The following is a 71164-nucleotide window of genomic DNA, read 5'->3' as shown; positions in this document are numbered from 1 at the left end:
CTATCTGAACAATCACCTCGCATTTAATGCTGCATGGGAGAAGGCGTATTGAAACTGCCATATGTCTTAAAGTCTGACGGCGTAACCCCCTCTCTGCAGCTACTATGCTATGATTAATGAGCCTAGTGACGACTACTTTATGAGGAATCACATCAGTCAAAAAGGATAAAGGACTACGTCCATAAAACCCCTAAAAAGCCTAGGGATTAGACCATGCATTTCCTATGATGTATCCATTGGGAATGTGTGGCTTTACTGAGAATTACAGAAAGACATGTACCTCAATTCTAGGGATCACCCCACAAAAACACTATAAATACCCCCAAACTCATTAAGGCAGGGTCGAGAATTCTGTGTTCCATAAGAACTAGAGAGGAAAAACCACCAAGAACATTCTCTGTAATAAATACTATCATAAATACACAGACTCGTGGACTAAGGCTCATTAATGCCCCAACCACGTAAAAATCTCTCTCATTAATTCCTTATAGCTTTCTTAATTATTATTATTATATTGGTTGCCGAAAACCTCGGTCAACAAACCCGATATAAAAGTTATAACAAAACTGATTATATTTTCTGTATCTGTTCATGTTAAAAATTATCTTCAAATTAGTAATATTAAAAAAAAATTATCAAAAATTGAGTTCAAAGTCATATTTATACTATCTGGAAAAATATAAAATTTATTTTATCATTTAACAAGACAAGAGATTCAATCGATAATTTTTGTAAAATACAAGATCTAAAATAATATCAACTCAACACATTTTAATACAAAAGTCCTTAGAAAAATATTTTAATTGACTAGATTAAAAAATGTATAACAACTTAATAATAAGAGTTTTATTAGGAAAAGTTGTTATTATTTCTCGTATTTTTCTTATTAAAGTAAAAATAATAATAATAATAATAATAAATTGAGAATTTATACTTTAAAATAAAAACAGTGTAGTTGTACTCAGAATTAATTAGGATGTTTTATTTAGGCACCATTAATACTACTCAACTTTATCAGCAAAAATAACAACTTTATTCATTGCTTTGCTTCTTCTTTTTTCTCTTCAAGTCCTTGAACTTATATTAATTTCAAGAATACCCCTAAAAAATTTCATTTAAAACATCTCCAATACTAAAACTTGAATTAATATATATGCATCACAAAATAATTCTCTAATTAGCAATTTTGGAAAATAAATAATTTTTTCGTTCTAATTCTTCTTAACAATTTTATAATTATATATATATTTTGGATAAATTTTCATAATTATATATTTGGTCTACACCTACATTTTTTTGTATCATTTAGCCCCTAAAAAATATTTTAACCTCTTTTCATATTTGTGTGGTAGTTTTGGAATAAAGTTAATATCTTCATTTTGTTCAATACAAAGTTTTCATGCTATTTTTGATATTTTGTTAAATGTCACTTTAGTACTTTGACCTTATGTAGGAGCTATTTTTGTTTATTTTGGGAGTTTGAACAAATTATAATTCAATTTTTTTTAATATGATATGGAATATATATTATAGTTATAGTAAATATTTTACCTTAAATTTAAAATAATTTATAGTGTCCAAACATGGTTGGAACATTTAATTTTACTAGTGTCTATTGTACATGTGTAATTAATTATTTTGTATTCTATTTTTGACTTTGTAAATAACTTATAATTTTTTTTAAAAAAAAATTAGGATGTGATGTCTACTATAACTACTATACTATAGAGTGTCATATAAAAATAACTAGATTATCAAAAAAATATTAAAACAGATAAAAAAAAAAAAGTGGTACCCTACTATAAGTCTATAATTACTCCCCATATTTATATACATATAATATATACTAAACTATAGAAAATTTTATAGTTTATCCTCAAACAATAACTCAATATATACTTTTCAAACTGCCACAAATATCTATATATATATATTAGTTGGTATTAGTAATATGTAATGCATACTTGCTTAAAGTTGTATTAAAATTGCTATTATTTAATTATTAATTTAAAAATAATAATAAAATTAAATCTAATATCATTCAATTATATTTTTACTTATATAAAATTTAACGAGTTTTAAATTTATTTATAAAAAATATATATTTAACTAATTTATTAAACAATAAAATAAGTAAATAAGTTTAGATATTTTAAATAATATTACTAATAAATTTGTTATAAAATGTGATTAATTAATTAAATTAACGTCTAATTCAAATTTAAACTAAGATTTATATAGAAAAAATAATGATATAATTTTTTGGATACATTTAATTTAAATTAAAATATTTAAAAATATTTTTCTAAAAAAAAAAATAATTAATTGATTAATTTAACAGTGTTAGTTTTAACTGTTAAGTTTAACGAAAAAAAAACACCTTAAACCAATAATATCTATTAAATAGCTACATTTAATATAAAAGAGATATATATACATACTTTTCAAATACCAAAAAAAATTAAGAAAATAATGATTTTTAATTAAAATGTGAGCTACCATATCTACAATAAAAATAATATTTGGCAATTAGTTAATTTAATAAGGACCAAACTAATTAAATTAAAAATTATGTTATAGTTAAAAGTTTATAATTTGATCCTTATGGGGTGTTTAAGCTCTCTCCTCTTTCAACTTCCAACCATTAAAAGTGGATCACTCTAGTCTTTCTATATTCCCATTATTAATATTGTATTTATCTATTCCTTCAAAAAAAAAAAAAATTGTATTTATCTACTTTATTTTTATTCAATTTTGTTTTTTAATATCACTAACCAACATTTACTAAAAGATATCAAAATAATTAATTTTTAGTGATTTTTTTGGGAGCCTTTTTGTTGGAGCAATAAAGTGATAGCAAAATATACTAATCAATCAATGATATTACCACAAATTCAGATCATAATTTAGGCAAGAGCAGGTGACAATTAAATTCAATTGAAAGTTTAATTAATTTATTTAAAAAAATGTTTATTTTTTATAAGGAAAATATAGCCATAGAATATTAATGGTTACAATTTGTATTGTATACCAAAACTAATTTGTATCTTGTTTTTTTTTCTTCTACATATTAATTAATTATAGCATAAAAAGTGAGTAATTATTATTTTTTTATTAATTATATCTAAGATATTGTTAAAGGAAGAAACTAAACCATTAATATAAATATATAGAGTAAATGATCACTAAAATAGTTATTATTATTTTTAAGTTATATGCACCAAAATATTATACATAGTTATAGTAAGTTTCTACCCTTATAATTTTTTAAAAGTAAAACATTACTCAAAAACAAGTATTTTTTTTAAGTTAGTGATTTTTAAATTTTATTTATCATATATAGAAAAAAAAACTAATATATAACCATTATGATAAAAAAAATTCAAGGAAATTAAAAACCTATAATAATTTAAATTTGGTAGTTTTATTTCTAATTAATAATTCAAGTAACCTGAAAAAAAAAATAGTGATATTTCAATACAAAATTACTAACCAAATATGTTAAAGTTACTCATGAAATTCACAATTTCACACACACAACCAATCAGGGTCGGCTCAAGAATTGGGCAGTAGGGGTCCACGCCGAAAGTCCCCAACTTAAGCCCAAAAAATCCTTTAATAAATGCCTCAAATTTGTTATTTAAAAATACTATATTTTGTATTTTTACAATTACTTATTAAAAATATAATTATTTCTTTTAAAAAAATACATAATTACTTTTTAAAATACCAAATTTAATATTATATATATATTTTCAAAAAAATCTAATTATATTTTAAAATTTTACCACTATATAAGCCAAAAAAAAATATAAATTTTTCATATAAAAAAGTTTAATTATATTTTTTGGCCCAAGACTCTCCATTGGCTTTATAACCAATGTGGGATTCCTGATACCACTTACTAATCTCATGATATAAATTAATTTAGGTTCCAAGATTAAAAAAAAATAGGTTAATATCATTTTGAATTTTGTGTTTTACAAAAGTTATCAATCAGATCATCTGTTTTGTTAAATGACAAACTGAACCATATATTTTCCAAAATAGTAAAAAAGTATCTAAGTTCAATTTTTGATTATTTTTTTTAATATAACCGATAATTTTTAGAACGAATAGTTACAAAAAATGTAACTAGTTTTATAAGAAAAAAAAGTCCGTTAAAATATAAAAAAACTCAAAATTCAGTAAAAACGTAATTCTTAGTTATTTTTGTGTATTTCTGAAATAATTCCTTATTTAAACCATATTCATCATCTTGAATGTCTTAAATTATTATAATTTTCACTACCAAATTAAAAATTGAGATTATAACTATCCCAATATAAAAAAAAAATGCATCATTGTAATACTTAAATTTAACTCTCATTGCAAAGAAATACTTATGTTTAGTTTTTGACGATAATAATACTTAAATTATATTTCTAGAACTTCCGTAAGTACCTAGACGTTAAGTATCAAGTCAATGGTCACGTGACATTGACAATCTCTAATTAGTCCATGTCATTAAATTTTTATATTTTATTTTTGTTTTGCAAATTAATTCAAATATACCAATAAGAAAATAACACATAGATAATGATTTGATACTTAACGACCACGACCAGGTATCTACGGAAATTTTAAAAAAATATAACGTAGCTATTATTACCGTTAAAAATTAAACTTAAGTATTTATCTATAACAAAAGTTAAATTTAAGTATTTATGCTGTAAATTACTTTAAATTAAATTATGTGAAACAACAATATAACACCTTAGGTACTGCTACTGCTAAATACCATTGATACCTACTAACAATACTCTGTACAGAGTACTTTAACTCATAATCCCAAAATTTAATCCTTAATTAATACTCATTTTTTTTTGAGCAATAATTAATGCTCATTTAATATTTATTAAAAATATAAAAATTTTAGTATTATTTAATATATAATTAAATAAACTTATAAAATAAGAAAAATGACATAAAAATAAGTATAAGGATAATTATGATGTAAATTTTGTATTACCCTATATTCTACAACAAATTAGACATAATTTCTGCTATACTCCAAATTTAACACATTATTAAAATATATTTAGTTTTCAAGTAATATAGAACACAAGCCACTTAATATTATTCAAAAAAATATATCGTTAATAGCAATGGTCATTTTATAGGGATAGTTATATTTTATATATACACAAATAAGTATAATAAATATTTTTTAAAGTATTAAATATATTTAAAACATATAATAGTTTTTTTATGAGATAAAATATAGTATATGTAGTTAATAGTTATAACCATAAATCGTGTTTCGAAAAAAAAAAAACTCATAACTAAAAATCTGTTAAATATCAATTTTTTGAATTTCAAATCAAAGATATTCTTTCAAACAACCTAAAGTTTTTTAAAACAAAAACTAATTAATCAAATAATCGAAATATAGGTTTATAATATACAATAAAGGGTAATATTGGATGTATTAGGATAAACAGAGACCAAGTCTTACGTGTATTATAATAATATAACAATAAAAAACCCATTTTTAAATTCGAAACAGAATAAAAAATTGATTTTTCTAATGTTTAAACCCAAAAAGAATTGATTTTTATAATAAAGTTTTGATTTTTAAGTTGTTTAAACACAAAAGAATTGATTTTTATAATAAAGTTTTGATTTTTATATACATATATACCTATATATATAGAAGAGAGAGAAAATTCACAACATTAAATGTGGCGACCCATTTGGGCTATTTCCCGTTTCCATGCACGATTATGTAAAGGGAAGCCAAAGTTTTGGTATTTCTTGTTTGGTGAGTGACCTTCTCTCTCTAGCTCTCTCTCCTTCTCTTTCTCTCTGTATATCTCTGACTCTCTCACTCATCACTGTGGTGGTGTGGTGTGGTGTGGTATGGTGTGTGCTCTCTTTGGTGTGTCTTTCTCACTTTCTCTTTTTATATATGTATATGTATATATATATATTTCATATTTTTTTTTTATAAAAAAGAAATTCATCTTCTTCATCACGCCGCCTCACTCCTTCCTCACTCTACCTACAACTCTTTTTTTTTCTCTTTGTTTCTTTTTCTTTATTTTGATCAGAGTCCCAATTCTGATTTTTTACCCAAACACCCTTTTGTTTGTTTCTCCCAATTCTCTTTTCTGAATTTTGTTGTTTGGTTTGGTTTGGTTTCAGCTTTGATCGCCGGTTGATGATTTGGGTTTGATTTTTCTGACTGGTATGTTTCGATTCTCATTCTCTTATTTGGGTTTCCTGCATTGTTTTCTATTTGAAAATTTGTATATATGAATGTGTGTATATATATATGTATGTATATATATGTATATGTATGTATGAATGATCCTTTATTTGAATTGGGCTTTCGATGATCCTTTTGATAAAGGGTTTGTTTCATGTATTTATTTATTGAAAATAATATGTTTTCTTTGTTTGTGATGATGATAATGATGATGATGATGATGATGATCATGGTGAATTTTTTATGTGTTTTTGATTTGGGTACTGATTAATGATTTCATAATGCTGTTTGGATGATTTTCTTGTTCTACATTGTTGATCAATACATTGATTTTTGTATATTTTGATTGTTTATGTTATTTGGGGTTTAATAAGAATGGGTTTTTTTTTTTCTCACTACATTGTTTTTGTTCTATTCATTAGAATGTGATTATGATTGTTTGGTTTGGTTTGGTTTGTTGTGATTTTTTGATTTTGATTTTTGGAAGAGTTTGAAGAGAAACCCTTTTTTGACTGAATGATTTTGTTGTTGTTGTTGTTATTGCAGATCTGTAGTTGTGTTTTTGAAGTGAAATTTACTCTGTTTTTTTTCTTCAGTTTTTTCGGTTTTCGAAAATGGAGGAAACAAGAACTGATGAGTCTGAAATTGATCAACTCCTTTGTGAGATACCAAAAGCCACTTCTGGGATTCCAAATTCAGAGAGGTCTAATAATAGAAGGATGATGTATTTGAATGGGAATCTCTCTTCTTCGATTCGATTGGAAACTAAAGAGGTTAACAAGATGATGTTGGAGAAGTATGATCAATCAGCTGTGGGGTTGAATCTCCCTGATGATCAATCCTTAACATCTGCTTTTTCGGGTTTGAATTTCAACGAAACCCCGGCTGTTGTTTCAGCTGCTGCTGGTGCTGCTGGTGCTTCTCCTTATATACCGAAAATGATGCAATACACTCTTCCTTCTTTGGAAGGAATGTTCCATAACCACAACAATCAGAAGAAGCAAAATTCGGATGTGGAATCGAGGATGATGTTTGTTCCTTCTTATCGAACAACAACAACAACAACACCAACACCAACAACTAACAATGTGCCTTATGGTGTTTATGATTATGAGTCTGATATGAGAAAAATTTGCTATGACAGTACAAACCTTTCGAATTTAGCTAATTTGGAATTCAGGAGACGATACCAACTCGAAACTTTTGGTAATGCTAATGCTAATGCTGTTCCTGCTGCTGCTCCTGCTGCTGTTCCATTAGATCATTCGGCTGCTGGTTTTCCATACTTGCCCGGGATGCAGCCATATAATCCTTTAATAACCGAGCAACAATCGCCATTCTATATGGAACCAGTTTCGCGGATACCTTACCATCATCAACAACAGATTAAACAGGAACAAGAGAGGTATGTGAGTTTACAACATCAGCTGCAAAATGGGAACATTCTGAATAGGTTTACTAGAAACTCGAGGCAATCGCTTTATGATTCTACAATCCCTCACCAATATGAGCAATGGAAACCACTTTCTGATCCATATTTGAACAATTATGATGTGAACAATTACTCAAACCATTTGAATCCTTCCAACTATTCTCACATTGGATTCAACTTGCCTAAAGTTTGGGATAGAGTGGATAGAGCTACTTTCCCCGAAAGGGTAGCTAGATCAAATGGATTTCGGTTTGGCTCACTTGGAGGAGTAGGAGTAGGAGGAGGGAATGATTTAATTTCTCATGTTGCTCAAAATGGAAGGCCTCAACAGAACAACAATGGTCACTTGTCTCATAATAACAATCATGGTTGTTGTACCTTAAACAATGTGCTTATGTATTCTTCTGATATGGATTACAAAAGTAATCTTAATGCCAAGCTTTCGCCTCAGAAATGTACTTCACTTGATGAAGCAACTGGTAGAATTTATCTCATGGCTAAAGACCAACATGGTTGCCGCTTTTTGCAAAGGAAATTCTCTGAAAGGAAGAAACACGAAATTGACATGATTTTCGAGGAGATCATTGATCATGTTGTTGAGCTTATGACTGACCCTTTTGGGAACTACCTTGTTCAGAAGCTGCTTGAGGTTTGTGATGAGGATCAAAGGTTGCAGACCCTTCATCGCATTACTTGCAAACCGGGGGAACTCATCAGAATTTCGTGTGATATGCACGGGTTTGTGACTAATACTTACTCTCTTTGTCTTACATTTTAACACAATCATATTGAACATGTTGAATATCATGTTTTTTCAGGACTAGAGCTGTTCAAAAGGTTATCGAAACTGTCAAGACCCCCGAGCAATTCTCCATGGTTGTATCTGCACTGAAGCATGATACAATCACACTAATGAAAGACATGAATGGAAACCATGTTGCTCAAAGGTGCTTGCAGTATTTTAGGCCTGAAAATAATGAAGTAAGTTGTTGTTTTTTTCGATTCTAGAACTAAAATCCTTTCGATTTTTATAAAAGATAAGGTGCTGATAACGGTTTTCTTTTTCTCTTTTGTAGTTTTTGTTTGAAACTGCACTATTGAACTGTGCTGATCTTGCTAAAGATCGCCATGGCTGTTGTGTTCTTCAAAAATGTCTTACTTTTTCTGATGGCGATCGAAGACACCGTCTCATCTGTGAGATTGCTGCCAATGCTCTAATCCTTTCCCAGGATCCATATGGGTAAAAATTACCTAATATATCAAACTCTATTTTTGTATGATTTTGTGAATTTGTAAATTAAAGTTTCGATTTTTATTTACTACAGAAACTATGTTGTGCAATATGTATACGATCTTCGCCTTCCATGGGCAACATCACTTTTGTTAGATCAGTTGGAAGGTAGCTTTGGTGATCTTTCAATGCAGAAGCACAGCAGCAATGTGGTTGAGAAAAGCTTGAAGCTTTGCAACGAAGAGGGTCGTTCTCGTATTATCCACGAGCTTATTAACAATCCCAAACTCGATCAAATCATGCAGGATCCTTATGGAAACTATGCTGTTCAAGCTGCTATAGATGTTGCTATGGTATTGCCTTTTTAACTTCATGATTTTTCGAGTTATACTTTCGATGATAAAAAAACATTTTATGTGTAAATTTTCAATCTTGCTGTTAAGCAGGGAAGCCTCTATTCTAAGCTAGCCGACGCGATAAAGCTACACACTGCTGCACTCAAAACCAGTCCATATGGGAAGAAAGTCCTCTCAGCACTGAATTCACCGAAATGTAAATCTCTTTTCTACGATCAGCAAATTGAGTAGCTCATCATATAGCTAAACAAACTCGATAAAGACTCAATCTTTAATGGTGTTTCTTGTTTGTTTTCAGGTTGAGTTTGCTGTGCTGAAAAGGGAATGCTGTAAAATCTGTACTAAGTGTTTTTTTTGAAGCGTAGTGGTATCGGTGTTGGAGGAGGAGGAAGAGGAAGAGGAAGTAGCGCGTAAAAGATTCAAACTTTTCGGGTTTTCTTTTTTTGTTAAGTTCCCTTTATACTCTGAATAAAAGGGAAGTTTTTGTTTTTAGAACTTTGTTATGTTTTTGTTTTTTTGTATCAAGTTTTTGTCTTTTTTTTTTGTTATGAACTATTTTATTAGGTGAAGACAAGAACAAGAGCAGAAGACACAAATGGGTTACCACATTGAATTTGTAGATAGGTGTCTCTACTTGTTCTTGTTCTTTTTTGTTTTAGTATTTAAGGTTTAATAATGGAGAAAGTAGTGATTGGGGGGTGAGAGGAGAAATTACAGATGATTTTTTTGATTGGATGGAAGGAAATTGAGGTACATAGGTGATGATTATTATGATTAGAAGGGGGGTTGTTTATTTTAGTTGTTGTTTTTTTTGTTTTTAGTTGTTGTTGTTTTTAATTTAATACAAAGACTTGGATTTAGTTTAAATGTATATGCTATGTTATTTTTATCTATTTTTATTGTCCTTCTAATCTTTAATGATTTAATGTATATGCTATGTATATATATAATCGTTATTATCACCGTATTTTACCTATAGTCTCCATCACATTAAGTAAATTATTGTATTTCACTTGTAGTCGTTCTCAATAATTTATATATATATTTTGGAATAGATTAGTTACAATATTTACCATATAACTATATTTCATATTTTTTTTAAAAAAATTCAAATAAAAGATTAATTAGTTTTTTTTTTATTAATTTAATACTATATAACAAATATCTCAATTTAAGTTTAATAATGAAATCTCAATTTAAGTTTAATAATGAAATTAATTAAAAAAAATAATAAAAATTGAGAGAATTAAGGAGAGAAAAGAAAAAGAGTTTTAAAATTTAGTATTAAATTTTATATATTTTTAATTTAATAATTATTATAAGAACTTGAGGACATTCATTTATATAGTTTTTATAGGTAGAGTGAAATGACAAATTATTTTTTAATTGATTTTATTTATAGTATATAATAAATTGTTTGTGAGATATTTTTGTTTGACCAATTTGGGATTTTCTTTCTTCACTATCTATTATACATATTATTATAACGTTTAACAAATGAAATTAATGTGGCTAAATGGACGTTTGCTCATCAGGTGTTTGGGATCATCCCAGTGTCCTCTTTACCTGACAATATATTTTGTAACGACTGAGAGATCTAAATTTGAATTTATGATAAAAACGCTTTTTCTCAAAAAAAAAAAAAACAAATGAAATTAATCTATGTTTTTAATACAAAATATACCATTTTATAACAATTTGTTCAAAAAAAATGAGAATAATAATATTTAATTTTCAGTTTAAATTGGATTAAAGTTTGAATATTATGATGGGATATAAGAGTACTTAAAATGAGAAACTTCCACATAAATTAAGAAAAATAAAAGTATTTTTTAAACTAAAAAACAAAAATCATTAATAGAGAATAGAGTAGTAATGAAATCAAAGTCAAAAGTATTTGAAAGTGACTACTTAGTAAGCAAGGCATTATGCTTGAGCAACAAACAAGCACTAATTATAAATAGTGGAAATGGAAAAATATAATAGACTCTACTCACACACCATTCTTAGATATTTTGTTCTTGACAAAGACTTACCTATAATATACACCAAATTGAAAATAACCCTACCACAAATTATATACTAAGAAAAATCAAAATAATTTAATTTATTGTGCCGAAAACAAATTTTAAATATTATGATTTGTTTTTTAAAATATACTTTTATATATATATGAAATTAACTATTTTGAACAGAAGCACTGTTTGTTGTCTCCGGTGAAGCTTTTAATTTCGTATTGTGTAGCTCTTATGCAATTCTCTCTTTTGTTTCCTATTTCAATTAGTTTTGTTAAGCGGTCCGGAAACTAGGCGGCTAACTTTTTAGCTCGTTTATCTGATTCTATTTCTGGCTGTGTTTCCCGCGGGAGTGTTGTCCCTGTTGGTTTGGAAACTATCTTGGTAGCTGATTTGATTTATTAAAGTTTAATTTTTTGGTTAAGAAAAAAACTATTTTGAACTTTATTTTTAGTGTTCTTAAATCATTCAAAAAAAAATTTAAAAACAGGTAAGATGCTTACTATAATTGTTCTTTAATGTAGATATATAAATATTTATATAAGAAACTTTTTAAGTAGGAGTACTATTTTTGTCCTTATTGTAAAATCGTTTTTTATTCATTGGCACTTGGAAAATAATTTTTTTTTTTTTTTAATGATGATGTATATTTTAATTATAGCATGAATTCTAACATTTTCGGGTAAATTTTGATTAATTTATGGTGGCAAAATTAAAACTCAAATAGCTAGTTGCATGAAAATTAGTTGAAATTTTTTGAAAATTAATGAAATACCTACTATCTCTACAATATATACCATTTCATAGAAAAAAAATTATCTAAATGCCCAAAACATAAAATACTTCAAAAAAAAAAAAATTATGAGCAAGAATATGATGATGTATATTTGATGCTTGTTCATAATTTTTTCAAAATGAAAAATGTTCACTCACAAAATTTAAGTTTCTTTAGTAATTAAAAAAAGCAAATAAACATATAAAATGTAGGTAAATATAAGCACTCCTATATATATATTATTTGGATACAAATATAGTTTGGATTCAAATATTTTATTCCAATAACTAAATATTCATTCACTCTTTTTTTCGGGTGAAAATAATTTAATTATATAATTTGGATATATAAAATACAGAGTGAAAAAATATCACCATTACCTATCATCTTTTTCAGTTAAATTTGTAGAAAAGGTAAAAGAATTAAACTCTCCTTAAATTAATCACAAGAAGTTAATTTAGTTGGTAGGTAAAAGTAAAGAAAAAAAGACTACAAATATTTTGCTAAAATAAGTAAATAATAATAATAATTTATATGTATAGTAACTTTTCCCAATAAAAGAAATTCCAACTTAATCATTGGTTGGAAAATAAAAAAAGAATTAAATGAAGACAAAAAGTCAAAGTCAAAGTAAACTAATACTTCCATATAGTACCATTGAAACTCAAAACAATAAGAACAATTTTTAATGTAGTGTGTGGACTCTACTTTGACTAACAATAGTTCTCTCTCTCTCTCTTCCATTATTCAAAAAGTTTTGATCTTTATAAATTATAGCCATTGAAAACTAACCTTAGAACAACAAACTCAAACTCAACAATGGCCAAACAAAGCCTTACCATCACAATCTTTTTCTTCTTCTTCATGACCCTTTGTTCAACTTGTCCAATTGATCAAAAAAATGCCCTTCTTAAGTTCAAATCTTCTCTAATCAACTTGACACTTAACACAACTAATTTAGATGTGTTCATAAATGGTATTGATTCATGGGATCACAACAATGCATTAGATTGTTGTCAATGGGAAAGAGTGTTGTGTAGTTCTAAACCGAATTCGAGTTCTGTCATAGGTTTGTACCTTGACACTCTTTTAGTAGTGATTTCCACAGATTCCATGGTTGTTCCAACAAGTGTTTTGATGCCACTTTTTGGTATCAAAACTTTGAAGCTCCTTGACATTTCTTCGAATAAGATTCAAGGCGAAATCCCGGGTTTTGGTTTGGCTAATCTTACCAAATTAGCTTATCTTAACATGATGGGAAACAAGTTTAGTGGCTCTATTCCTAAACAAGTTTTCAAGCTCAAGTCTTTGAAGTATCTTGATTTGAGTAACAATTTTTTGAGTGGGAATTTGAGTCATGAAGTGGGGTATTTGAGAAATTTGAGGGCTTTGAAGTTGGATCAAAATTCTCTTGGTGGAAGTATTCCTATGGAGATTGGAAACTTGAAAAAGCTAGAAGAATTGTCACTTGGAATTAACATTTTTGATGGTGAGATTCCAGCCTCAATTGGATTCTTGAAAGAGCTTAAGAAGTTGGATTTGAGTCATAACCTTTTGTCTATGGAGATACCTTTTGTGATTGGTGAGTTAACTAACTTAACTACCTTGGTTTTGGGTGGTAATAGGTTGAGTGGTGAAATCCCATTGTCAATAGAAAAACTTGTAAAGTTGGAAACTTTTGATTTGGAAAAAAACATGTTGGGAGGAGAGATTCCATTATGGTTGTTTGGTATGGAGAGTTTAAAGAATTTGCATTTGGGGAAGAATAATTTGACATGGAATGGTGCAAAAGGATTGGAGCCAAAGTTTCAGCTTTCGAAATTGTCATTGAGTTCTTGTAGAGTTGAAGGCGAAATCCCAAGTTGGATTTCGAAACAAAAAGGGCTTGATTTCTTGGATTTGAGTGAGAACAAGCTTGAAGGTGAGTTTCCACTTTGGCTAGCTGAAATGGAAGTTGGAGGGATCATTCTATCAGACAACAAACTCAGTGGTTCGCTCTCTCCTCGCCTTTTTGAGTCTAGAAATTTATCGGTTTTGGCCTTGTCAAGGAACAATTTCTCTGGTGAGTTGCCAGAGAACATTGGTGAAGCCTCAGCTATCATGATTCTTATGTTAGCTTCAAACCAATTCTCAGGACAAGTCCCGAAATCAATCACCAACATATACCGCCTTTTACTATTGGACTTGTCGAAAAACAGGTTTTCGGGTTCAAATCTCCCTGCTTTTGATGATGATGCATTGCTGGCTTATGTTGACATCTCTTCAAATGAATTTTCTGGTGAGATTCCAACTACTTTTTCTCAAGAAACAAGGATTCTTGCAATGGGAAATAACAACTTCTCAGGAAGTATACCGAAAAACTTGACAAAACTCACACTCCTTGAACACTTGGAATTGAATGACAACAACATCACAGGTGAATTGCCAAGTTTCTTCTCACAAATCTCCACTCTTGAAATTCTAATCTTGCGAAACAACTCGATACATGGCTTGATTCCTCATGACATGTTCAACAACCTCAGCAGCCTTAGAATTCTTGATGTTTCAAACAACAAACTAGTTGGAACAATCCCTAATCAAGACACAAAAAATCTTCTTGGAATGATTAACACCCCGAAGACACTCTCTTCGATTCGCGATGTTTTCACCATCCCAATCGAGTACAACGATTTGATAGTGAATTGGAAGAGTTCAAAACAAGGCATCTCACACAACAGCCTCGGTATCTACTCGCTCTTAGACATGTCAAGAAACATGCTTTTCGGCGAAATTCCATCCTCATTAGGCGAGTTAAAGGGTTTGAAGCTTCTCAACATGTCACACAACAGATTAACAGGAAAAATCCCATCAAGCTTTGGCGATTTGGAGAGTGTAGAGAGTTTGGATTTGTCACATAACAAACTCACTGGTTCAATCCCACCAACATTTTCTAAGCTTCTAGAGCTTTCAACTTTGGTTTTGAGTAATAACTTGTTAAGTGGGAAGATTCCTCTCGGTGGTCAAATGGATACTATGGCTGATGCCGCCTCTTATGCCAACAACAGCGGATTGTGTGGAATGCAAATTCATGTTCTGTGTTCGGATCAAAAGCTGTCACCACCGAGAGTAGTAGAGGAAGAACACGACGAAAGTGATGATGAATGGTTTCGATGGGAAGGAGTAGGGTTTGGATACTCTGCTGGGTTCTTCATAACAGTAGGAATCTTGTACTTTTCGGGTTATGTTGTCCCCAAAAAAGTGAACAATACACAAAGAAGGAGAAGAAGAACTTCACAGCATTGACATGACAATAGCTGTGTTTTGCTCTCACAAGGTCTGAGGTTCGAGTTCCTCGAAATATTGTAAGCTTAAGCAAGGAGATTAGTTTCGAAAATAAATATATAAATAATTACAAGCACAATGTACTTACAGAAATGGTATGATAAACAAGTTCTCAAGGACTTTAGAAAAGGTAGTATGCACATTACTATTATTATTATAATTTGCTTAAAAATAATCATTCTATAAAAGAATGTTTGGTTCTTTTTTCTTTCTTCTTTTTCCAATCTAAGAACAAAAACAATACAAACTTCAAAGTCTCTCTGTGGACCTGCCCTCAAATCCTTCATAGCCACACGAAAGATGGTGGCCGTCGATTTTGACTCGTCTCGATTCATATGAAACAAGCTCAATCATCAAATTTGTCTTCTAGATTCACATGAAAAATGAGGTCAAGACAACCATCCTTTTTTGTCATCTTTTTCTGTGGTTGGTTTCGGAGTTTGTAGAGTTTAATGTCATAAAATGGAACAGATGCAGCTTCTATTGTCGTCTGCTTCATTATCGGTATCTTCTGTTTCGCTGTTGAAAGATGCAGAAAAATAGAAACTTTATTGATTAAAAAATATAAATATACAAAACAAACCACTTGAAATAAGATTTGTTAAAGTAATGATTTAGAGTTCTTATCAAATTCTCCAACCACTCATCGAATTTAGTATAATTTTCGAGAGTCCTTTCATCGGTGAACTTAAACAAAGCTCGGATTTTTCACCATATGACAAAGCTAAACTCATGCTTGTTGAAAGAATTAATACAAGGTTAGTGTTTAGAACATGGTTAGTAAGGTAAGACTAACTTAAAGTACAAGGATCTAAGTTATATTCTTAATCTTCGAATAAGTCTATATGGCGAATCACTCATTTGGTTTAGCTTCTATAAGCTCTTGTTTAATTTTTAGAATTAAAAGATTCCTTTTAAGAGTGTTTGGATTAAAATAAAAAAGTATTTTTTAAATTTAAAGGTCTCTTTCCAAAGGACTTTTCATAAGCTGTTTTTAAATTTTAAATAATTTACGATCTTTTTTTTTAATGATATCCAAACATCTTAAACTTTTAAATAGAAGTTTAGTCAAACCGGGTCCAATGACTACAATCAAAAGGAAAGAGCTTAAAAAGTATAATGATTAATTAAGAAGAAGGCATATATGAAATGAGGAAAAATGCTTAGGCTCTTCTTAGTACTTTTAGTTGTATAATTGTTCCATAAACAAGTACATTTATAGCAAAAAGTCCATATTGTTCACCAAATCAACTATCAACTTTTCCTAAACATGAAATTTTTTATCTAACATATATGCTAGTTGACTTTGAACCAGTCTTAGGAGAGTGACTTTAGAGAAATACATGCCACATTGTACGGATTATATGAAATTCAAGTGTTCTTATGCTAAAAAGTTTTCATTTTGGAACAAAGGGCTCTCCTAACTTTACACAAAATCAAAATTTGATTCAACCAAATGAAACAATTCAATTGTATAGTGAAATGAAATCCACTCTTACACCAAATCAAAATAGATAAATATCATTTTAGACTCTATGTTTTGAAAAAGTTACCAATTAGACCATCTATTTTGTTAAATGACACATTAAACCCTGTATTTTATAAAATAGTGTAAAATAGTACTCTGAACTAATTTTTTGTTAAAATAAAAATTAATAATAACCTTGCATCTGTTCGTGCTAAAAATTGTCTTCAAATTAGTTATATAAAAAAAAATTATCAAAAATTGAACCGAGGGTACTATTTTATACCATTTTGAAAAATACAAGTTAAATTTGTCATTTTATAAAACAGAAAATCTAATAAGTAACTTTTGCAAAAGTCCAAAATAGTATTAACCCAATCAAAATAAGTGCTAAAACAATGTAAATTCGAGCCGAAAACTCTCAAAACATATTAAACTGGTTTTCCCATTCCTCCAAGAGTTCTAACAATGAAAATGAATCCTTGTAAACAACTTTTAACAATACACAAAATCGAAAGGGAATCAAAACCTAAGAAACTATATAATATTCATTCACATGATCAATATATTGATGATGATGATGATGATGACAGTTACTATCCTTGAAATACAGTCCTAAGTTGGTCTACAAATAGTACCATGAAATATACTTAGAAACATAAGACATCATAGAAAACAATATTGTCAATTTATGAGTAGAAATCAAATTCAACAAAATGGTCAAACTACTCAATTCTTAATCCTTTTCAAATCTAGGAAATTTCACACAATAATATCATTATTAGAAACTTATTAACATAAGACTAAAAAGAGCAAAAGTAAAGAGAATAAATAACAAACCTGGTTTCAAATTCTCTGATCTCAACAAGTTCAGTTCCTAAAAAGTCCTTCCATTGAACTTTCTTCTTCTGCTGCTTCTCATTTAAAGAATCTGAATCTGAAATTGGCTTCTTTAGACTACTTTTGATACAAATCTTAGCTAATTCTGTTTTTTCTTTCTCATCTAAGATTTCCTCCTTATTCTCCTCCTCACCAAGTATTTGATCATCACAATTTTCAAGAACTAAATTAACATTATTATTATTACATTTTGGATTCTCCAATTTCAATTGTCCAGAAGAATAAATATGAGAAGAAGGTTTACAAAAGCAAATGAAAGAAGGACATGGAATCTTACAAAACAAAACCCTCATCAAATATTTATCTAAGTAATGACCTAACATAATCACTTCAATTTAAAAGAAAAAAAATTCAAAAGGGGACTTTTATCAAACACCATGTATACACAAAGATCTATGGTATAAATAAGATGAAATCCCAGAAAGAAAGATTAGATTTTGAAGACTAAAAACTATGAAAACCAACTTGAAAAGAAAAGGGTTACTCTAAAATGAGCCTAAGAGTAAGAGTGTTCAATAAAAAAGACACCTTTGTTAACAAAGTATCAAACTTTATATCTATGGAGCTTGAAATGACAATTATACCCTTTTCTGAGACTGGAAATTCATCTCCATTGGAAACTTTTTCAGAGAAGAATTGAGAAAGAACAAAAAGAAGAGAGAGAGAGAGAGAGAGGAGAGAGAGACCTTAGCTGGAAAGACAACATAAATAATAGAAAGAAAGATAAACTAAATTTTTGGAAGACAGAACCAACTGTCACAACATTCCATTATATTGTTTTATTAATAATTATTTTAATAATATATTATTATAATAAACACTCTTCAAATCTTGATATTAAATTACTTTGTTTATAATAATTAATGTTGAAATAATACTTTTTGTATTAATAAAATTCTATGCTTTAAATTTAGGCCAAGATTAAAATATAATTGAGGATCATTGACCTTATACATTGAAATGGTTTAGAAAGAATAAATGCAAATAGATATAGAAGATTTTATTAAATAAATAATTAATAATAAATTAATAAATGAATTGTGAAAGAGTGGGTGGCCATGTCATTGATAGAGAATCAATCAACAACAAAAGCAAGCTCACCAATATAAAAAGTTGCATCTTTTTAAATATATTTCTTTTCTTCTATCTTTTCTCATTGAAAAAAGTGTTTTTTTAATAAATTATTTTAACTTTTGGTTTAATGAATTTATGTGTAGGGTAAATACTATTTTATATCATATTTTGTAAAAATTATAAATTGGACCATCTATCTTGTTAAATAATAAAATAAATTATATATTTGTTAAACTGATATAAATAAGATTTTGAATTGATTTTCTATCAAAATAAAATTTAATAATAATCCTATTTAGATATGTTATTATAAAACTGGTTATATTTTTTATATTTGTTCGTATTAGAAATTATTTTTATGTTAGTTACATTAAAAAATAAAATTATCAAAAATTGAACTTAAGGTCTTATTTTTACTATTTTAGAAAATATAAGGTCTATTTTGTCATTTAATAAAACAAATTTAATTAGTAATTTTTGTAAAACACAAAGTTCAAAATAATATGTCTTGTTGTGAATGTGAGTTATCATTCTTTTATTAGTAAGTGCAATTGAATTTATTATTTATATAAATTTTGTGTTTTAAATAATAATTGAAAAAAGACAAATAACTTGTCATATCATTTGTATTAACACATTGGTATAGAATAATTGAGATAATATCTCTAGGAGGACTCCTAATAAATACTATAAATTTGAAGAAAATACAACTTTATCAAAAATATAATATACAATAGATATTCTATTTTACATAATTTTTTACAATACATAGTATTGTTCTACATGTGTAGCCAAACAATGTTCTAAATTTATTTTAGGCTAATTAGGATTTTTGCCATGTACCAAATTATATTCTCTAAATTTTTAAGGTCGTTAAAAATACTCCATGAACTATTGAGATTGTTGGATTTAAGAACTTTTGTCTAATTTCATTCAATTTTACTATTTCAGTGATTGTTTATGTACTAAACCATACTCCCAAAACTTTGATATCTATCAAATCATGCCCCTCGAACTTTGACATGTACTAAATCATACCCCCTGAACTTTCATTCATGTTAGACTTTTTTACTAAAATTGGACAAAAGTCCTTAAATCAAATAATCACAATAGTTCAGGGGGCATTTTTAACGACCTTAAAAGTTCAGGGGACATGATTTGGTATATGTTAAAGTTCAGGAGGCAAAAATCCTAATTAGCCTTTATTTTATTAGTTTTAAATTATTTTTTATGTCTGAGTATATGTATAAATATTAATATTATATATTTAAAATGAATAAAATAGATTAAAAGATAAAATATAAAGAAAAAAATAGAAAAATTGATGAATAGTGTAATATAAAATAAATAAAGTGAAATTTTAGTAATGTATTTTAAAAAATAAAGAAAAAAAAATTATTTGGAGTGCTCTAAGTCTCTAACAATATATTTTAATTTAACAAAATATTTGAATCAAAATAGGGCAATTCGAAGCACGTAGCACTAAAATTTTGAATGCTACAACTATCGTGCTTAATAATATTGTTATTTAATTTAATCATTTTACCAAAATTATGAAATAAAATGAAATGAAAAATGCCAAAATATATTTAAGAGATGTACAAAGTTGGATTTCTAATGTGTCTTTCATCCAATCCTAAAATTTTCTTTTAAGGATACCACCAAAGCTTTCGAATTGCTTCATTCACATGTTTGCTTGAGATTTTTTTTTCCCTTGGACAAAAAATTGTGGAAATTTAAGCACAAAAAAACAAAACAAAAACAAAAAAAGAAAAAGAAAAAGAAAGAAAGAAAAACTCTCTAACTATGGATTGTCAATTAGGAGAAAATGATCATCAAATTAATATAAACATATTTGTTAAAATATTCTTATTCTTTCTTTAAAGAAAAGATTTTTGGTTACCCTTTTCTCTTGAAAGAATCATAAAGTTTCACCTTTTTCTTTACTTTTCTTTTACTTTCACAATAAGAAAAATATGGGAACTTTTTAAACTTTATTAGTAATTTAATACAAAAAAAAAATTATACTTATATATAAAATATTATAAAATCCTCCTAATAAATAAAACTACCTCTTGTACTATAAATTAAATGAGAATTTATATTATAAGGACATATTGAAAGATATAAAAATAAAAAATAAAAAGTATGTCTTTCACTCAAAATAAAATAGTTACTCACTAATTGCTAGAAATTATTTTTTTTTCTTTGTTTATTTCAAATTAATTATTTTTTTTTATAATTTTACTTTTTCTTAACATACTCATTTAGTACATTGTGTTTTGTTAAAATACAAATTTAGTACCCTATGTTTTGAATAATAATTAATTGGTCCCCTTTATTTGTAAAAACTCTTCATTTGATATCCTTAATTAGTGTATTTAAGATTTTCTTATACCAAAACTACTCTCAATTTAATATTTAATTTGATTATTATATTATAATTATTTAATAATAATACAAAATTAATTAATCTTTTTTAAAATCATATATCAATTTTAAAATATAAAGTTTTTTTTTTAAAATGACATGGTGATGAGGACAAGGGAGGTTGGCGTCAACAATGTCCAATCTGGGTTTGAGCGAGCGTCGTCCTTGTGATGGCAAGTTGGAGGTAGCTTTGGTATGCGAGGTTGGTGTTTCAGACTTTTGGGTCGGCGTTGGTGACGAAGGCGAATAGTGAACCTAATTTTCGACTCAATAGCTCAAAGGTTAGTTTGGGGGTGGAGTTGGATGTTACTTTACAAAGAAACACAATAAAAATGAGTTTAGCATATTTACACCAAAAATTATAATCTATGGGTGGTAGTGTTTCAACTTTGATACAATGTCTTTTGATACCATTAAGACATATTTGCAAGTTTTGGACGGGGACCAAAATAGTTGCAATGGATAAATTAATTCTTCTATTATTAAATAACTATTATATACTAATTTGATTGAATATTAAAATGAGGATAGTTTGAGAATATTAAAATCTCAAATGCACTATATCAAAATGAGTAGTTTTTGTAATACTACAAATTTTTTTACTTTTAGTTACAATAAAATTTGTGACTAAAAGTGAAAAAATTGTCACTAATTATAAATATTATTTGAGTAATTTGCGGTATAAATAACTATGTTTAACTCTCAGTTGCTAATAAATACCTAAGTTTAATTTTTGACAGTAATAATACTTAAGTTATATTTCTGGAACTTTGTAGGAACCTAACCGTTAAATGTTAAGCCATTATATCCACATGTCATGTTTTTATTGGTATATTTAAACTAATTTTTTTAAAAATAATAAAAATTTAATGACTTGGACCAATCAGGAATTGCCACGTGGCAATTTATTTAACCAGATACCTACAGAAGTTCTAAAATTATAACTTAGGTATTATTACCGTCAAAAATTAAACTTAAGTGTTTATTTGCAACTGAGAGTTAAACTTAGGTATTTATGCCGCAAATTACACATATTATTTTTATGTTGTGACTAAAAAGCTCGTAACTAAAAGTATTAGTTACGAAAAATTATAATTTATTGTGACTAAATGTATTTTTAATCACAATACTTGTTGTGACTAAAACTAAATTAGTGACAACTTGTATCTAAATACTATATTTTAGTCACAAGTTTATCACTAAAGGTAGGTTTTTTTAGTGAAAAACATAATACATATAAATTATTATTAAAATATAGGGTATCAAATAAGTATTTTAATAAAATACAAAATACTAAATGAGTATTTACCTCTTTTATCTTTAAAAAAAAATAGGGAAATTTACATAATATACTAACTTTTGCTATTTTTTTACAAAAATACTGTAAGGCGGAATTTTTTACTTTTTTACTGTATTTTTTTTATAAGTTTCATACTGCAGTATACTGTGTTAAGTTTACACTGGTGTTCCACTGGTGTTTTACTAGTGTTCTACTGTTGTTTTGAGTTGTTCTGCTTTGTGTTTTACTGGTGTTTTATAAAAACACAGTATTTTTGAAAAAATTTCTGTGTGACAGTATTTTTGTAAAAATTAACTCAAATTTCAGTATTTTTGTAAATTTCCCAAAAAATATCTATCATAATGGAGCCAATAGAAGAAAAATGGTGACATGTGGAAACCCATATGAGTAAAGCCAAGTAAAATAGGCTGGCCATGATTTGAAAAGTGAAATAAAAACCAAGAAATATTATTATTATTATTATGGAAAATAAAAATGGAATGAGAAAATTTTAAAGGTTTTTTATATAATTATTTATTTATTTAGATTTTGAGGGACAAAGGCATGCATGAATGTGTATGATTGTGGGAGCAAAGGCTGTTCTTCTTTCTGAATTTTGTCATACATTTATGACTACAACAAATTTGAGAATATTCAAAAAAGAAAAATAGACAAACAAACACATCATATCATAATGCTCCAAATTTCAATGTCTTCTTTACACTCTTTAACACATAGCTAAAGATGTGTGATTTTTATCTTTATTGGTAAAGACATTTCAATTTTTCAAAATTTAGAAAAATTATAATTAATTGTTTACATATATTGATTTAAATTTTACACTAGATATTACAATAAAATTTTGAATAATTTATTATTCGAAACTAAATTTTAAAATAGTCAATTGTAAGCGCATTTTTTTTTAGAAAAAATTATATGTGTAAATAGAAAGTACACGGGGCAAAGAATTAGCAGCGAGGAGTTCATTCCTACATATAGAAAAAATTACATGTAAATTAAAATACTACATATTATTCATTATTCAAATACAATAGAAATACAACTTAAAATTATACAACAAAAACTACTAATATACTCGAAAGATACACAAAATAAATAATAAGGAAAAAAAACATCCTTGACAAAAATGATCCTCATTAATGGCATGTTTACTAATAAGTAATGGGAATCAATAGTAAGGTAATCATTCCCTTATATTTGTTTACTTGCATTATTAAAATTAGGAAAGGGAGAAGTTGATTAAATAAGGGAGAAAAGAAAGGGAGAACTTCTCCCACCAATTTTATAAGGAATGCCATTAAGGGTAATGGATTTTTTTATTTTTATTTTATTTTTTAATATTAAATATATAATGACAATTTTATCCTTTAAAATATGTCTTGCAAAATAACTACCATATAATATAGTTTAACTCAAAAGGACAATTTAGTCAATTTAAGCATTCCGATTACGTTTCCTAATAAAGTAAACAAGATAAATCACAACTATTCCATTTCTAAAAAAATTTAGTAAACAACATATTACAAATATTGATTCCGATTATTTTTCATTTATTCCGTTACATTTCTTCATTAATTTATTCTGATTCTGATTACTGTATAGTAAACGTGCCATAAGATCGCCATTTCTATAAAAAAAAATGTGCAACTCTACTTGAAACTAAGGGCTAGTACAAAAGACTATTACATTTAGTGATAATTTTTTAGTCACAACATAATTTTTTTATAATTAAATATGACTTTTAGTCACAACACAATGCTACTTGTAACTAAAATATAGTATTTAGATACAAACTGTTACTAATTTAGTTTTAGTCACAACAAGTATTATGACTAAAAATAGATTTAGTACGTCACAATAAATTATAATTTTTGTGACTAATACCTTAAGCCACAAACCTTTTAATCACAAGTTTTATTGTAACTAAAAGTAAGATTTTTTTTATAGTAGGTGCATTTGGAAAGGCAAGAGTGAATTGGAATTGAATATAAATTGAAGTTAATTATACAGTTTTATTTATTTGTCTAACTACATAATTACATTTTAACTGTGTAATTAGAAATAATTGAGAGGCTTCAATTACTCTCTCTAATTCTCATGCTCCCATGAGAATTGAGTCTAAATATTACAGTGTGCAATTACTAAAAAAATTTCATTTTAAATATTATGTACTAAAAATTATTATTTTTCTGTATAATTACTAATTATTTTATAAAAAAATAAAAAATTATGAATTCATAAATAATTATCATTGTTTATTCAAATACATATTGTATTTTATTACATTGTGTAATTAGTGCTCTAATAATTACACTACCTAATAATTATACAATTATGTTTAAATACACTCTTAATAAATATATGAATTATATTTCCTTGTTACATTAAATTATTCAAAAAACTTTTATGACAATACACAATATTATATAAACTTTTGTTAGATGTAGATATAGGTATAAAATATTGTAAGACTAAATACACAATAATCTTTTTTTTTTTTTTTTTTTTGAAAAAGACACAATAATCTTAATTAATGTTGAATAAAATATTATTAAGGGGTCGAGAGAATGATTTACTCACTACAAAAAACTGCTACTTTTAGTGACAACTTTTTAGTCACAACATACTTTTTTTGTGACTAAATGTGACTTTTTTTTTTTTTTGTTAAGAACTAAATGTGACTTTAGTCACGACAAAATGTCACTTGTGACTAAAACATAGTATTTAGTTACAAGTTGTCAATCATTTAGTTTTAGTCACAACCAGTATTGTGACTAAAAATACATTTAGTCACAACAAATTGTAATTTTTGTGACTAATACTTTTATCCACTGACCTTTTAGTCACAACATAGGAATCATGATTTAGAATTAGTCACAATTTTTTCACTTTTAATCACAATTTTTGTTGTGACTAAAAGTAAAATTTTTTGTAGTGACTTTTGATCGTTTTTCTTCTTTATAGGGTTTTTTTTTTCTGTAAAAGACAAAATAATATATGTATATATTTATAGATAAAAAGATATTTCTTAATTAATTGAACATATAATTAATAATTGATTGTTTAATATTGATAGAGCAATACTAGATAACAAAAATGACAAAAATTATGTGTTTAATTAATTAATAATATAATCTGAGTAATGTTACTTTTAATCTCTCATTACAATATTTTAGTTAATTTGTGTGCTCAAAAATACATGCTCTATCACAAAAATGACAAAAATTATGTGTTTAATTTTTCAATTTTCTTTTTATGACGGTGTTCGATATACTAACAACATCATTCCAATCATTCCTGTAAAATTTTAAAAAAATTTCAAATAATTTACAGTGCCGAAAATACGTTAAAAGTTTTTTGGACGCGCGTGGTGAACTGGAATATTAGGAACTCTAATTTTGGTATCGTAAACTATTCGAAATTTTTAAAAAATTTACAAGGTTGATACTATAATTATAACGAATGCTCCTTTAAAAAAAAATTGAAAAAAAATATTTCATTATATGATTTCAAACGTGAAAATTGACTAAAAAAAAGTTATAATAAGTAATTGTAAGTAATCACTTCTCTATCGTCAAATTCCATAATGTTTTTTAATATCTTTTGACTCAATATTTACATTTTTATATTAACCTTTAATATAAGATTATTATTATTATTATTTCACAAATTAAAGTTGTAATAACTTGAAACCAATTGAATTGAAACCATGAATTGTGGAGTTTTAAAGTTGAGATAAATCATAATTGTAAAATGACTTCACCATCACCACCAACCCATTTTGCTACCAAAGATAAAGAGGACATCATCATGATCATCATCATCATGTGCTTCTATTTTCAGAGGATTTTTTTTTTAGAAATAAAAAGTCAATCTTACCAAAATTAAGAAAGTGGTCTTACCCAATTAGGGATATGAATATTATACTAGTGCTCACTAATATTTACTATCTCATTTTGAATATCATTTGACAAAATATATTTTGTATTAAAGAATGAATCCCATATTAATAATGAAAAGAATATACCATTGATGATTTGTGTGATATTTTATGTGTTAGTTTTAGATTTAAACTTAAAATAATATGTGCTATTAGATTTACTTAATTATATATATGTATGTATTATATATATAAATATTATCTTGTGCATAAAATTAGAAATAGCTGTTGGGACTCTTGGGAGCACATTATTTGCTTAACTATATAATTAAAAGTAATTAATTAAAGAGTTTAAATGTATTCTCTCTAATTCATATTATCCTCATGATATTATACTGTGTAATTATAAAATATGACTATATTTAGATACTTAAATATTATATAATATTTATTTTTATATGTAATTATAAAGTGGTTTCCATTCATAAAAATGAAAATTCACATGTACACTCGACATAATAGTAACTACTATAATTAAACAATTACTTCTAAACACACTGTTAAACTTGATAAATACTAATAAAAATGTGAATAAGGTAAACAATTGGTGGTAGTGGCATGGTAGTAAAATTAAATTGACACTAGTTGTCACACTTGAACAATGGTGTAGTGCTCAAGATTCACATGATGCCTCCATGGATTATGTGGACAAAGCTCTCAAGGTGAACATGGATGCTGCGATTTTTACAGATGATTTTAGTTTCATTTTAGTAATTAGAGTTAGAGATACTAATGGTAGTTTGATTGAGGCCCGTTAAGTGTGTAAACAAGGTGTAATTCAACTAGAATTGGTTGAAGCAATTGGTCTTAAAGAGGTCCTGAGTTGGATTAAACAATAACCACACAAGAAGATGGTACTCGAAGCAAACTGCTTGTTGCTGGTTCAAGCTCTTTGTCACTGCTTGTCTGTTGGTGGCGAACCGCTGGTGTTCCTATTTTCGAGTTGAGGATTGTAAGTCTGTTAATGACTTTTCTTTTGGTTTTTTTTTTTTTTTGTCAAACGGTCTACAAATAAGGTCGCTTATTGTTTAACAAAAGCGTCTTATTTTATATCTGACTGTGTGTTTAACATGAGTGACATTTCCAATAAGATTAAGGATGCTTGTTATTTGATTTAAATTAATGAAATTTTTTCTTATTCAAAAAAAATATACATATATACAGGCCCGACCCTGAACATAGACGATTTGTACTTAGGGCCTACTCTACCTAGGAGCCAAAAAAAATCCCATTTGAACAATACAAGTTTCTTTTATTAATTTGAAAATATCACATTTCATTTTAAATAAAGGTTCAAATACATTTTTCTATAACCCACTAAAATTCAAAACCGACCTATATATATAATGCTAAAGGGCATCACTAATGGTGCCTAATATTATCACTATAAAGTATTATATTAATAATGATGTAATTAAATATCAAATCTTATATATTTTAATATATATTAATTATAAAATATGGTTAACTATTTATAAAATTTTATCTTATTTTATATTACTATTACATATATTTTATAGGGAAATGAAATGGATGTATAATGAGATGTGAACAAAAACAAATGATGGAGTTTAAATACAAAATACAAATTACACACAAATGATTAGGTATGGCCATTACCCATATAACATTATATCAAAGACCATATCTCAATGTCCTCTTCTTCAGTTCTCATTTTTGAAACCTAAACCATATTCAAAATACCAATCATAACAAATTCAATTATTCAGTTAATTGGGACAGATTTGAAAATAATAATAATTCATATCTTATAAACTAGTGTATTTTTTTTTTTCTAGTTTTTCATAAGTTGTGCCATTTTTTGGTTTTTGAGTTTATAAAATCATGTGAACCTCACTTCAATTCTCAATAAATATTTTAGCAAAAAGTGAAATGCAAGACATAAAACTCTTAAAAGATTTACAACTAATATAAACTTGAAAGAAATAAAGCAACAATCTTTAAAGTTTACAATAAATTTAAGCTTGAGAGAAATTAATTATGAAACAAAATATCATCTCAAGAGTTTATATATATATATAAAAAAGGATATTACTTTTTCAACATGTGCTTTTAATTAGATATTTTATACTTGTGTTATAATTCACAATTTCACATGTTCCGAAGTATAAGTTGATTTTGGGTACTCACATTTTTGTATAATTATTATTAATAAAAGTGTTATCTTTGAGAAAGATAGATTTTGTTTGTGAACCCATTATTGCACCTAAGATTTTATGCTAATGAGAGAAAATTCTTAAAGAATCTCTTTGAAGTTGTTCGGGAACAATTAGTAGATTCTCTGGAATAAATTATGGGTTCTCCTTTTGTTATTTTCTAGAGTAGATTTTGTGAAGGATAATATTATCTTAAAGGGAAGATAATGGAATTAAAATTAGCAATTTGATTCAAGAATAGCACATCTTAATAACATGTTTTTAATAGTGAACATCCACATCTTATAATAGACAAATGGCCCTATTTTGCCCTAGCTTCAATAATTCTTTAATTCCATTTCCAAGAGGTGGTCGAAACATTTAGAAAGCCGATCAAATTTATCAAATTTTCAAGACAAAAATACTTAAATTTAATTTCATGTTACACTTAAATACTTAGGTTTTTAACCGTAACAAAGAACAACTTAAGTACTTATATCGTAAATTACTTAATAACAAAGTCAAATTACCAATGGGCGTGTGTAATATAGGTAACATGAGAATATACACCAAAAAGACATAACCCTAACCATAACAAATTGAGCTCCTAAAACTACTAAAACTACCTTGTGATTCAACACTAACCCAATTATTTGAGTTTAAAAAAACAAAGATATCACTTTTCGAATGAATGGGCTTTTAAAAATTGCTTCTAGACTTCTAAAGCTCTAAAAACACTTCTGATGTTAGTTGGATAACATGAATTTCAACTTTTAGCTCTAAAAAGTCCTTTTAACCGAATTCACTTTAGGCTTTGTTTGACTGAGCTTTTACTTTCTACCTTTTAACTTCTCATGGAGAGCGCTCTTCCTAAGAAAACTACTAAAACCGACTTCTGTTAGAGTTTTTCAAAACTAAAAGTTAAAACTCACTAGCTACCCAATTACCAGCAGAAGTACTTTTGGAGCTTCAAAAGTCCAAAAGTAACTTATAAAAGCCCAACCAACCAAGGCCTAGTAGCTTATAAAAGCAAAAAGCAAAAGTTTAACCAAACAAGGTAGAGTAAATGGCACAATTGCAATGTACTCATATAAAAGCTTATACAGTAAAAGTGTCTCAAATTTTTCTTCCTTCTCTAAATATCTAAATAAATATAAAATACAGTCTCAAATTTTGCTTCCTTCTCTAAATATCTAAATAAAAATAGAACATAAAAAACAACATTCAAATAGCAAAAACCTCAAAATCTCCATATCAAAGCTTTTTAGTCGAAAAGACTGAAACCCATATCCTGAAACAAAAGAAAACATCACAACACACCATTAGAAAGAAAATTCAAAGGATTACTAAAAAATCAAAAACCAAAGCAAACAGATTAATCAGCAAAACTTACATCATCTGATTCTTCCTTCTCTTCAACCTTTTCTTCCTTCTTTGACTCTGCGGCAGCAGCTGGGGCAGCAGCAGCTCCACCTGCGGGTGCAGAGTAAGCAACTGCACCACCACCGCCGGATGGGACTGATGCTAGCTTCTCCCTTCCGGATGCAATTAGCTCGGTAAGATCTTTTCCCTTAACCTCAGACAAAAGGAAGTTAACCTTCTCATCTTCTGCCTCAATTCCAACTGTACCAAACAGAAAAACAGATACAATTCACTTTCTCATTCTCATGTAAACACAAAAATCCAAACTTTACCAAAAATTTTAACACTGCCTACCAAGTCTACAAAGGTTCATATTTCTTCAATGTACATATCAGACCTAAAAAAACCATTATCACCAAAAACTACAAAGAAAAAAACTAAAATAGATCGGAACCACTATAGTACTTGATCGGTATCTCTTTTTCCAAAAACAAACAGTAAAACAGATACATTTCACTTTCTCATTCTCACTCATATAAACACAAAAATCCAAACTTTACCAAAAGTTTCAACACTACCAAGTCATCTTAGTCTCAAATGGTTCGTATTTCTTCAATGTACATATCAGATCTAGAAAAAGCATTAAGTAGATTGATTTGTATCTCTTGGATGCTAATTTAAAGTTAAAAAAGTTTTTAGATTCATTTCTACCAATCACATATAAATTTGTTCAATTACATTTCCAAAACATATTTTCAGACACCAAAGTCAAATTTTTAATTTAGAAATTACAGTTTTTGAATCACAAAGCAATAAATTTTTCATTAATCTTGGAAATATTCAACCAAAATAAGCTCTTTCCTCTGTACACAGATATGAAATTACATAAAATAATACAAATTACAAAAAAAATAACCCTAATTTTTCACTTGTCTTGTTCATCTAACAATGTAATTACTTTCTGATTTGTGATAATGAACAGAACCCAATGATAGGTATCTATTCAATCGTACCTGAACTTAGAATTTTCTTCAAATCAGCTGCGGAAGGAGCAGCATTTCCTCCCAAAACGGCCAACAAGTAAGCGGCGATGATCTTCATTCTGTCAATTCAAAACAAAAAACGAAAAACCCTCAAATCAACAAACAAAATCAGACACAGAATAAGAGAAAGTTCGAAAATTTATAGAAATGGAAACCTGAGGAAGGTGGTGGGAGGCGGCGAGATTGAGATGAAGAGCTGAGAGAGAGAGTCTCAGATTTTTGGGGGCTAGGGTTTTGAAGACTCGAGCATATTTATAATAAGAAGCAAAACTCAAAAACTACGTCGTTTTTAGATTTCAATCCAATCCATTATTTATCATACTAATTTAGATTAATTTTTTTTTTGACAAAATTCAGATTAAATTTAGTTCCTTTGGTAAAAAAAAGTATAAAATTTAGTTGAGTTCGGTAAAGCTTAAATTGGTTGAGAGAAGAGTGTTACCATTAACTTTTTATTATAATTTTTTAGTCAATTTTTGTGTTCATGTCAGAATATTTTTTTTCATGATAGTGTTCGTTATAGTTACAATATCATTCTTGTAAATTTTTAAATTTTTTTGAATAGTTTACAGTACCGAAAATAGACTTTATTTTTCGGTACTGTAAATTATTTAAAAATTTTCAAAAATTTACAGGAATGATATTGTAACTATAATAAATATCACTTTAAAAAAAATTGAAAAAAAATATTTCGACATATGATTTCGAGCGTGGAGTTTAACTAAGAGGTTGTAATTAGCACTCTCCTTGATTGATATTGCTCTTTGAGCGTTATCCTCCGTGTAATGGATTTTGTTCGATTGATCTATTATTAATGGATAGATATTTTAAGGAAAGCTAAACAATAAAATTTTAATATTTGAAAAAAAAGAACAACTGGCTCATTAAGATACATAGAGTTGTATATCATAGCTAACACCAACTATAAAAAAAAAAAACAGAAAATAAAAGTTCTAACCCATTTTAATTTTACTAACAATCTAAGAGCTTCTGCTTAAAAAACTAATAAAGTACCGTATAATTACTCAATTATAATATATTTTAATGAATTATTTGAAAAATTATCCAATCAATATAATAATTTTTCATTATTATTATGCACAATATTACCCCCAAAAAAATCTAAATTTAAGTCTTTATACTTGTCAATGTAATTTTAATGTAAGAAAAAAAACACGTGTCCATTATTTATTGGAGGGACAAGAATGAAATATGATATTGAGAACATGTGATTTGTATTTATTGCAATTGAATCCTTATCACCCTTTTGCACTAATGTCCTCTAGTATCAATATTTCAAGCATTCAAAGTTCATAAATTGTATTTGTTATCTAAAAGGAAAAATGCTATTTGAAGTACAAACAATCCATGGCAATGGCAATCATGATTTTGAGTCAATCACTTATAAATTTATTGAATTTAATCAAAACAATTGGGATAAACAAGCTTACAAGGGAATGAAGAAACTATCAATTATTAAGTTACTCGAAATAACTCGAACTTCGACGACATGTCTGATTATTTGAACTATTCTTATGTCGAAAAAAATTTGAGAAGCCTCTTAAATAATCTCTCATCACTCAATATATAAAAAATTACTAGTCTACGAGGCTCATCGAATCAACTCGAATTCGATCTATGTATAGCCAAGTCGTCGGGTGCCTACTCTTGATTCCTAGGCACTGGGAAAGCAATCACATCTCGGATACTGGCTGCGTTTGTTAGAAGCATGACTAGCCTGTCGATTCCAAGTCCCTGAAACACAAATTCTTACCATTAGCGACGGATGCATGAAACAGTTGTCGGGTATAGAATGTATACGACACATATGCTCGAGTAACCTCGAGAATTTGAGCTAGGAAGAATCGCACTTGGAATCGTGCTTTAACCACATATCCCAAGTTCTACACCTTCGCCCTTTACTACTAGGCCAACCCTTCGGTTATGTGTTGTGTACTAGACTATGTCTATAGATAAACTTAGCATAATCTCAAAGTTGAAAGAAGATAGATAAAAGGATGACAGTACAGTACCATTCCTGAAGCTGGAGGCATTCCATATTCCAAAGCTGTTAAGAAATCATCATCGAGTGTTACTTCATATGACTCATCATCATCCTCGTTTTCCTTTTTCTTCTCTTCGGTGCTATTATCAGCTTTTGAAATAGCTTCTGCTCTCTTCTCGTTGTGTTGCCTTACTTGCTCTTCCAACCGTCCTCGCTGCAAGAATGAAAGGAAATCAAAATCAAAATCATCTCTCTAGTTGGAACCAACATATGACATTTTGCTCGAATTAATGATTACCTGATCAACAGGATCTGTTAATTCTGAGAAAGCATTGGCCAGCTCACGACCACATATGAAAAGCTCAAATCTTTCAGTCAACCCACCATGCCTAATATGAAATAACATAGAATAAGTCGAAAATTAAAGCTTTCGAGAGTAAAAATACAGCAATAAAGAACATGAGAATGTCATTACCTTCGGTGTCGTTTTGCTAGAGGGGATATCTCAACCGGATAGTCTAACACAAATGTAGGTTGAATGAGCTTTGATTCAACAACTATCTCGAAAACCTAAATAGTAGTGCATACAAATTGCTTAGAACAAAAATAACGAGACTTCAGGGTAGTGGAAACTCAAGAGTTCTTGATTGTAAAAGTAGATTAACCTCATTAAGAACATGGCCAACCGAAGGGCATGCTTCGATGGAGGACTTCTCTTTGTTACCAAGATTCTTAAGAGTCCTGAGAGTAACTTCTTTAGCAGCTTCAAGGTCGCTGCTCAATTCATGGAAATCGATTCCAGTGGATTCTTTAACAAGGTTGTGCATGGTTTCCCTCCTCCAAGGTCGTTCGAGACATATCTCCTCTCCCTGCATATAGATATGTTATTAAACAGAAAGAATCTCAGATGCAGTAAACGTTTAGACCGCATAATTACCTGGTAATCAACTGTAAGCTTCCCTTGAACTGCAAGTGCACATCGAGTAACAATTTCCTCGGCCATGTTGATCATACTTTCATAGTCTGAATATGCTTCGTACATCTAAGATCAAACTAATAGCAATTCAGATCAGAGCTTTGTAAACATCATTTAGCATATCAAATAAACGAAAAGAAAAAATTCAGAACGAGTTTACCTCAATGGTGGTAAATTCTGGATTATGACGATTTGAAATTCCTTCATTTCTAAATATTCGACCAATCTCGTAAACTCTTTCAAACCCTCCAACCTGTCATCGACAAAGATTTACGAGAAAATTATGACACCAGATTACGGTTAAAGGGTATTATGCATATTAGTATGGTTTAAATCTTCACCAGCATCCTCTTCAAGTGGAGCTCTGTTGCTATCCTCAAATAAAGGTCTCTTCCTAGCGAATTATGGTACGTAACAAATGGTCTCGCTTCTGCTCCACCAGCTGCTCCCTAGTTGATCAAGTCAATTAAAAACCAAACTTCATATCGAAACAATACTCGTATTTATGTAAAGTAAAGCACCAAAAAACATAAAAAAATATTCCTTGAAATGAATTCAATACAATTTAATAAAATAGGAACCGAAGAAATTCCCGGCTGCTATTTTCACAGTTCAACCCAATCATCTATACAATAAACTTGAAATTATCTTTTTTAAATATTCAGGAATTAGATACAACAGTAATCCTACATAAGAACTCAACAACAATAGAAATGCTAAATCTTGATATAAATGACCATAAAATGTTTGGACAGTAGACAAACCTGTAGAACTGGAGTTTCAACTTCAAGAAATCCGAAAGATTCCACTGTCTTGCGTAACTCTGATACAATCTAATCCACCAAAGGAAGAAAAAACACACTTATAAGTTCCCCAAGTAGAGAAAAAGGGAAAATATTTCTGCAGAAAAGACATGTAGTTGAAATAACTAAAAGGTTTTTAATACTCTTCAGCCTTACTTACCTTCGCTCTCTTCCGGAACACATCGGCTACTTCAGGATTGGAAATCATATCAATATACCTTCAATAGAAAAAGCAAAGTGCAGTTAAGTATGTAGAAAAAATGGATCCCTTCATATCATCACCATGCACTATAAAACATGTTATTTTCCCCAAGAGACGCTCTCACTCAATCTCAAACCGTGAAAAAGGAACAGAAAATTCACCTTTGTCGGTAACGCTTATCCACATGAGTTAGACCATGATATTTGTCAGGTAAGGGGAGCAGAGATTTTGTAAGAATAGAAAAGGAGTTTACATAGACAGACAGCTCCCCTAGAAAAACAAACCAAAGAAAAGAAAAGAAAAGTATGGTTAGTTTCAAACTCAGTGACATTGGTTTGTCTAGACTTCTTCCAAATCCAATACTAATAAGCTAGGATTGAATTTAGCTTCAACAATTGATATCTAATTGCAATCAGATTCATAAAGATTAAATTTTTAATAAGTTACCTTTCTCGGTTCGCTTAATTGAGCCACTTGCACCAAGTATGTCACCAATATCAACAAGATTCTTAAGCTGGTCAAATTGATCACTTAAAAACCTCCCCTTTTCACAATAAAGCTGTGTTCAAACATTCACTAACTTGAGTGAGAAGATTTTTCATTACCAAATGTGAGAAAAGATTTAAAGTTACAAACTTTGGAAAACTCAAACCCCTAAAAATATACCAATGACAGAAAACTTAGTTGAGGATACCTGAATTGTCCCAGAATCATCTCTTAGAGTGAGAAACGCAAGCTTTCCAAATGCTCGGCGAGCCACAATTCTTCCTGCTATTGATACATTGTCTTTCTCACTATTCATTTCTTCACCATTTTCTAAATTTTTATAAGTCTCTTGCAACTGATTAGCAGAGTGAGTCCTATCCCACTTATAAGCATATGGTTCCAACCCTTTGCTTCTTAATTCTTCTATCTACACAAAACACATACATACATTCACTCAAACACCTATATTTATGAGAAATTAGCCAAACTAACTATATGAAAATATTAAATTAGCAAAATAACCACAATATATTTACACAACCAATTTACAAAGCATAATAACCACATTGAATTTACACAACAAGAAATATAAAATTTGCAAAATAAACACAAATTTACACAACCATAATGATCGATTTATGGTCACAAAGTGTAATTTTTAAGAGTGTTTTGTAAAAATAGATTATATGAAAATTTTTATTAGAAAAATAACTATGTAATTACACTGTGCGACCATAAAAGAACCATAGATTTACACTCTGTGGCCATCATGGTCGCATGGAGTACGGTTATTTTGTAAATTTTACTATTTTAAATTATTAGTTTGGCAAATTACTCTAATTTTCGATTGTTTATGCAATCAAAACGCGGTTATTTTGCTAATAGTTTTTTTTAATAAAGTTTATATTTTTACTGAACACAAAAAATCAAACACAGCATCATCAGCAACCAAAACTTGTCTCTCACACACATTTCATCAAACAGTTTGCGTGCATTATAAATTACCTCAAAAACAATTACATAAACTCATCATCCAATTACCATAAAAAGACCTCAATCAAAACCAATGAATGATATAAAGAACATACCTTTTGTAATCTAATGGCTCGAACTGACTCGGGACTTGAAGTAGTAGTAGTATTGGCAGAAGAAGAGCGGCGATTACGGGAGTTGGGGTTAGTAGTGGCGGCGGGGGCAGAGGAAGAAGAACAAGAGCGAATGAGGAATGGGGAAGAAGAATAGGAAGAGGAGGAAGAGCGTGGTGCTCTGAAGGAAGACGATGAAGTGGTGTTGAAGAGTTGCTTCAATGGACGCCATTGGAGGCTCAAGCTCCAAGCTTTGACGGCTTCCATTGTTTCTCTTTCTCTGAGAGAAAAGCCACAATGAAAATAGATGATAACACACCAAATAGCACGTGATAGATTCATGGATTGCACGTGCCTCTATCTTACGTTACCCATTTTTCTTTTTCTTTTTTAAAAAGGGAAATTTCATTAAGTATAAGAGTTTTTTTTATTATTATTTTTGTTTCTAAAATTTTCACATGTATTAAATTATATTTTTTAAATTTTTTTAACCGTTAAAAATTCTTCTGAGATTGTTGAATTTAAAGACTTTTGTCTAATTTCATTCAAGTTTACTAATTTAACGATTGTTTATGTACTAAATCATGCTCCCAAAAATTTGATATCTACCAAATCATATTTTCTGAACTTTTATCAATGTTAGACTTACTAAAATTGGACAAAAAATCCTTAAATCTAACAATCTCAATAGTTCAGGGGAATTTGTAACGACCTTAAAAGTTTAAGAGGTATGATTTAGTACATGTTAAAGTTCGGGAGCAAAAATCCTAGTTAGCTGAAAGTAAATATAGAACTTTTATTAATTTGCCAAATTAGTCAATAGATAAGACTGTAACTCAACAGAAACATCACTCATGTTGAACACTCGATATGGAAAAGAACAAGATGCTCTAATAAGACTATGAGCAATCATATTAGCTGATCGTTTAATAAAAAATAAAGAAACATTGAGATTAAATTAAAAACTTGGACTGCTACCAAGCAATTTGACTCCAGCTCACTTTCACTAAGTACAAGTGTTTATTTAATTAAGGATAATTAGAATTTTTACCCCTTGAATTTTCACATATATCAAATCATGTCACTTAAATTTTTTTGGTCGTTATAAATTTTAGATTTAAGAATTTTTATCCAATTTTAGTAAAAAAAAATTTAACATGAGTCCAAATTCATGGAGCATAATCTGCTACATGTCAAAGTTTGAAAGAGATGATTTGGTACATATCAAAGTTTGATGAACATAATTTAGTATATATTAAAGTTTTAAAAACATAATTTAATACATCCACAAAATAAAAATAAAAATCACAAAATAATTTTTAATAGTGTTAAAAGTATATCTTAAAACATAATTATGAAAAGATGAAAGATCCTAAATCTATCAAAACTCGGATCAAAAGTTGTGTTAAAACTATCTTCACATCCTTTTTCATTACCTAAAATTTCTAACACAAACAAATATTAAAAAACAACATAATTGAAAAATGTAAAATCACATCAAGAACATGAACAAATAAATCAAAAACAAAAGAAATTGAAAGAACAATCCATAATTTGATCTCATGTAGTATGTACAACATGTATATTAAAACAAGACATTGTAAGAGCCTAACTTTCACAATGTACTTCTCTTGTTAAACTTTAATCAATCTCAGCCCATTTCCTAAAGGCCAAAACATACCGAAGCCGGTTTCTTTGAGCATCCGTTCTAGCTTCCGACGACTTCAAGTTCTTGTAAAGATTCTTGTGAAGCTTCAAGAACTCGGTCTTATACATCGCCTTGTCTGTAAACATATTATGTTTCTTCATATAATCAATTATCTCCATTACTCTTTCAAAGTAACCACCTTTAAGGAAGTTAATTAGCAAGTACTCATACAAATCCCTGCTAATCGAAAGCTTTCCAAACTCCATACTCCTCTTCATGTCACCCCACAAGATTGTAATATCCCGGTACATTTCCATAGAAGAATATCCACACACAAGATTAGCAAAAGTTTCCTCTGTCGGTTGAATGTTCATCTCTTGTATTCTTCTGTATGTTCTCATAGCATCTTCAATCATTTTCGCCTTGCAAAAGTAGTATATTGAAGAATTCAACTCGAAAACCATTGAAGGAATTCGCTTCTCATTCTCGTCTTTCACTTCTTGAATCAAAGAATGATATAAATCTGTTTTACCAATCGAGTTTGATGATGCATTTTCTAACATGTTCGATAGACTCTCGGTGACAACCATCTTATCAGATAAAGACATCGGCGTACCAGTAGCTATTCTCATTTGTTTAAGCAAAGCCTTTGCTTCTCGTAGCATTTTTCGGTTAAAGTAAGCTGTCAAGAGTGAGATATAAGTACTAACACCTATGGCGTCATTAGAGCTTTCCATGTCATCCAAAATGTCATGAGCCAACTCTAGCCAGCCTAAACGAATACAAGCATTAATCACATTAGAACACAAATCAGAGCTTCTCAAAGAACAATGTTCCTTCTGAATTTCGAGTAAGAGTTTCGACAGCTCACTAACCCTCCCAGCTGTTTTGAATTCTTTGATGAGTTTTGAAAGAGCCCTGTTACTAAAAACAAGTTTGCCATTATTCCTAAAAAGAATAAGCTCTTGTCTACTCTCCATTTTCAGGACAGTATCCTTTTGCAGCAACTCGGGTTGTATCTGCATCTTCAACCCATCTTTTAGATTGTGAGATCCAATTGGGACAAGAAAAATCTTATCTAAGATCTTGTCTCTTTGAATAGGAACACACTCCTTGTACCTGCAAATATGCCCCACAAGCTCAGCTACAGCATCGATATCGTTGAATTTGAAATGCAAGCTCAACAAACTATCATAGTATTGTCGATAATGGCAAACGAACTTAGACAAAACTCGATCAACATGGACTTTGTATTTCTTTAGCTCATCCCTTTGTCCATTCATTTCATGAATTTGGGCAATAATGCTGATGGAATGAGCATCACCAATAACTCCAGTTTGAGCCATCAATTCCATATTTTGTTGTCCTTTAAAAGCCAGTTTAAACCTCACACATGCATCAAGCACCAGATTAAACATCATCGTATCGGGTTTCATAAGTTCTGCATGTTTGCCCTTCTTAGCATGTAACTTGACAAATTCTCCACATAATTGAGCCAAGAAATTGGAAGCAAGATGTGTACCGATTTCTGTCTTCACCAAATGCAGAAAAACCAACCACAAAATATTCATGGAAGGCAACATGTCTTTCTCTAACATCAATCTAAGAATCACTGTGGCAGGATTAGGCAACTGAGACCGAGCTAAGGAGAGCGAGAGTTTTGTCAAGACATCGCCTTTTAGCAGACCCGACTTCTCTTTCGATAATAACAAGACTAAACTACATGCTTTTCTCAGCCAATATGATTCTGATGAATATGAAAGTTCAGTTATCAACCTATGCACAAGGGAAGAATCCTCAGGAAAACCATGTAATTTCCTGAAATCCGAAAATGATACCCAAGCTTCATCCACATCGTGACACTTCAAAGCTGCTTCAAGCTTCTTCAACAGGATTCCATAAGAGGAACCTTCCCAACATAGCTTTTCACTCTCAACACTAGTAGAAAAATGTTTGATAGTTCTACTGAGATATAATTCTCGAATTTGAGTTGATACCAAGGCATTCCAAGAAGTAGCTGAAGCCACACGAAATCTCAATGAACTGCTACACCAAGTGAGTTGACCTCGAATTTGTTTCATCAGTAGTAGTGCCATAAACACAGACCAACAACATAATCGTTACAAAGTGTGTTGAAGTAGCTAGCTGCTGTTTTGGAGACCCTTTTATGTATTCATTGACACAGTTGAAAAATCACAACATGCCTCTTAACCCACAAATGACCTGATCAAAGGTTAAAATCACTGCAAACTTCAAAGAGAGAGGGAAAGTCTCTTATGGACAACCTATATATGAAAAGAGACATTCTAATACATAGCATAAGAAACCTATATATGAAACCATTAATCAATTATAGTGTCATGTCAGTATTGGACATTTTAGATAAGAACTTAAGAGAATCTGTACAAAAAATCAGCCACTGTACAAGCAAAAATCACTTCAAAATATGGTTATGGAAACAAGAATTTTCCAAGAATCTCAATGAAATTGTCAAAGAATTTCAATGAATGTTCTTCATATTAATTCTATCATCAAAATGCAAAAATACCTCAAGACAATAATAAGAAAATTTCTAAGGTTCAGGAAACAAAACTCACTCGCGAGACTCTTCTGTGATTGAAATCTCTCGTAGCTCTATCGAATACGGAGAGTGTCTACAGGTATTAGTTTCTTCGAGGGGAAGATGAACTCCGGCGCCGGAGTGGAGCATCGGTTTACGGCGGCGCAGGGAAAGAGAACGGAGCCTAACGTTGTTTCTCTCTTTTGTCTGCGTTTCAATTTCCTTTATTTGGGCCTAAGAGGTAGATTTGGGCTCAATTTCGGCTATTGGGCCTATCTGTTAAAGCCCATATTTGGCTGTAAGTGCAGGAGAATTGCTAAAAGACTATACTGTTCTTCTGTGTATAAAATCTTAAAAACCATAGAACTATTTAAATTTCCGTACGATCATATTTTTATAATTTTTTTTATTATTTTTTATGTATTTATAAAATTATTCTTTTGCTAATTAAAATTTTTGCCCTTGAACTTTGACATATATTAAATCATGCCCTCTAAACTTTTAAGATCGTTAAAAATGACCCCTAAACTATTGAGATTGTTCGATTTAAGGATTTTTTTTTTCCAATTTTAGTAAAAGAATCTAACATGGATGAAAGTTTAGAGAGAAAAATTTAATAAATGTCAAAGTTCGAGGGGCATAATTTGGTAGATATCAAAGTTTGGGAGCATAATTTAATAGATAAACAATCTTTGAAATAGTAAAATTGAATGAAATTTGACAAAAATTCTTAAATTCAACAATTTTAATAGTTCAGGGGGCATTTGTAACGATCTTAAAAGTTCAGAGGCATAATTTGATACATGTCAAAGTTCAGGGGGCAAAAATCCTAATTAGCCTTATTCTTTTCCTTCTTAATCATGACCGTGAATCATGAAATAGACTTATTAGTGCGAAAACTAAACCCATAAATTAGTGTGGTTATTCATTCGAGGGTAAATACCATTTTAGACCCTGTGTTTTGCAAAAGTTACAGATTGGACCCTGTGTTTTGTTAAATGACAAAATGGACCCTGCATTTTCTAAAATAGTAAAAATAGGACCCTGAGCTTAATTTTTGACAACTTTATTTTAATACAACCAACTTGAAGACAATGCTTAATACGAATAGATACAAAAAATGTAAACAGTTTTATCACAGCACTTTTAGATCGAATGATAATTAAATTTTATTTTGACAAAAAAATCAATTCAGGGTCCTATTTGTACCATTTTAGAAGATACATGGTCCATTTTGTCATTTAACAAAACACAGGGTCCAATTGGTAACTTTTGCAAAACAGAGGGTCCAAAATGGTATTTACCATTCATTCGACCCTAACATGACTTGTTTGATAATCATATAAAAGAAAATCTGAATTCAACTTGTTTATAAATTGGTTCACATAATTTAATCCATGATTTTTGTTCTATAGTTAATTTAAAATTTATTATTAACGAGATAGTTTTATATTAACATATAATAACCCAAATACAATTAGTTTATTAAATTAGTTAGATGAGTGAATCTGAGAGTGATGCAAATTTATTTAAAAATAAATTCAAACTTAGTAGTTCATACGAGTTTTTCTTATTATTGCAACCGATTTATTTTGTCCCTCCTACCATAAACACATAAAATATTATAAAAATATTTATTACAATTTTGTAAACTATATTTTTTAAGGAAGTTTGTAAACACATTTCACATGATTATATATGGAAAACAAGTATTGTATATTAGTAATTAATATTTTTACCGTAAATTTATTTTTTCCAAAGTAAACTTGCATTAATTGCCATATATATTTTATAAAATTCAATCAAATTCATAATATTGATTTAATTACTAAAATCCTATAGTAAAATTTATAGAGGAATTACTCTCTATATATTATTTTTTAATTTTTTTTTTTCAAATTTACGGTTTGGGTTTCTAAAGTGGTTGCAGCGCTAATTGCAATAAGGGTTTCTATACGATTTTTTATTGCAATTTAGGTTGCAGCGCTAGTTACGATATGAGTTTCTATGTAGAATTTCGTAAAAATGTAAAAAAAAAAATTATTTTGTAGTGTAAAAATGAAAAGGTCCCAAATTTCAATTGCCATATTTTAAGTGCATCAATATGCTCAAATTTTGATTTAATAATCTCCTTTCACATAAAAATTACTAAACTCAAATAAAAACACAATTAAAATTTAAAAAACAATTTAGCTTCTATTTTATTTTTTCAGCTAGTCTCAAAATTGGTTAACTAAATTAAAAATGAATTGAATCAAAATATTCCAAAAGTTACAAAGCTAGGAAAAAAAAATCAAAACCAACACCAATAATTTTCTTCACCAAGTAAAACATCATTACATATCAACTAATTAGTTTATAAGAAAATTGATATTTGATATTTTAAGGTGTCGAACGTCACTACACTGTTGTAGGGTCTTGAGAATGATCATCTCCAGTCGGAAGATTTTCTTGAGTCAAGGGAACGGTTTCTTTCAATTCGTTGTATTAGAAGGTGCAAACTCAGCCAATACATAGCGTGATCTGGATTACACGTGACATTTTTCGTCATATTATGCTCGGTGCTCCTCTTAAAATCTTGATAAATAGTTTCTTTGACTGAGTCCCACTCCCAAGAATCCCAAAGCTTTTCCTTCATTGAAGAAGCCCAACCTCTCCAACTACCAAACGACATAGTATTGTTACTATTATTAGTTGAAGAAGAAGAAGGGGAATTTTCCATAGCTAGCTAGGTACGTACAAGAATTAATATTTTCTTCACAATTAATAATCAAATAAAATTTAGGTTGCTTGCTTATTCATTCAACTTATTATATAAAGTATTTAAAATTATAATCGTAATTGAATTAGAATTAAAAATCAAAGATAATAATAAATTAGGTTTAAACTTCTATATATTTTTTAAAAGATGTATAAATTATTTGAAAAAAAGATATTTATTTTTCTTTTAAAGAAAAAGATATTTGATTATTATTGTAGGATATAATATTTAAACAAATTCAGATTATCTTTTAGTATATATTTTTATATATGTAATTTTTTTAATTTTAAAAAAAGTGCATGGTTAAATTCATAAATATGTTTAAAGAGATAATATATTATTGATAAAGATAAATTTCCAAAATTATACCCTATTTAGTTAATTATCTTTTTACATAATAGTCATTTAATTAAATTATTAGAATTTAAAAATATCGTTTAAAAGATAAATAATAAATTAGGTTTTTAACGTAACTTTGTATTATTAATTAAAAAAATACATTCTATATATGGAAAGTAAAAAAGATATTCAGTTTATTTTTTAAAATAAAAAAATAACTAAATATTGGATTATTATTATAGGATAAATTTAAACAAATTATAGAGTATATATTATATATTCATACGTATTTTTTATTTTGAAAAAATAATGGTTAAAAAAACTGAATGTTTTTTTTTTAAATAATATATATTATTTTTTTAAAAAAACAAGTTTAAACCTAATTTATTATTATTATCTTTAATTTTTAAGTTCTTATTCAATTATAATTATATAAATTTAAAAGACATATTTTTACTATATAAAGAGGAATGAAGCAATGTATATTTTCATTTATTCAAAGCAACTCTCTTTCTCTATTCTCTTTCTCTTCTCTTACGCCAACTTCATCAACCTCCGACCCGACGGCCGCCACCTCTTCCGATCACCTCCACAAACACACGGTAATTATAATATTTTGAATAATTAATTAACCTTTTTTAAATAATCAAATGCTTTTAATTATTTTGACAATGGTTCGAAACATTAGTTAGTTCACTATAATTTCCATTTTAGTTATTAAAATTTAAATTTGTTTTTCATGATTTTATCTTACAAAAATTGAATTTTGAGTTGGAGTTCATTTATATTATTTCTCATAATTTACTAACTTGTCTTGAATTCCATTACTTTCATATATGACTATTTTTAAGAATCTAATAATTAGTTTATCATTAGGATTAATAGAACTCTAAAGAGCTATATTTTAGTATTTTTAATAAAATTAGTTTTTCCTGTGATAAGTCCTGTTTTTAATTAATTTAATACATGTTAAAAGTTGTACATTAATTATTAATTTTAATATGTAATTATAATGAATTACCATAATTAATTTTTTTTTAAATATTTGGTTTATTAAAATACTAAATGTTATATCAAATTTGTTACTATATTTAGATTTTGCATTGAAGGTGGGCAATATTTTCGAAAGTGAGAAAAACCTACATAGTTTCAAGATGGTAAGCTTCACTACATCATCATCATCAAGTTTTTATTATCCCAATTTTTGTATTGAGTTATAAATTTGTGTATGTAACTTGCTTCATTGTTTTTACAGGCTTTCGATGGATATGGATATGAATATGAATACCACGAGACTTCGTTTGAGCATATGTATCGATGCTACCCTCCATCATTTATCAATAAGGTTAACATTGTTCGTCACTTAGATAATCTGTTTTCATGATTGAAATTTTTTATGTTAATTAATAAATTATGTTAATTAATCCTTTAATTCTGATTAAAATTCTTTACAATCTATTTTTCAGCCACAACTTGAGAATGGGGATAAAAGTAAGTATTCTATATCTTAAGGCTCTTGGGTTAAATGATTAATTTTACTATTTTTCTTCTTCTTATACATGTTTTTTGTTGCAATGTTCAGTTATAATGCCTCAATCGGCCCTTCATAAGCTTGGTTAGTATTTTTAGATTCTTCAATTTTTTTTTCCTTTTAAGCTTAATTTTAAATTAAATTCAAGATGTTAACATTTTAAATTTTTTTTTGCAGTATTTCTACGTATAGACTATCCAATGTTGTTCGAGCTTCGAAATGACTCTTCTGAGAGAGTCTCTCATTGCGGAGTATTAGAGTTTACATCAGAAGAAGGCATTATTTGTATGCCTTGTTGGGTATGGATGGTTATTTTTTTCGTGTTACATTTAACGACTTTTGTTACATACTAATTTAGATTTTTTTTTTAAATTAGATGATGGAAAATATGAAATTAAAAGAGGGAGATTTAGTGTGTTTAAAGAATGTTTCTCTTCGAAGAGCAAAGTACATAAAATTACAACCACACAGCACTGACTTTTTGGACATTTCAAACCCAAAAGCAATGTGAGTCTCCAATCCATCCTTATTATGAATACTATATGTTAATTGTAAACCTTGTGTTATTAATTGTATACAAATTTTTGCTCTATGAACTACAGTTTAGAGACCACACTGAGAAATTTTACATGTTTATCAACTGGAGATACTATCATGGTAGCTTATAACAACAAAAAATATTACATAAATATCATTGAAACAAAGCCATCTCATGCTGTGAGTATTATTGAAACGGATTGTGAGGTAGATTTTGCTCCTCCGTTGGACTACAAGGAACCCGAAAGGCCTATCGAACATGTTTCTTCAAGCAAGTCTTCTACTCAAGGTATATATTTCTTCAATACATTTTAATTCAATTTAGACATTATGGTTGCATTTGGTTAGATGTAATGAAACAAAATAGAAATAAATTAATTTTCATTCTATTCTAACTTTGTTTAGTTGCGTTTTAAAGTATAAAAAATTTGAAATAGAAGAAATTATTCTTATTCTCGTATTTTCATTATTCCAACCAAACATACTCTATATTGTTCGCTCTCGAAAAAATCTAGGATATGACTCTCTCCTTGTGATTATTAGGCACATGAATTTATTATTTTTGTCATTGGCAGATGAAGAGGTTCCTGCTAAAGAAGAACCTAAATTTAGCCCTTTTACCGGGTTAGCAAGGCGCTTAAATGGAAAGCCTTCAACTAGCGAAATTGCAACCACTTCTTCTTCCGAGTCAAAAGACAAGCAATCTGATGTTGTTGGGCATGGCAAGTCGAAACAGCCTTCTGTAGGGTCTAGTTCTCCATCGCTTGCTCGTAAATCTCAAGGAAAGCTTGTTTTCGGGTCAAATTCCAACCGTATGCCTACACAAAAGGTGTGTTTTTCTTCTTCTTTATGTCATACTTCTTTTCACTATCTACTTTTTCTTTAAATTTACTTAATGGTTTCTTGAATTTTGTAGGAAACTCCTAAAGAATCGAAAAAGGAAGAGGCAGAGAAGAAACCCGAGCCTAAATTTCAACCTTTTACCGGAAAGAAATACTCATTAAGAGGCTAAAGCTCAAGATAGACATTCAAAGTAGAAAAACAGTCAAAACACTTAGTAAAGTTAGTTGATTAGTTCGTTAGTTAGTTAATTAGAAGAGATTTGTATTTATTGAACAAAACACAATCATTAATTTATTGTTTTATTTATTTATTTATTCATTATTATTATAATAGAACATACTCATATGGATTTATCACGTTGAACATATTACATTGAATCAAATTACTATTTTTTTCTTACAACACTTTGCACTAGTCTACTTAATATCTCATAATATATCCCATATCTTTTTTCTCATTTTTTTTTGAACTATATCTTTTTTCTCATTCAATATACTATTTAATAGCAAAAATTATTTCTATGATATACTTGAAACAATATTATTATATATTTTGGTTGCACGTATAAACTTTTTTATCCCAGTTTTTAACTAAAAATCGAGATAAAAGGTCTTCACTACAATCCTTAGGCCTGTTTGGCTAGCCCATAAAAATTGAGTACTCTTGAACTTAATTTTTGCCTTTAAATTTTTTTAAAGGTTCTATCAAATATGACCCTTGTCTAAAATTTTTGTATGTGTATATTTGACACGGCAAATCTACAAGTGAGATAAAATGTCTCAATATACCTTTTATCTAGTTTTTTGTTTTTGTTAATTTAAAAAGTGGAATAAAAGGTCCTATTTCTTGTAGTGATCACATTATTACTCATTACTCTAAAGCTCTAATATTATAGTTTCTCCTAGAAGAAAAATTCTAAAAATACTTAAAAACCAAAACGTAAAAAATATGTTTAAAATATGAAGAAAGTACAAAAGAGAGTATAAAATAGAGTGTGATTAACAGTCCTTGTAATTAAGAATAATAATCTTGAAAAAAATATTATAATATTAAGATTGAGAAGCGGTAAGGCTGAAATATTTGAATAAAAAAAGAGAATTACCCCATATACTATTTTTTTTAATTTTTTTTTTTCAAATTTACGGTTTGGGTTTCTAAAGTGGTTGCAGCGCTAGTTGCAATAGGGGTTTCTGTACGATTTTTTATTGCAATTTAGATTGCAGCGCTAGTTGCAATAGGAGTTTCTATGTAGAATTCCGTAAAAATATATAAAAAAAAAACTATTTTAAAGTGTAAAAATAAAAAAAAAATCCCTAAAAAAGTGCAGAGTTTAAATAAAAAGAGCACATATTTATTAAAGAAAGAAGCCCTATTTCATTTCAAACCCTCTTCTTTTATGTTTATTTATTTATTTTTTTATATTAACATTTTTCATTTTCTTTTCATAGGTAAATGTAACACATTTTTCTTTTCATTTTTATGTGTTATGATTAATTTTTGAGGTTTTTTCATTTTTACACTTCAAAATAGTATTTTTTTTTTTTTTGCATTTTTACGGAATTCTACATGGAAACTCCTATTGCAACTAGCATTGCAACCTAAATTGCAACAAAAAATCGTATAGAAACCCCTATTGCAACAAGCGCTGCAATTCTCCTCATGAGAAAGAACAATTTATTATTTTATTTTTTTTTTATGTATATGAATTTATTAATCGTATATGGATTTAGTTTTATTAATTTCTCTCAAAGGATTTATTACCACAAACTTAACAATGTCTCTCCTTGGCTGAGTAAGAGTTTTGACTCTTAACACTGAAACTGAAAAAACAGAAAGAGAAGAGAAAGAAACACAAAGATAGAGTGAAAGAGATGAATTGTATATAATCATTTTAAACAGTTAGTACAATGAAGCTGAAACAACTAATTAAGATTAGTTACAACCAAAAGCTAACATACTAACCAGTGGCGGACCCAGAATTTAAAGTGAGGGGGGCCGTAAATAAATTTAAAAAGAAAATATAAAGTGTAGTTAGTGGGATTTAAACCTTTACCCTCTAACCTATTTACCAATTACCTTAACCATTACACCAAAGTTACTATTATATTTATAAATATCATCTTTTAATACAAATATATGTTGTAACTAATTAAAATACATATACATTTTTTTCTCGATTTTCTTTTTCAGGGGGGGCAATGTGGGTCCGCCCCTGCTACTAACTAAAAAGTGATAGACAGTTAGTAAACTAACTTAACCAACTAACTGTTACAATAAAATTCCCTTAACATTCACCAATGATCCAAAAATTTGACTAAAACTATCAAAGAATCAAAGAATGATGTATTATCTACTATGTTCAATTGTAGAAGAAATTTAGTAATTAATTATGATATTCCATTAATAAATATTCTTATAATTTGATAAAGTAGTTGTTGGAATCACTATTGTATAAGAACTCACAATATAGACATGAGTGATCGGTCCAAAGACCACAAGTGAAGATATATAATTTATTGCCTAACCAAATGAGATACTTAACCAAATCAAAAACTGCATGAAAAATCTAGACAATATAGATATGAGATCAACAACTCATGTTGACCAACAGAATAACACATCAATAATGTCTATAAAATACATAAAAATCATAATTAATTAATAAAAGATGAATTAGTACTTTTTATATATGTTATGATATTAATTCTCAGAAATATCTCTCCAACATATTTGAAAGCTTCTATGAAATTGCAGTACGTCCATTTATATACGTAGAAATACCCCATAAATAAGACCTAAAATGTAACACCCCGATTTCTGAGACGTCATACTAGCTAGTCCGTTTAAAATCATTTATAATAAAACAATAAATTAATTTATTAAAAATAACTAAAGCATGAGATCTCATTATTTTAAAATAAAAACACTTGATTCACTTATAAATTTTTAAACATTAACTTTTACAAAAGTACTCGAGTTATAATCTGTAATGAAATATATATATTTTTAAACTAAAATATTGTGACAATCCCTAACATGTAATTCATGCCTCAGATCGAGCTCCCCATCCTCACTGTTTACTTTTGCCTTTACCTACATATAAAGTACCCGTGAGCTAACGCCCAGTAAAAAGAGTTATGTAGGACATAACCCCCCAGCTAGATAACATAGCCATAAGTATAACATCAAATCAATTCATAACATGCTTGCATACATATAACAACATGTCATATCACATATTATTCTCACATACAATATAACATCATATCACAGTGTAATCTTAATGCATGTTATACTTACACACCTAACACATAGTATCTTATCGCACATTGTCCTCACATACGATAATCTACTCCCACTCATGTTAATCAAACATGAAGTATAACTTACCCTTGTGCTGTTCTAACACTCGACATCCAATTAATAGGGCAATCCCTTATCACAAGTTGTACTCACTCATGATAAAATAACCTGCAAGTAAACCCATACAAACAGCCAAAAACATATCATGCAGTGCTATGCTCACACAGCAGAAAACCTATCCTATAAGTGCTATTCTCACACAAACAGTTAAAAATCTTATCACTATCACAGACTAACAATATTAACATAAAGCAACAATCCACCAAAGAATAAAACATGTAAATATAAACCCGTAACAGTTGTATGTTTCAACACACACCCTGTGCACAGATGTCCACTCTTCTTACCTCAGTTGTTGAGAACACCTTTTTGCTACTTCAAGTACCTCAATGAATTTTTTTGTTGAGAACAAGATCCTAAACATTCATTAACACAACAATACATTCAAAATACATTAAAGTATGAATCTCTGTACTCATACAGAAACCTACGTAAAAATACGCAACACATAAGCCAATTTCACTTGCATGCCACACCATACATAATCATTTATTATTTTGATTCACACGAATACATATGATGTACTCAAACGAATATTTTTAACGTAAAACATGCACTCATACAAATACTTTTTACGTGAAATTTTACTAAAATACTATTTATTAATAAAATATACAATTATGTAATTATTTACCAAAATTAGAAGCTAGCATATTTCTTAATCGTTTATACAGATTATAAAACATATTTAACCTATTTAGAAACACGTACAATTTATTATCCATATTTATGTACTAATTTACACTTCAAACTATATATAAAATACCAATTAATTAAATAAATAAAATAACAAAACATCTCAACCTAGTCTTAAATTTATTTCATAGACTAGAATTATATTGTAACATCATAATGACAATTCTCAAATAGTGAACACAACTTTTAATATTTACTCTATTTAAAACTCAATTAAATAGTTAATTAGTGATAAATAATTGTAATAAATACCTACAGCAACCAATAATTTATCAAAAACTTTTTATTTCGTACCATAAATAGTAAATAGCATTACAAAAATATATTTTACTGTTTTAGCATCACTTAACTATTTTTCATAATTATTTTAAGTATTAACTAAATAAATTCATGAAAAATACAAAAATAATCGAAAACCAAATCTAACCATTCTAACATAGTTTATAGTCTGTACTAAGCCCTTAATAATTAATTTCTAATTTTCTGAATAATCTAAATATTTTTCATAATTAAATTTAGAAATAACATAAATAATTCATGAAAAATACAAAATCGACCAAAAATCTAACCTATCAATTTTTAACAGTTTATAATCCATAGCCAATCATAGAAAATAAACTTATATTTTTCTGAGCAACCTAAGTATTTTCTATAATTAAATTATAAAATAAATCAAATAATTCATAATAAATCAAATAATGACAAGAAAATTCTCAAACCAGCATAACAAAATTCTAGAGGTAAAACCACACACAGAACATTAAATAAAAGCAAGAAAATGGAATTAAAACCTCAAAAATAAGGTCTTCGTAGTCAGGGACGGACACACTAATAAGATTGTGGGGGCTATAGCCCCCACTAAAAAAAATTAGTGTGAAAAAAAATTAAATATCTTCTATTTAATTAAATAATTATACAACAAAATAGTAAAAAGCCCCCACAAAATAGTTATAATTTTAATGTAAAGTAAATAATAAATATTTTTATAACAATTAAGCCCCCACAGATCAAAAATTCTGGGTCCGTCACTGTTCGTAGTTATCGCCGGAGTTCTCGTCGGTTCCGGCACAGGCGAATACAAATCTCTTCTCTAGGTGCTTTTTACGTGTATCTTCGATTGGAAGAACCTTCCAATGAATCTAGGACCCCAAAACAACCAAGAAAAGATAAGGAAAATAGCCAAAATGGCCTAAAACGCGGTTGTCTTCTTCCTTGGCGGTGAGCTGTTAAAAATAGAGTCCAAAAATAGAAAATTTCATTTTAGACCTTAGGGGTCCCATAAACTTAAACACAACCTCCAACAAATCCAAAAACTACCTAAATTCACTCAAATCCGAATTACCTATGAATGTGTCTAACGTGAACCGAAAAATGGTGATTTTCAATATTGGTGTTTCTAGACTCTGCTTGGGTACGTTCAAACCAATTCTTAGGATCCCACGAACTTGGAATTTGAACTCCTTTTGTCCAACAAACAACTTAAACACACTCAAATCTTGGTTCGTTTAAAAAGACGGTAACCGTAAAATTTCGTCATCCTCCTCTTGACGTTTCTGGATGGCTTCGGTGCTCTTACATAACTCCTTAGAGCCTACTAAACTCAATGAAAACTCTCATCATAATCCACAAATTCTCCAGCCCTCTCAAACCCGGTTCTTGTATTGTGGTACGTAAAGGAATTTTTAAAGAAATATTAGATATAGGAGGCTCATTCACAGCACAATTTCTCAACCCTAAATGCTTCCAAAAACACATTATATATAGTCTAGGTCACTACCAAAACTTAATCGTGACCATTAAATTCAAAACATAATATCCTTACCGTAGGATATTAATTTACTATTAATAATAACAAAAATAATATTATATACTAATATAAATCTTAATATTGAAATAATATTATTAATAATACCACATGTAATTTAAATTCAATTGTTACCTACTTCATATTTTAATATTCTTTATATATCTCTTAATTACTCTAAATCATAGGGACATTATAATATTTTTCACAATTTCCATAATAATTACTATTTAATCAAGTTAAATAATAACAATATAACATCATTCAAAAAAAATAAAATAATAATAACAATATAACAAAGTATACAATCCCATATTATAAACTAAACACACACATTATTATTACATTCACTACAATAATAATCGCAACCTAAATAAATAATTAAATTATCTCATGTAATTAATTATTTCTTTTGCATGATGTACACGCTAAGATTCTATTTTTATTGCAAAAATAAAATGTTCCTCCCCAAAAGATCAAATATTTTATTATGATCACTAAAATGTGAGATCCTATCATTTCCATAAATATTCAAGTAGAGAAAAACAATTATCCTTTCACGAAAAGCGAATATTACAGGATAGAGATTGAGACTGACAGTAGGGGTGTTCACAAAGTATCCGATCCAATCCAATCCGCACGATCCAATTCAATCCAATCCGCAAAATGCGGATATCCGCACTTGTGCGGATTGGATTGGATTGAAAAATCCAAAATCCGCACTTGTGCGGATTGGATGTTGTTTGACCTCAAAAAGTAACCGATCCAATCCAATCCGCACTTAATTATATATATTTTTAAAAAATTATAATATATAATATATATTAATTAAAACAAGACACAAACTTCTAATTTCTTAATCTTTTTTAGTATTATATTGAGTTGGTACATTTTATTTATTTTATAATAAAAAACACAAGAAAAATAATTCTTATTCACATAGACACATACACATAAATTTAAATATATGTATACTAGATTATTTATTTTAATAAGAGATACATATATATTTTAGTGTAAATCTAAAGATAAGTACATATATATTGATATATAAATATATATATATGTATATTGGTTTGATTTGTATATAAATAGAGATAGAAATAGATTATTAGTGGAGATTAAGAAACAATAGTCTTTTTTTAATTTTTTTTCTATGAAATATTAAATAATTTATTATTAAAAAAAATAACCGATCCAAAATATCCGATCCAATCCGCACTATTGCGGATTGGATTGGATTGGATTTAAACTCTTATGCGGATCGGATTGGATCCAAAATATGAAATCCGCACTTAGTGCAGATCGGATGTTGTTTGACCAAAAAAGTGCGGATTGGATCGGATGAACACCTCTAACTGACAGTATGCTCGCTGTTTAAATCAATTCGTTGTAGTCAACTAATGTGTTCTGTCTTTGATTTGGTCATTAATGATTGTAAAATTCTTTTATCTTCTCTATCATTTACGTTTTGTGAAACAATGAACAAATCGAGTTGTCTACTATATGTTGCTAGGCATGCATGGATCTATTTGGTAGTAGTATTTTTGAGCATAATATTCCCTCTGCGTTTCAAATTCTTTTGTATTGAGAATGCTAATTCAATAAAATTGATATTTCATTTAAAAAAAAAAAAGAAACTTGGTAAAGCGACTTGGCATTTCTCATTGTGTTATTGATTCGAATCCTGTAATGTAATGCTATTAAGTAATATTTAGAAGTAAAATGATTTGTATTTCAAAACAATTAGTATCACTAAAATTATTACTCCAAAGTCATGAATTGAAATTTTCTCTACATAATTCATTCAAGATATTAAATTGACAATGGATCATATTAAGGATTTACTAATTCTATCCCTAATAACAAAATAACATGTGCAAAACAGAAGCGCGAGAAACGCAGAACAAGCAAGTATCCAGAAAGAATTCGATATTGTGGCTTGTGTAGAGAACATGAAAGCCATTATTGACGAAGCAATGGATCCGATAGTTAGGGTAATGACCATGACCATGAAATAAAAGGAGGTTGAGTTTCGATATTGTCTTTTAAAAAGGGTATTGTAGAGCACTGATAGAAATGTGAGCAATACCGAGGCTGATGACAAACTGAAACCATATGAGTTAGAGACGATAAAATTTTTGAACGATGGGTTTTCTCGTAAGATGGCCATGCCTTGGTCATTGTAACCACCAGGAATTTGGACACCCGCTGCAAATGTGATGGTTGCTATGATTGTTGCCACAATTAAGTTGACATTAATAAATTCAGTGCTCAAATAATTATATGATCCTCTTTCACCATTGGGTTGTTTAGGTTCAAGTGAAACAATCCTAGTCTCTTCCTCTTTCGGTTTATCACCATTCACATTGTGTACACTTTCCAAACTCGTTTTAAACCATTGGAAATCTTTGGCGTAAACTGGCGTCAATAGCCAAAAAGGCGTCTACAAAGTGTGTTAAAAGTAGACTTTGTCATAAACTATTCAAATCAAGAATATCAAATTATGTTTAGTTAACTACACAATATGTAATCAAGTACTATCTATGCAAAGAGATAGATTAATTAAAAACGTGTCACGTGTACACTTATGTACACGTAAGTAGTCTACCGTGACAGGTGATTGAGATTTTTGGATGGAAAGAATAAATAGCTAACAGAAGGAAGATTTATGTATTTTTGCAACTAAAAAAATTAATTTATGTAATTAATAATTGTTAAAAAAATATGAAGTATAAGTGATTTTGCCGCTAATATCTCATATATTATATAAAACTTACTTGGTGTGAATGTGATTCAAGATGATAAGAATAGATTTGAATGGCCGTCATCCCTTTATTGTTAACTGCCGCTTTGTCTAGTAATGTAAACTTACGTTGGAAGAGGATGAATGATAATACCATTTTAGAACTTTTAGTTAAGGCAGCAAGATGAAAGCAAGTATTTCCATCTTTGTCTTTCCAGTTAATAATGTACTTACTTTCTTCAAAACAAAGCATTCTCTCTACCAAAAATGTGTGTTTACTCTCCACAGCAACATGTAGAGCGGTTCGCTTGTTCTTGTCCAATAACTCGAACATCTTGTAACTATATAATCCCGATCCATTTTTTAATGACTGTAATGCTTCCAAAGAACCATTCTTGGCCGCAATGTGAAGAGGAGACATGTTTTCATTGTCTTGAACACAACAAATTAAGGAGGGTTTAGACAAAAACTTATTCACCAAACCAAACTCATTCAAGTGTGCTGCATAATGAAGAGGACTCCATCCATGATCATCTTTCCCTTTTAAAATATCATTGCCATATTTTTCTAACAGCTTCTCAATCATCCCATCACCTATATATGTACAGTTTGTTGTATTTATTAGGGAATTAATTCACAATAATAATATAATTTGGGGTGAATACTATTTTAGAAAAGTTACCGACTAGATCATTTATTTTGTTAAATAACTAAATGGACCATGTTCTTTTCAAAAATAAAACTTAATAATATAACTTGATGTATTATAACAAAATTAACTGGTTACATTTTTTCTATCTGTTCGTGTTAGGATTATTTTTACAAGTTAGTTATATCAAAAAAAAAAAAAATTGAACTATTTGTATTATTTTTAAAAATACAGTGTCTATTTTATCATTTAAAACAACTGAAGGTCTAATCAATAAATTTTACAAAACACAAGGTTCAAAATAATATTGACCCTATAATTTGTAACAAAAAACAAATTGTAATTGGAAGAAGGTACGTACCTTTGATCTTATTACGTTTCTTAATATTGGTTAGACCCTTGTTGCGAATAACAGCTGCATGCATAACATTTAAACCATTCCTTCCAGACCAACTACCCTTCTCTTCCGATAATATTCCTCCCACATATTCAATTTTACTTAAAATGTGAGAAGCAATTTCATAAAGCTCTCTATCGACCGCCAAGAACAACGGTGATTCTCCATCTTCATTATTCGAATTAACTAAACTCGAATCTTTTTCAAGTAAAAGCTTAACAATATCCAAGTTACCATTCTTCACAGCTTCATGTAACACCGTATTGTTCTTCTTATTTGGCTTTTGTAGTAGACGACGAATAATCTCAATATTATTGATGTGATCTAGGATGAGTTCTACAACCTTAAAATTCCCTAACATTACAGCAACATGCAAGGGTGTGTCCCCATTATCTTTGTTCTCGGTCTCAATTAGAGCTAGTGCTGCTGCTGATGATGATGATGATTTTAAGAGATCCTGTATTCGGGCTTTGTTGCCAGACTTCACCGCGTTGAGAAAATTCAAGATGTTCTCATCATTAGAACATTCACCATCTTCTATAGAAGAAATCAACTCCATATTACTGCTTTCTTTTATCCAAACCTTCAGTGACAAAAGAATTATTCAAAAATTAATTTTCTAGAACGGTTAGATATGGGTATTACCCATGAATAGGTAAAATTAGAAAAAATTAAGTTTTAATGCTTAATTTTTCTATTTAATTAGAAAAATTTCTTATTTTTACATCATATGGGCTGAGATTGTTCCATCGGTTGAAAAAAAAATTAAAAAAAAACAATAAGTAAAAGTTGACCAGTTTCACTTAGATATTTTGATATGAACATATTTTTGATATAGTGTAAAAAAATATTTTTTGATATTTTTTTACTTAAGTAGTAAAACTAAGCATAAAAATTCAAATTTCTCTTTAATTCTTTGTCATTACATCAAAATTTAATAGTTTAATATTTTTTAAAAATAAAATTTAATAAACATTCATGGATAATACCCATTAAAAAATGTTATATATATATATATTATATATACTTTTAAATGGATATTACATATTGATAGTTATTAAATAAATTTAACTATAAATTTTAATTCTAAAATATTAAACTATTAGATACTACAAAAAAAGACTACTTTTAATGATAATTTTTTAGTTATAACATAAATTTTTTGTGACTAACTGTGACTTTTAGTTACAACAAAAAGTTATTTGTGACTAAAGCATACCATTTAGATACAAGTTGTCACTAATTTAGTTTCAATCACAACAAATATTATGACTAAAAACTAATTTAGTCACAATAAATTGAAATTTTCGTGACTAATACTTTTAGCCATATAGTCACAACAAGAAAATAATAATTTATGATTAGTCACAAGTTTTATTACTACAAAAAATCTTACTTTTAGTCACAACAAAAGTTGTGACTAAAAGTAAAAAAGTTGTGACTAATTATAAATTATCATTCTTATGTTGTGACTAAAAGGTCCGTGGCTAAAGGTATTAGTTACAAAAATTACAATTTGTTGTGACTAAATGTGTTTTTAGTCACAATACTTGTTGTAACTAAAACTAAATTAGTGACAACTTGTAACTAAATACTATGTTTTAGTTACAAGTAAGTTTTTGTTGTGACTAAAAGTTATATTTAGTCATAAAAAATTTATGTTGTGACTAAAATGTTGTCACTAAAAGTAACAATTTTTTGTAGTGATGGTTAGAATTTGATCCAATAATTATAAATAATAAGTATTGATATTTTTTATGGTTATTATTATCAAATTAATGTTTTTTTACCAATATTTAATATAGCCCCAAGTGTATTCATAAATTAAGGTTTTATTGTATTTGAATTAAATTAAAAAACAAGAGGTAAATTTTTCAGAAAAAAAAGGAATACTATAGCTAGTAAAGACACAAGAAAAGTGCTGATTTATTTATTTATTTATTTATAAATAGGAAATAAATGACAAAAAAAATAATAAAATTAAAAAAAAGTACTTACATACGTACTTGAGAAATTAACCAATAAAATATAGAAAAATTATTTTATATACTATTTTTTAACTATTTTTTTTTTCAAATTTACGATTTGGGTTGTTACAGTGGTTTCTATGCGGGTTGCTATTCCGATATATGTTGCTTCGTTAGTTGTTATAGAGATTTTTGTATGAAATTTCGTAACAATAAAAAATAAAAACTGTTTTGAAGTGTAAAAATAAAAAGAAATTCCTAAAATAAAATATTAAAAATAGTCAACAATTATTATTATTTTATATGTATGTATATATATATATATTTTTGTAAGGTACAATTATTATTATTATTATTATTATTATTATTATTATTATTATTATTATTAGGATGACGATGATGAATTAAAAAAAAAATAATAACGTACCTGATTTGTGAATAGAGCAATTCAGGTGGGAAATTATGAAAGTCTCTCTTAGAATTTTTAAGAGTATAAAAATATGATGGTGATAGTACTTATGTAATGGAGGAATTGAATTTGTAAGGAGAAATAGCATCAATTCAAATATATAAAAAGAAAAAGAAAAAGAAAAAGAAAATTCAAGCTTGTTTGAATTCAATACTTTACTTTTACTTTAAGAATAAAATACTTTAATTTCCAAACAAGCATGCATACATATGAAATTGGAATTTTTATGTTTAGTGTTTCACGTTGTACTTTTATATATAAAAAAAATTAAAACAACTATGTATCGATATAATGCATTGTAAGTGATTAGAAAATGTATGGGACCGATAATAAATTACTTTTAATATTAATAGTAATATGACACTTCCTGTATATATGTGTCCTTTAACATTTTCGTTTACGGATAGCACAATGCTCGAAAAAATAAATATACTAAAGGGTAAGCACCAAATGAGATGATATACCGTTATTATTGTATTTCAATATCGGGTCTTATATGTTTTGATTTAATAAATAATATGAGGAACTTGCGCGTTAATCAATTATAGGGTGGCATGTGGGTACGGTAGGGTGATGATTTAGAAATCAGCCATGCACTATAAAAACAAAAATTACTTCAAAATATGGTTTGTTTTTCCCAATTATATGGCAACAAGAATTTTCCAAGAATGTCAACGAAATTGCCATAGAATTTCAATGAATAAACATATATGTTAATATTCTTCATATTAGTTCAATATATATATATATTCAGCAATCAAATTCTCTCACTCTTTCATTCAATCATCAAAATGCAAAAACACTTCAAAACATTACAAAATAAAGCATTAGAACTTTTTTTTTGATGAAAAAAACTCACGCGCGCCATTAATAATTTCTTAAGTTTTTCGAAAAAGAACCAGCTCTAGTCGATGCAATAGTGAATCTGTGCTAGAACCTCTACGAAACCGGAGAAGAAAATAGCTTTCGAGTTGTACATGGTACGTACTCCGACTTTTCGAGATCTCACACATGATAGTCCGTATAAATTAATAATTTTAGAAAAAGATAATAAAAGATTTCTTTATTGAAAAACAACTAAGAGACATCTCATTATTTAAAACAAAATATTTTTAATATCCATAAATTTTAAATAAGAAACTAATTAAATTAAAAATATCGAGTCCACAACGTTTAACAACAAAAACATTTAAAAACTAAATACTGTGTCATCTCCCTAACATGCAGTTCACGCCTCAAGCTTGTCATACTCAGTATTTAACTTTACCTTTACTTGTACAAGAGTAGAAAAGTTATGTAGTACATTAACCAGGGCCGGCCTTGAAACAAAGTGGGCCATAGGGAAAAAAATTTTTTTAGGCCCTTATGTTAGAAAAAATATAGTATTTTTCAAAATCGGTAAAAAAAATGTATAATTTTAAAAGAGAAAAAAAAAAATTTTGGGCCCCTGAGTTGGGTGGGCCCTAGGCACAGGCCTAGCCCGCCTATGCCCAGGGCCGGGCCTGACATAACTCTTTAGATAATTAACATGCCATGAGTTACTTATAAACTTAATCAACAGTTACTAATATTCCACAAAATATAGTCACAATGCATGTTGTTCTTATACACATATAAGTCAAAGTCTCATACCGCACTTTATACTCACATACGATAATTAACTACACACTCATTGATCAAACATGTAGTGCAACCTGCCCTGCCTTGTGTTGTTATCACACTTGATCCCAATGAGCAATCACTTACTTTAAGTTACTCACCCACAATAAAGTTATAACCTAAAAGTATTATGCTTACACAAACATGTAAAACCCTAACACTATCTCATGCTAACAATACTAAAAATGTAAGTAAAAATACCATAAACTAATAAATATATCTGATAACTACATACATAATATTTAATCTAGCTATAAATATTAGCCCCTAAGTTTATTTATTCTAATAAACTTTAAGTAAATTTATTTTCTTTCTATCATTATTTAATTTTTAATATTTATCATTTGCATACACATAATTAACAAAATATACAATTATGTAATTATTTATCGAAATTAGAAGCTAGCATATTTCTTAACTATTTATACACATCATGAAATATATTTAATTAATCTGTTTAAAAATATGTGTAAATTTATACATTAAATTATATAAAATACTAAATAATTAGCAAAATATCTCAAACCGGTCTTAAATTAATTCCAAACACTAAATTTAATTACATTGCAATATCATACCGATAGTTTCAAAACAATGAATACAATTTTTACTATTTATTCTAATTAAACTCCAATTAATTAATTAATTAATTACAAATAATTTAAATAAATACCTACAACAATCTATAAATTATAAACCATATTTCATATCATAGCATATATAGCATGCGTGTGTTACAAAAATACGTTTTAATTTTTTTAGCATTACCTAAGTATTTTTCATAATTAATATATGCATTAATTAACTAAATTCATAAAAATTACAAAATTGATCAAAAGTCAAATCTAACAATTTTAGAATATTTCATAGTCCATAGTGAGTCATACAAAATTAATCTAGAAGGTGCAAACTCAACCAATACATATCGTAATCTGAACTACGAGAGACATTCTTCGTCATGTTATGTTCGGCGCTCCTCTTAAAATCTTGATAGATACATTAGTTTCTTTGAGCGAGTTCCACTCCCATGAATTCCAAAGCTTTACCTTCATTGAAGAAGCCCAACCTCTCCAACCACCAAACGATGTAGTATTACTACTATTATTAGAGATATTTGATTTTCTATACTTACATATACTTAATATTTTATTCCTAAACTAATGCATATCCCCATTAAAAATATATGACCACTTTATCTAAAATCTAAAAATATCCTTCTCATAACTCAACCCCATTTTTTCCCAACCCGCACGCATCGGACCCCCCCATCGGGCCCCATCGGACCCAACCAAATTTTCCCAGCTTGCAAGCATCGGACCCCCCCCCCCCCACCCATCGGGTCCCCATCGGCCCCGTCGGACCCCCCCATCGGACCCGTCGGGCCCAACCCAATTTTTTCCCAACTCGCAAGCATCGGACCCCCATCGGGGTGCCCATCGAACCCCATCGGGCCATCGTCTTCCCGAAACTGCGATTTTCCCAAATCGCAGATCTGAACCTAAAATCGAACCTAAATCTAACAAAACTCACGGTGCACACATAAACATATACATTATACATTATAACCCTAAAATCAATACCTATCAATACTCCAAAACATATATCACACAAAAAAATGACAAAAAAAGGGGGCCGACAGTGTAGGCGGTAGGAGATCGGTTTTGGTTTGGGAGGGGGCCGACGTTGTGGACGGTGGTGAGGGGGGTTTGGGTTGTGGACGGTGGTGAGGGGGGGTTCGGGTTGTGGTTCGGTTTGGGTTGTAGAGAGAGAGAGAGAGAGAGAGAGAGAGAGAGAGAGAGAGAGAGAGAGAGAGAGAGAGAGAGAGAGAGAGAGAGAGAGAGAGAGAGAGAGAGAGAGAGAGAGAGAGAGAGAGAGGGGTATTTTCGGATTTTAGATAAAGTAGTCATATATTTTCAATGGTGATATGTATGAGTTTAGGGATAAAATATTAGATATATGTTATATTATTTTATAATATAATAAGTGTAGATTAAAATGTAGTAATATATATTATTATGTGAATAATATGTATTAGGTATTTGGTAAATAAATTGTGTAACATATAATTTATTCAACCTAAAATTGTAACCTACACTTTATAACATGGAGAAGAGTTACAAAGTTAATTTCTTTTGTAACTTCTTTTGGTTGATCATAATATTGTGTAATAAAAGAGATGTTACACAATTTGATGATAGGATTCAAATGGTTTGAAATATAGTTGTTACAAACTATATTAATGCTCATTATATGAGAGAAATGAGATGGTGAGTTTGAATTCTAAGTGTGATCACCTAAACACTATATAAAGGAGTCTAATGTGCTCATTTGTAAGAGAGGAAGTTTTCTATCAAAAAAGCACATTGCTAGAAAACCCTAAGGCTTGATAATTCCCAAAGCTATTTCCTAGAGAGTTCCCTTAGTGCTTAGAGATAGGGGAAATAAGCTTTTGGACAAAGGTGTAATACCTTGTTCAAGTCATGGTGATCCCCACTAATCTACACTCAAGGTTGTGAGTGAGTGTTTATATATATATATTATTCTCTTGTTATATATATACATATATTATATTACATGTGTTGTAATCTTCTCTTCTACCTTTCATATATATATATATGTAATATATAGTGTATATATATGTATTGTACCATATATTTAATCAATCTCTTATTTTAGTCCTTGTATTATTTTACAATAGAGTTGTAATAAATCTTGATTTTCTTCCATTGTTATAAAATCTCTAACAATCAAAAGCTTATCCCTTCTCAATGGAAGAGGTGATAAATCAAGATTGTGAGAATACAAGGATAAGAGATTTTATGTGAAAGCCATTCATGGGTGAGCATGATGGTGAATATTATGTGATTTACTATTTTATATGATAGTATTATATATATGATATATATATGTGAGTTATATATATATGTGTGACATATATGTGATCATGAGTTTATATCATATAATATATAGTGATATATAATATGATATTTGAATTTATAACATGTTTGTATTTGTATATATATGAGATATATAATATATAACATGTATATGAGTTATGTGTATTACATATATGATGAGATATGACATAATATATATATTGTGAGATTAAATATGTAGAAATACTTATTTTCTATGTATTTATATGAGACATGTATATATAATATATATAATATATATCATGCATATTAAAGTGTATATATATGTTATATATGTGTGAGGTATGTAACATATATAGTTGTGTAATTAATGTATATATTATGTGCATATGATATATATGTATATTATAGTATATATGTTATATATATGAGATATATAACATATGTATTTATTAATTTAATATTGATATTATGTGTATGTTACATATGAGATGTTAATTAGTAAAATACATATTATATTAATATATGAGTTATATATAGTATGATAATAATATTGATAGTAATAAAATAGTGTTTATTATTATTGTGAGAATTATTATCATCTATTTTGTGAATAAAGAATATTTTAAATTCTTTTTCAATTTGGTAGTGAACATCTCACTTTATGAGATAATAAAAGATGGCTTTTGAAAAGTTACATCTTTTATTGGGTTATAAGAGATAATCATCTCATATTTGAGATAAGGAAAAGTGGACTATGAGAGTTACACTTTTATTGGACTTGCATTGTCATAAGCAAGAACAAATGGATTAAAAGTGAATCCAAACTTGTGAAATGAGCCATTAATTAGAAGAGCAATTTTGGACTCAAAAGTAAATGAATCAATGTGGATTCAAAAATAGTGAAAAGATAACAAAATTGGAGAAGCAATTTTGAATCTTAAATGATCAAAGTTGTGAACAAAATTGATGAGAATTTTGTTAACTTTGGTATAATTTTGGGCTAATCTCAATAAGGAGATAACCTTACAATTATAAGTAAAAATAATCACATTATTTTATGAGTAGTAACGTGAGTTTGATATTTTAGTTTTGGTGAGAAAACTAAAAATGTCAAATGGTATTTTTAAAGTGGCCTTAAAGAGTCATTTGAAGAGGAAAAAATACAAAAGTGATATTTTATATACACTTTATGCTAAAAATGTGGGGGTGAGCCACAAATTTAATCAAAATGTGTTGAGGCATTATTGATTAATTTATTTGATTTTGAATTCAAATTCTAAATCAAATTTGGCTATGTGTATATGTAAAATTTTGACATATTTTTGTGTCAAAGTTAAGTGAAAATAATTTCAAGAAGGAAATTAATTAAAAGAGTTATAGAGACAAAGTGGTCTTCTATATTTTAAAATCAAGATATTATCTTGATAGTGAAATGTGAAAGTGTGGGGGTGATACTCCAATATGAAAAGTTTAAGACATGTTTGGTGTCTTAAAATAAAGTATAATTTAGACATGTTTGGTGTCTTAAAATAAAGTATAATTTAGACATGTTTGGTGTCTAAATTAGTGTTTAATTTTGATATGCATGGTATCAAAATTATTGAGAATTTGAGTTGTGTGAAAATTAATCTTTTATGATTGAATTTTCAAAGCTTAAGTACTTAAGGAGAAAAGTGGTCACAAAGTGAACACTATATTTTGGCATGCATGATTCACATGGAATCAATAGTGAGAGGTTATAACAAATCGCTTAATCTCCGTACAAGATTAAAGCAAGAATTTTCGAGGGATGGGACCTAAACTCCCTTAGTGTTTTGCTCATTGATGGTAACCTATCTTAACACTAGTAAACATCTAGTCTTAAGTTCAATAGGTAATAACAAGTCAATAGAGTGAATATTGTACTCAATTGTCCCATCTATGGATGAGTACATGTTGTGAAAATTGAGGGTTAAAACCAAAAGGTTTTTTAATGGAGCTTAAGCTTAAGAAAACTCACTTAAGCTTAAGAAGTGTCTAAAGAGTGGTGAGACACTAAAACTCCACCTATATGGACTAGAGGTGGTGCCGCCTCTTATGAGAATTGGGAGTATTCTCTAGAGAGTCTATGAATTGGAATTTTGCACATGGCCATTAACGGTGCAAGAGCGAGACACGCTGTCTCAAGTGAGCGTTAGCGAGGGTGTGTGTGTTATCACCGGTTTGTACTAAAGAAATAGTGGTTCAATGCTACGGCAACCAAAATTTCATCAAACTTTGTGGTAACTACACTAAGGTAAAATTCAAGTCGAAAGACATTTTACCTAATGCACCTAAGCAAGACTTCTTTGAAAGTGTGTATTTATTCAATCAAAGTGGGGGAATGTTATATTTTGATATAATATTTTGATTGATTAAATAAATGTTACAAGTGTGTTACACATTTTAATCTAGTGGGGGATTGTTATATTATTTTATAATATAATAAGTGTAGATTAAAATGTAGTAATATATATTATTATGTGAATAATATGTATTAGGTATTTGGTAAATAAATTGTGTAACATATAATTTATTCAACCTAAAATTGTAACCTACACTTTATAACATGGAGAAGAGTTACAAAGTTAATTTCTTTTGTAACTTCTTTTGGTTGATCATAATATTGTGTAATAAAAGAGATGTTACACAATTTGATGATAGGATTCAAATGGTTTGAAATATAGTTGTTACAAACTATATTAATGCTCATTATATGAGAGAAATGAGATGGTGAGTTTGAATTCTAAGTGTGATCACCTAAACACTATATAAAGGAGTCTAATGTGCTCATTTGTAAGAGAGGAAGTTTTCTATCAAAAAAGCACATTGCTAGAAAACCCTAAGGCTTGATAATTCCCAAAGCTATTTCCTAGAGAGTTCCCTTAGTGCTTAGAGATAGGGGAAATAAGCTTTTGGACAAAGGTGTAATACCTTGTTCAAGTCATGGTGATCCCCACTAATCTACACTCAAGGTTGTGAGTGAGTGTTTATATATATATATTATTCTCTTGTTATATATATACATATATTATATTACATGTGTTGTAATCTTCTCTTCTACCTTTCATATATATATATATGTAATATATAGTGTATATATATGTATTGTACCATATATTTAATCAATCTCTTATTTTAGTCCTTGTATTATTTTACAATAGAGTTGTAATAAATCTTGATTTTCTTCCATTGTTATAAAATCTCTAACAATATATTTAAGTATAGAAAATCAAATTTTCCCTATTATTATTAGATTTAGAAGAAGAAGTAGGAGGATTTTTCATAGCTAGTTGGGTACGTATACAAGAATATTATGTTACTTAATTAATAATCAAATAAAAGCTAGATTGTTTCCTTCATTCCACTTATATAGTAAAATATTTAAAATTATACTTAAGGGATAATTATAACTGAATTAGAATAAAAATAAAAGATAATAATAAATTAGGATTAAACTTATATTTTATATAAAAAAAAGATCTATTAATTATTTGAAAAACAAAAAATATTCCTTGTTTTTTAAAGAAAAAGATATTATATTATTGTAGGATAAACTTAAATAAATTCAGATTTTTTTTTTTTCGAAAAGGAATTCATATTCTATTTTTGTGTATATTTATATTTTTGTGTAATGGAATTTGCAGGATGAGCTTTTTATCACTTTCATCAAACAAATCAAGTTCAATATCCCAACATCTCAATCCTGGGATCATTAAACTATTAACTTTAATATTTGAAAGAGTAGGGTGTGACGAAATGACATGGGGGTCACTTGGGTCGGGTAGCCAAGCATCACCTAGAACACTTATGTTGTTGCCGTCCCCCACACACCATCTTGTTCCTTTTATGACTAGTTGTTGTGCCTCCCATATGCTCCTCCATACAAAGCTAGGATTATTTCCTAAAGAAGCATTGAGAAAAGATCCTTGTGGGTAATACCTGGCCTTGAAGACTTTGGAAACCAGTGAGTCCGTTCTAGTAAGGAGGCGCCAACCTTGTTTACCCAGAAGAGCCAAGTTAAAATCTCTCAAGTTTCTGAAACCCATTCCTCCCACATCTTTATGTTGCTAAGTTTATCCCAAGCCATCCAATGAATTCCGCCACTGTTCTTGTTTGAGGATTTCCACCAAAACTTTGCCATCAATTGCTCAATCTCTCTACTGATCTCCAAAGGTAACAAAAAAACGCTCATAGCATAGCTAGGAAGGGTTTGGGCAACAGTTTTGACCAAAACTTCCTTGCCAGCTCGAGAGAGAAACTTGCCTTCCCAACCTTGAAGTCTCTTACGAACCCCATCTTTAAGAAAGCCCAGAACAACCGTTTTGTTTCTTCCCATGGTGCTAGGAAGCCCCAAATAAGTGATATTCTCAGTGGCTTGTCTCATCTGAAGAGCGTGATCGAGGTGACTTCGGGTAATCTCAGTTGTGTTTGTACTATAAAAGATTGACGACTTGCTTAAGTTAACTTGTTGGCCAAAAGCAGCTTCGAATTTGGATAGTAGTTCCTGAACTTTCAAAGCTTCTTGGAGAGTGGCTTTACAATATAGATAGCTGTCATCCGCAAAAAGCATATGAGAGATTCTCGGGACCCCGTTGGCAACTTTGCAACCGTGAAGCCAACCACGGGTCTCATACTTCTTGATTAAAGCTGAGAGACCTTCCGCACAAAGGATGAAAAGATATGGTGAGAGAGGACATCCTTGTCTTATATACCCAGTTGGATTAATAGGTCCCATTTCCCTTCCTCCATGAATAGTGTAGCTAGCCGAGGTAACACATGTTAGAAAAAGGTTCACCCAGGCTCTATCGAATCCCAGTTTGAGCAACAAAGCCTTCAAAAAACTCCACTCAATACGATCATAAGCTTTACTCATGTCTAACTTAAGAGCCATATAGCCATCTTTACCATAGCGTTTCCTCTTAAGATAGTGAAGCACCTCAAATGAGACTAAGATATTATCCGAGATCAACCGACCAGGAATAAAAGCACTCTGATTAACTGACACAGCTTTGTCCATGAAAGGTTTCATTCTGTTTGCCATTACCTTGGTGATGATTTTGTAAAGAACGTTGCACAAAGCAATAGGCCGAAGGTCAGTAACCAACTTAGGATTTTTCTTCTTGGGGATCAGGACTACATTGGCCTTGCTTGTGTTCATATCAAGAAATCCACTTCGAAAAAATTGTTGCACCACCTGAACCACATCAGACCGAACTATAATCCAACATTTTTGATAAAATCCGGGTGTCATTCCATCGGGCCCAGGACTTTTCGAAGGATGCATCTGAAAGAGAGCTTTGCACACTTCCTCTTCTGTAATAGGAAGGAGTAATTCCTGATTCACCAAGTCAGTAATGGAGCATTCAACTTCATCTACCACTTCAGAACAGGATGCACCCGATGTTGAAAACAGAGAAGAGTAATAGCCAGCAATCATGTCTAATAGTCCATTTTCCCAATCAATCCATTGACCATTTCCATCTCTAAGTTTTGAAATAGCATTATTGCCCCTTCTAGTAGTAGCAGCCATATGAAAATACCTGTTGTTTTTGTCCCCTTCCTTCAGCCAAAATTGTTTGGCTCTTTGTTTCCAAAATGTTTCCCGTTGATCCATAATTTGCGAGAGTTTATGTTTCAACTCTCCAAATCGTTGCACTGAAATCGAGTCTCTCTTGCCCCTTAACTCAGCTAGCTCTAGTTTACACTTCTTAATTCTCTCCTTAAACGAACCAGTAATCTCTTTACCCCATTCGGCTGATCTTTCTGCACAAGCTTGGATTTTCTTATCAATAGATACATTTGGCAAAGAATCCCAGCAATCTTTAATCAGTTCAACACATAGAGGCTCCTTGAGCCAAGCATTCTCAAACCGAAACTTACGGAAAAAGAGATTAGAGATTTCAATTTCATGTTCTAAAAAAATTGGAGAATGATCAGAAGGTGAAGTGTCAAGGTTACGTAGCTTAGCTTGAGGAAAAAGTTGAAATCAGTTCATGGAGATGAGCGACCTGTCCAAGCGAACTTCGACCCAGTTAGATGTACCTCGGCCCCTTTCCCAGGGGAATGGATAGCCCCTAAGCTCCATGTCCGTCAACTCGGAGTCGCACAAGACCTGCTGGAATCCTTGAATTAAAGCACGAGGATAAGGTTGTCCTCCACATTTATCTTGCTGAGAGACAACGTTGTTGAGATCACCTATGATGCACCACGGCAAGCTTGAGGAACGTTTCAATGTTCGGATAAGATCCCATGTTGTATGTCGATGATTCCTTCTGGGTTCCCCATAGATCCAAGTCAAACGCCACTCTGGTTTCCCTTCCATTGTAACAACAAAGTCAATATGTTGTTGAGAAAAGCCCACCACTTTACCCTCCTCGCTAACTTTCCATAAAAGGGCCAGACCCCCACTTCTCCCTTGGGCCTCCACCATAAAAACTCCCTCAAATCACACTTAGTTTCACATAAGAATACCATTTTGGGTTTCTTTTGAGAAATAACCTCTTTAAGGAATTGAATAGTCCATGGGTTCCCAAGCCCACAGCAATTCCAGCTTAAAGCATTCATAATGATTGGCGGGCCTGAGAACCAGAACCCGCCCCGATCTCGTTTTTTGGAAATACCTCATTATTTGGAATCATGAGTATATCATCTCCATATTCAAGTCTTTCTTGTAAAAAATCCACATTAACACTTTGTGGGCCTAAAACATTCAAAGAAGTTAGGCTTGGTCCATTACCATTTACTCTAGGCCCACTAGAAGAGTCAAAAGACATTCTTTTCCTCTTTGTTTCCTCTGTAGAGATATATTTTTTTTGAATTAAAGCAGTTAATGTAGAATTCCCTCCAACTTGATTCTTTCCTTTCCCGTCCAAACTAGTTGTTATTGTGGTCTTTACACCAGTTAACTGAGCAAAGTCATTAGTAATCAACAATTTATGGCCTTAATTCATGGGATTGCTACTTTGAAGCCCATGATTTCCTCCATGAATAATCGGATCTCGTTTAGACTCAGTCGACGCATCTTCCTCCCCCCCGACGGCCGTCGAACTTGCTCCGGCTGCTCCTGTACGTTCCATTGGACGATTCACCTGTAGACCTTGAAACAGGGCCACTTCTTAACCATCGCGATCCTATGGTGTGATTGCGTCTCCGAGGAGTCGCTTTCATCTCCAAGCTATAAGGTTTAGGCAATAGGCGTGAAGGAGTATCAAAGAGTTTCTCACAGTATTTCTCAGCATGACCAATAATGCCACAGATGAAGCAGAAGGTTGGTAAGCCTTCATATTTAAAGATTGCCCAGCAAATCGGTCTTCCCACTTTCTCCAGCTTCATTTTTCGCTTCAATGGCTGGTCAACACGAACTGAAACTCGCACCCGAAGATAGTCTTTCCAAATTCCCAGAAAATTGTTGGGATCAGCCTCAACAAAACTCTATATAATTGCCAATATCCCTTACAACACGCTGAGACATGAACTCCGTAGACATACCATGCAGCTGAACCCAGAAGTCAAGTTTGTTTAGTACCACTGATCTAGGATTCTCCCCCCTCTTTAGTTGAAAAACCAGTTGAATCTTGTCAAAAGTCTAAGGACTGCCCTCTATCACCCTTCCAATATCAACTTCATGG

The 71164-nt window shown here is 29.2% G+C and overlaps 8 protein-coding genes and 1 long non-coding RNA gene across 20 annotated transcripts; 4 read left to right on the top strand and 5 right to left on the bottom strand.

Moving 5' to 3' along the window:
* The first annotated feature begins 5713 nt into the window (after positions 1–5713).
* Positions 5714–10162, top strand: LOC115725770 (pumilio homolog 12). 9 transcript variants are annotated; one of them, XM_030655378.2, is made up of 8 exons: positions 5714–5803; positions 6187–6229; positions 6847–8420; positions 8501–8663; positions 8759–8922; positions 9008–9266; positions 9357–9465; positions 9568–10162. In XM_030655378.2, the coding sequence occupies exons 3-8, from the start codon at positions 6865–6867 to the stop codon at positions 9570–9572; spliced, it is 2256 nt and encodes a 751-aa protein (XP_030511238.2). In that variant the 5' UTR covers positions 5714–5803; positions 6187–6229; positions 6847–6864; the 3' UTR covers positions 9573–10162. The 9 variants fall into 9 exon arrangements, with proteins under 9 accessions (XP_030511238.2, XP_060973805.1, XP_060973804.1 ...); XM_061117822.1 differs by having other exon boundaries at positions 5715–5803; positions 9360–9465; XM_061117821.1 differs by having other exon boundaries at positions 5727–5803; positions 6797–8420.
* Positions 10163–12878: 2716 nt separating this feature from the next.
* Positions 12879–15581, top strand: LOC115725429 (receptor-like protein 46). Its single transcript, XM_061117819.1, has one exon. It carries the CDS (start codon positions 12879–12881, stop codon positions 15339–15341), a length of 2463 nt encoding a protein of 820 aa, XP_060973802.1. The 3' UTR covers positions 15342–15581.
* LOC115725430 (uncharacterized) lies at positions 15424–18491 on the bottom strand. Its single transcript, XM_030654941.2, has 2 exons — positions 17686–18491; positions 15424–15899 (listed from the first exon to the last, which is right to left on the bottom strand). Exons 1-2 carry the CDS (start codon positions 18066–18068, stop codon positions 15836–15838), a joined length of 447 nt encoding a protein of 148 aa, XP_030510801.2. The 5' UTR covers positions 18069–18491; the 3' UTR covers positions 15424–15835.
* An 11212-nt stretch (positions 18492–29703) lies between these two features.
* On the bottom strand, positions 29704–31357 carry LOC115694745 (large ribosomal subunit protein P2y). Its single transcript, XM_030621838.2, has 4 exons — positions 31206–31357; positions 31021–31109; positions 30039–30268; positions 29704–29936 (listed from the first exon to the last, which is right to left on the bottom strand). Exons 2-4 carry the CDS (start codon positions 31106–31108, stop codon positions 29910–29912), a joined length of 345 nt encoding a protein of 114 aa, XP_030477698.1. The 5' UTR covers position 31109; positions 31206–31357; the 3' UTR covers positions 29704–29909.
* A 1080-nt stretch (positions 31358–32437) lies between these two features.
* LOC115725106 (lysine--tRNA ligase, chloroplastic/mitochondrial) lies at positions 32438–36937 on the bottom strand. Its single transcript, XM_030654533.2, has 14 exons — positions 36611–36937; positions 35731–35949; positions 35484–35595; positions 35198–35306; positions 34995–35052; positions 34796–34864; positions 34373–34480; positions 34192–34284; positions 33993–34097; positions 33721–33924; positions 33531–33625; positions 33354–33444; positions 33084–33269; positions 32438–32805 (listed from the first exon to the last, which is right to left on the bottom strand). Exons 1-14 carry the CDS (start codon positions 36872–36874, stop codon positions 32713–32715), a joined length of 1806 nt encoding a protein of 601 aa, XP_030510393.2. The 5' UTR covers positions 36875–36937; the 3' UTR covers positions 32438–32712.
* A 1204-nt stretch (positions 36938–38141) lies between these two features.
* LOC115725105 (pentatricopeptide repeat-containing protein At4g17616) lies at positions 38142–41040 on the bottom strand. Of its 4 annotated transcripts, none has more exons than XM_030654532.2 (2): positions 40853–41040; positions 38142–40478 (listed from the first exon to the last, which is right to left on the bottom strand). In XM_030654532.2, exon 2 carries the CDS (start codon positions 40349–40351, stop codon positions 38249–38251), a length of 2103 nt encoding a protein of 700 aa, XP_030510392.2. In that variant the 5' UTR covers positions 40352–40478; positions 40853–41040; the 3' UTR covers positions 38142–38248. The 4 variants fall into 4 exon arrangements, with proteins under 4 accessions (XP_030510392.2, XP_060973649.1, XP_060973650.1 ...); XM_061117666.1 differs by having other exon boundaries at positions 38142–40540; positions 40853–41014; XM_061117667.1 differs by having other exon boundaries at positions 38142–40505; positions 40853–41014.
* Positions 41041–44442: 3402 nt separating this feature from the next.
* LOC133038952 (uncharacterized) lies at positions 44443–45314 on the top strand. The gene is made up of 3 exons (XR_009688532.1): positions 44443–44517; positions 45011–45072; positions 45171–45314. It is a non-coding gene; the product is annotated as an uncharacterized LOC133038952 (long non-coding RNA).
* A 496-nt stretch (positions 45315–45810) lies between these two features.
* LOC115695580 (uncharacterized) lies at positions 45811–47191 on the top strand. Its single transcript, XM_061117665.1, has 4 exons — positions 45811–45953; positions 46049–46272; positions 46559–46812; positions 46900–47191. The coding sequence occupies exons 1-4, from the start codon at positions 45823–45825 to the stop codon at positions 46993–46995; spliced, it is 705 nt and encodes a 234-aa protein (XP_060973648.1). The 5' UTR covers positions 45811–45822; the 3' UTR covers positions 46996–47191.
* A 4779-nt stretch (positions 47192–51970) lies between these two features.
* Positions 51971–57100, bottom strand: LOC133039442 (ankyrin repeat-containing protein At5g02620-like). The gene is made up of 4 exons (XM_061118352.1): positions 56506–57100; positions 55530–56089; positions 54842–55195; positions 51971–52084 (listed from the first exon to the last, which is right to left on the bottom strand). Exons 1-4 carry the CDS (start codon positions 57098–57100, stop codon positions 51971–51973), a joined length of 1623 nt encoding a protein of 540 aa, XP_060974335.1.
* Between the last annotated feature and the right edge of the window lie 14064 nt (positions 57101–71164).

Source organism: Cannabis sativa, chromosome 6, assembly GCF_029168945.1.
Source record: "Cannabis sativa cultivar Pink pepper isolate KNU-18-1 chromosome 6, ASM2916894v1, whole genome shotgun sequence".
In the NCBI taxonomy this organism is placed as follows: Eukaryota; Viridiplantae; Streptophyta; class Magnoliopsida; order Rosales; family Cannabaceae; genus Cannabis; species Cannabis sativa.
This window is presented reverse-complemented; position numbering and strand designations above follow the sequence as displayed.

What these genes read in the sequence shown, in the direction of transcription:
- LOC115694745 (XM_030621838.2), bottom strand. Translation starts at nt 31,108, where the DNA reads ATGAAGATCATCGCCGCTTACTTGTTGGCCGTTTTGGGAGGAAATGCT. An exon ending in GAAGAAAATTCTAAGTTCAG is followed by an intron (nt 30,269 to 31,020) that starts GTACGATTGAAT and finishes TGTTTGGTACAG; the next exon opens with TTGGAATTGAGGCAGAAGAT. An exon ending in AGAAGGAAGAATCAGATGAT is followed by an intron (nt 29,937 to 30,038) that starts GTAAGTTTTGCT and finishes CTTTTGTTTCAG; the next exon opens with GATATGGGTTTCAGTCTTTT.
- LOC133039442 (XM_061118352.1), bottom strand. Translation starts at nt 57,100, where the DNA reads ATGGAGTTGATTTCTTCTATAGAAGATGGTGAATGTTCTAATGATGAG. An exon ending in GAAACGTAATAAGATCAAAG is followed by an intron (nt 56,090 to 56,505) that starts GTACGTACCTTC and finishes GTACATATATAG; the next exon opens with GTGATGGGATGATTGAGAAG. An exon ending in TTGAATCACATTCACACCAA is followed by an intron (nt 55,196 to 55,529) that starts GTAAGTTTTATA and finishes CACACTTTGTAG; the next exon opens with ACGCCTTTTTGGCTATTGAC.
- LOC115725106 (XM_030654533.2), bottom strand. Translation starts at nt 36,874, where the DNA reads ATGGAAGCCGTCAAAGCTTGGAGCTTGAGCCTCCAATGGCGTCCATTG. An exon ending in GAGCCATTAGATTACAAAAG is followed by an intron (nt 35,950 to 36,610) that starts GTATGTTCTTTA and finishes TGTTTTGTGTAG; the next exon opens with ATAGAAGAATTAAGAAGCAA. An exon ending in CTAGCAAAACGACACCGAAG is followed by an intron (nt 33,445 to 33,530) that starts GTAATGACATTC and finishes ATTTCATATTAG; the next exon opens with GCATGGTGGGTTGACTGAAA.
- LOC115725105 (XM_030654532.2), bottom strand. Translation starts at nt 40,351, where the DNA reads ATGGCACTACTACTGATGAAACAAATTCGAGGTCAACTCACTTGGTGT.
- LOC115695580 (XM_061117665.1), top strand. Translation starts at nt 45,823, where the DNA reads ATGATGGAAAATATGAAATTAAAAGAGGGAGATTTAGTGTGTTTAAAG. An exon ending in ATTTCAAACCCAAAAGCAAT is followed by an intron (nt 45,954 to 46,048) that starts GTGAGTCTCCAA and finishes TATGAACTACAG; the next exon opens with TTTAGAGACCACACTGAGAA. An exon ending in AAGCAAGTCTTCTACTCAAG is followed by an intron (nt 46,273 to 46,558) that starts GTATATATTTCT and finishes TGTCATTGGCAG; the next exon opens with ATGAAGAGGTTCCTGCTAAA.
- LOC115725770 (XM_030655378.2), top strand. Translation starts at nt 6,865, where the DNA reads ATGGAGGAAACAAGAACTGATGAGTCTGAAATTGATCAACTCCTTTGT. An exon ending in ATTTCGTGTGATATGCACGG is followed by an intron (nt 8,421 to 8,500) that starts GTTTGTGACTAA and finishes ATGTTTTTTCAG; the next exon opens with GACTAGAGCTGTTCAAAAGG. An exon ending in TTAGGCCTGAAAATAATGAA is followed by an intron (nt 8,664 to 8,758) that starts GTAAGTTGTTGT and finishes TCTCTTTTGTAG; the next exon opens with TTTTTGTTTGAAACTGCACT.
- LOC115725430 (XM_030654941.2), bottom strand. Translation starts at nt 18,068, where the DNA reads ATGTTAGGTCATTACTTAGATAAATATTTGATGAGGGTTTTGTTTTGT. An exon ending in ATCAGAGAATTTGAAACCAG is followed by an intron (nt 15,900 to 17,685) that starts GTTTGTTATTTA and finishes ATCTTTCAACAG; the next exon opens with CGAAACAGAAGATACCGATA.
- LOC115725429 (XM_061117819.1), top strand. Translation starts at nt 12,879, where the DNA reads ATGGCCAAACAAAGCCTTACCATCACAATCTTTTTCTTCTTCTTCATG.